The sequence below is a fragment of the Nicotiana tomentosiformis genome, chromosome 7 (assembly GCF_000390325.3).
Source record: "Nicotiana tomentosiformis chromosome 7, ASM39032v3, whole genome shotgun sequence".
In the NCBI taxonomy this organism is placed as follows: domain Eukaryota; kingdom Viridiplantae; phylum Streptophyta; class Magnoliopsida; order Solanales; family Solanaceae; genus Nicotiana; species Nicotiana tomentosiformis.
The window spans coordinates 13,555,498-13,617,575 of NC_090818.1; the positions used below are offsets into that span (position 1 = coordinate 13,555,498).

The 62,078-nt window shown below is 38.1% G+C and overlaps 2 protein-coding genes across 2 annotated transcripts; both read left to right on the forward strand.

The window, feature by feature from the left end:
* Positions 1-25,126: 25,126 nt before the first annotated feature.
* Positions 25,127-33,832, forward strand: LOC104103702 (3-oxoacyl-[acyl-carrier-protein] synthase, mitochondrial). The gene is made up of 14 exons (XM_009611627.4): positions 25,127-25,380; positions 26,315-26,544; positions 27,445-27,552; positions 27,631-27,702; positions 27,888-27,974; positions 28,659-28,810; positions 28,986-29,066; positions 29,164-29,197; positions 29,446-29,512; positions 29,613-29,689; positions 31,282-31,342; positions 31,454-31,536; positions 31,841-31,912; positions 33,211-33,832. The coding sequence occupies exons 1-14, from the start codon at positions 25,260-25,262 to the stop codon at positions 33,373-33,375; spliced, it is 1,410 nt and encodes a 469-aa protein (XP_009609922.1). The 5' UTR covers positions 25,127-25,259; the 3' UTR covers positions 33,376-33,832.
* A 23,554-nt stretch (positions 33,833-57,386) lies between these two features.
* LOC138895265 (uncharacterized) lies at positions 57,387-57,878 on the forward strand. Its single transcript, XM_070179937.1, has one exon. It carries the CDS (start codon positions 57,387-57,389, stop codon positions 57,876-57,878), a length of 492 nt encoding a protein of 163 aa, XP_070036038.1.
* Positions 57,879-62,078: the final 4,200 nt, after the last annotated feature.

Here is a 62,078-nt window from a genome sequence, read left to right on the forward strand (position 1 = left end):
TTATGCAGTTCATGTACTAAGTCAGTTCATGCATTGCCCAAAGAAATCTCATACGGAAGTAGCAGTCAGGGTAGTTAGATATATCAAAGGTGCTCCACGATTGGGCTTGTTAATGAGCTCCAAACATTCCACAAAGTTTACAGCCTTTTGTGATGTTGATTAGGCATCATGTCCAGTCTCTAGGAGATCGGTAACATGATATGTGATGAAACTGAGAAACTCTCTAGTGTCATGAAAATCCAAGAAACAATGTACAATCTCAAGAAGCTCATTAGAGGCAGAATACAGAAGCATGGTAGCAGGAGTTGCATAAATCTTATGGCTAATAGGACTTTATAAAGAACTAGGTACAGAAGTTGAACTGCCAGTGGAGCTACATTGTGATAGCAAAGTAGCAATTCAAATTGCTGCAAATCCCATATTTCATGAGCTTACAAAGCACATAGAGATAGACCTACACTTCATCAGAGAAAGGATTCAACAAGGGATTGTCAGAACCAAGTATGTGATGTCTAAGGATCAAGAAGCAGATTTGTTCACAAAGGCCTTAGGGAGATCACAACACGAGTACTTGATGAGCAAGCTAGGAGTGCTCAATCTACTTGCACCACCTAGATTAAGGGAGAGTATTCAAGAGAGGAGTAGCACGTGACAGGCACGTGAGTCAGTAGGATTAGTTAGGAAGTTAGTTATAACTAATTATGGGATTGGGTGTTAGAGAATTAACGAAAGCAGTAGAATTAGTTAGCTTAGCTGGTAGTTATAGTCTATATATACAAGCCACATGTCATTGTATTTAATATGATTTGAGAAAATAATTCCAGCTCAATTTGCTCTCTAATGGAGCCTCTGTTCTAGAACCTTCTGGTTCATTTCTCTTCTCTCATTTCAATCAAGCTAATCTCAGATCTTCATCATATTGAAAGTTCAAATTTCTATCTAGGTGCATAATATAGCTCAAATCTAAAACATCTAATTAAAAATGAAAAAATATCTACATGCATAATCGAAAAATATCTCTTTTACTCATTACAAGGAATTGTCATCACAATACAAAGTTGCAATTTTTTATCGGCGCCCTCTTGTATTTCGGTTGTCCTTTCTTTCTCCTTTATAACCAAAATTCAAAAAGAAAAAGGAAACTAATGACATTTTGTTTATACTATATTAGTGAATTTGTCCGTGGTTTACATGGTCGTTAAGTAAATAAGTGAATTTATAAAATGAAATTATTGTAAATATATTCAAAATACAAAATTATCACGTATATGCACTATACAATATAATTTAGTTCTACAAATTGATTAAACCACAAACATAAGTATTTTCTCCAATTAGTCTCGACACTCTTTCCATATTAATTACCAACTCCACTTAGATAGCCAATAATGTCTATAATACGACGGAAAAGAATTTCATATTAAAATAGAACGAGATATATTTATACGTACAAAAGTATTTAACAACAAATATTAATAGTAAATTTTTCGTATCAATGAATTATTCCGAGTCCAACTTAAGCCCAACAATGCATTTTAAATTTTAAGTCTATCGTTCACCAGATCGTCGTGGCATGCTAAGACAAATTTATTTACGCTTTATCAACCAAAAAAGTGTTGTGAACTAGTACTTAATACTGTTTTGAAAGGGATGTTTGATAAAGGAAAGATGTCTTAAGGTAACAAGTAACAACTAAAGTTTCTAAGGTTAAAAAACTACCAAGTAGAAGGTTTCGTGCAATAACAACCACAAAATGTGATCCCAGGGTAGAATGATGAATTATATGTAATTTATTTATGACTTTAAATTATATACATCCTAATATAAAGATTTTTGCTATCATGTAAGTCTCCTTAAAATATAGAATTTGTAATCTTGAATTTAAGTCAAGTTACATGTTATATATATTGCCCAAACTCTCCGAAAATGTATCGCGTACATATTGAACACTCCAAAAGGTATATTTTTGGAGAATTCGATACGGGTGCGACAATATTATGGAGAATATGTGCAATATAACCTGCTATAACCTAGTAAATATGACCTATGTTTACCCGTAAAATGGTACAATTGAATTTATATGTAGTTTCTAGACAAGTCAATTAATTTGATCCTGAAATAATGTAATAATTGAAGAAATGTATAATACTTAGCCTTAAAATGTAGATGAAACAACAAAGATGACAATTCCGGGAACAGCGTTTCGGGGCACACCAATGATGAGATCAAAAGGCGAAAAAGTAAGATTGTATTAAGCTTTGTATAGAATTTGTATGTCTTACAATGATAACTGGGCTCACTATTTATAGTTATGTCTAGGGAAGGAGGTCCTAGGATCGTGCTCTCCTTTAATGTCAATTATGAGGGTCATTGATGAAAATGTAACGTTGAACATAAATACCAAATTCTCTGTAGCAGGTCGCCGCTCTTAATGCTGCAGGATATTTCTTATTAAATGCTACCGGGCGCAGAGCAATTAATACACCTTTATGAACGTTATCCCTTCCGGTGACAAGCGGAATGACTGTGTTTGGTCTTCGTCCATCCCCGTCTTGGGTTCCACGTGTCTTTCCCTTAGTACCATGTGTCATATCATATTTCACCCTATACAGATAGTCCCCTGCTTTTCGGTGACATAACTTTGTGTTACCGGAAAGTTGGTAGAAATACTTTTTTGGCGTGAATTACTATAACTCCCTCTGAATGCTTCTGATGGTTGATTAGACGCACGTCTCTCCCCATTTAATACCCCGAACATGAGTCATCCCACGATTCAATACAGTTTTTGCCAATTATCGAGGTAATCATGGCCATGAATTTAGCCGCCAAAATTTTACTTATACGCATCATTCTTTTCCTTTGCACTTCATAATTTCTCGATCTTCTAATTTGCATCTTCGTTCTCCATCCTTTCTCTAATTCTCTTCAAACAAAAACTTTTTCCTTCGTCTTATTCAATGGCTTCTTCCTCTAAGCGTGCCGGTTCTTCAAAGAACAAGCACAAAGCAGAGGACTCTGCTCCTCCAACGACGGGTTCCATCATCCCTAGAAGACTCAATACCACAAAGGACTTTGAAGAGAAATTCCTTACTGCTAACCCTCGTACATGGGTTGTTAGTAGGTACCCTTCTTATATTCGTCCTTCCAATATTCCTACCGTAAAGGAAGACTGCCGCTGCCATAAGTTAGATATCATTGCTCCTGATCTATCGGAGCGAGTGACCCTTCCCAAGGAAGGTTTTACATACTTTTACACGTATCCCTTTACTTTGGGTGCGTTTTCTTTGAGTGGAGAGCTTGATTCCGTGATTGTAGAGTTTTGCCTTTACTACCAGGTGTGCTTGGCATAGGTAAGTCCTTCAGTATGGAGGACGGTCGCATGCCTTCGACGCTTGTGCCAGGAGACTGGAGAAGAGCTAACATTAGCTCGTATGATGAATCTCTACTCCCCCAAAAGTTTTTGTGGGGTTATGATAAACCTCTGCAAATGTGATCATCATGCTCTGTTGACTAGCATGGATGATGATAACGACCGTGGGTGGACGGAACGGTTCGTTGCAGTTGACACAAATAATATCATTCCGACAACGGCTTAATTATTTCAGTCCGCTTGGAACCACACTCGTAAGATCTTTATTTAATATATTTTCTTTCACTAAATATTCTTCTATGGCCGTATCTACTCTTCACCCTTTGCATGTTTCAGCAACTCGATGGATCCCACTGGTGGTGGAAGGCTTGGACCGGTGGGTTCAAAAGATCTTAGATGTCACGACGCCCGAAACTCGTTTGTGGAAAGAACTGGCCCTTAAATATGGGTGTAAGGCCAAAAATCATAGTAATTTTAACTTACCCTGCTTCTATTTATTTTTGTATATGGAGAACTTGGTCGAACCCTTCTAACTTGTTCATGAAATTAGGTCTACCTGCGGGCTCTGTTGTTGTCCTTGAGTAGGACGTCTTGGCTGATCTTGTTGATACAGCGAGGCTGCTTCAGGAGCCATTTACTCGAACAGGTATCTCCGGGCCTGTTTCAGGCACAAATATTTTTTTACGGAGTCCTCGGACATAGGATAAACAAACGAAGAGAAAACATTCCTCTGCCGCCGAGGAAAAGAATAAGAGGGCAAAGACTAATGCCCCTGAGTCATCTCCGATGGCGATGGTCACTAGTCCTCCTTCCGGGCCAGTCATAAACACCGTGATGATTGATGATGCTGAAGAAGCTAGTAATGAGGTAGCACCTCTACATATAAGGCGACGATCCTCATCATCTCAATAGGATGCTCGACCTGTTGAGACAGTTACACTAACCGGGGATGATGTCTCAGCACTTTGGGGAGAATTTGATTTGGTAGATAATGCTAACTCCTATTTTTGGTCCCCAAGTGTTGTGTCTGGTACTGCCTGGCTGAGTACCGGATCCCTACCGTTTTTGGCTGGCAAGCATCCATCCACCAGCACTGCATTTGATGTAACTGCTTCTCACCCTCTGATTCCATCAGCTTCATCTCCACCTTCACCAACACCAGCAACTGCTACGTCATCTCTGTCGGTCGCAACTGACCATGGAGAGGGTGTTCATCTTCCCCAGTCCCCGGTTCATGGGAATTTGGGGCAAAATTATGCTGCTCCTTCCGAAGATCCACAAAGAAGGAGGAATGTTATCCTTTCGGTCTCTACCGAGTGCAACCTGCTCTCTCGGTCGGTGGAGCTTGCTAACTATTTGAAGCCTTTGGCTTTAAAAAAAAGATTGGGAAAAGATTCAAGCACTCTCGGGGGAGTGTTTGTTAAACAATGCCATGCACAATGCCGCAACGGTGCGTTCCTTTCTTCCTTTGATATTTCTTCTACTTTTATATGAATGTATTCTAAGTTTTACTTCTTCTTGTTTTGTAGGCCAACTTTCTTGCTTCTGAGTGCCTTCAGAGGTTGATTCGTGAGAAAGAGGAACTTACTTCTGAATGTAATTAGCTTTTGGTAGAACGGGACCAAGCTGTTCTCCGCCTCTCGGAACTGGAAACCAAAGTTACTGAGGCTGTTGTTTTAGAGGCTCATTTGAAGCAAAGCGAACAAGAAGTGGTAACCTTAGCCAAGAAATTGGCCCGCTGAGGGTTAGATTTGATGAAGCCAATGCCAAATGGGCTGAAGTCCAGGACTCCGTTCTTGCTGCAACCGAGCGCGAGGCTGCTACTGCCGAAAAAGTGACTAACTTAAAAGCAGCCTTGAACTCCAAAATCGAAGAGCTTGCTGCTGTGAGGGCGAAACATGCCCAGTTAGAATAGAAGTACAGGAAAATTATCGATCATAATAGGCTCTTTAGTTTAATTGTCTGCGACCTTGATTTCAGCCTTAAATCTGCTAGGTTCACGCGGGAAAATCTTTCTGCCGAGGTAACCCAACTCAAAGAAGAACTCAAGCGCCGAGAGGCTTTCCTCGTTGTTGAAAAAACTCACGCCATGTACAACATGAGGAGAAAAACCTTGGAAGAGGCCAAAGCTGGTGTCATTGACTTTGATGCCGAAATTGCTAAGGCACGCGAGCTTGAGTTAGCTGCTAAAAGTGGACTCCCATCGAGGTCTAATATACTTGGGCCTTCTGGTTCTGGTTTCGAGTTTTCAAGAACTGAAAAAAAATTGGAAGATGATGATGCCGAAGGCCAAACTGATGAAAATATTGAGCCATCGGTGGACCCACCTACTTCTCCCAGAGATGCGGACACTTCTCTTCCTCTTGGTTCCGGAGACACTGCAGTTTAGCTTTTCTTTTCTTTTTCCTATTTTGTACTTTTACCGTTTTGGCACGTTCTTGTAAATAAAGATATATTTTTGCTCAAGTATTGTTTGAGTCTTACTTTCGTTTGACTATCCATACAAGTCTTTAACCTTTGCATTTGCTTAAGAATTATGCACACATTTTTCTGTTCGTGCTTTACTATATATAGCCTCGTATTCATTTTCCCCGAAGAACTTTGGTTCCAGGAATTATCCCTTTTATGTGAGGGTTTCTATAAGTATTTGTGCGAATTTACTTTTTGCGTCCTTTCGTGTATATCTTCGGGTGCATTTTTCCTCGAAGGCATTTTGATTCCGGGCACAAATTCTTCCGAAACCAACCCTTGTTTTCATAAGAGAGGACCCTCTTATGTTTACAGTTCTCTTGAAGAGGACGTCTCCTATTCATTATGGCACTAACATTTGAAGTACTTGTTTAACTTTCAAATGACAAAGTTAGTTCATCGTTCAAACAAGAAACAAGATAAAAATAAAAGGATTTCATTTCATGTAATTCCTTCTATTTTCAAAAGTACAGAAGTATTTATTATGCTAAGAAATTTTCATTACTTGTGGCTAGCATTTATTATACTAAAATATATTGCCATTACTTGTGGCTATCTCGTACAACTTATTTCTACGGGGCTGGTTGTGCAGTCCCCGGTCCCGATGATGCATTTTGTTTCTGGATTTTCGTTTCCCGGTTGACGTGGCAGTCAATGTTGCCGTATCCTCAGATCATCCCCCCCCCCCATCGAATGCGAAGAATGCGAATTAGAACACTGGAAGTCTTGTGCCTTCAAAGATTCTACTAATTAATTGCTAGATAATCCTTAACTCAGCAACATACTTCTGAACGGCCGGGTAACCTTTGTTCGGCAGCAAACTTAACTTCCCAGTGGGAATTTGCTATTGATCCAAAGATTATCTGACCGTCCCCGAGTGGAAGCTTATTTGTTTACCTTGCTATCAAAGGTCTTATTGTTGCTATTTTCGTAGTATGCTTTCTATCGCTGCCTCATTAAAACTCTTGCCAGAAAAACCCAATTGGGCCAAAAACTGAACGAAGATAAAAAGAGTGCAGCACATACTTTCCACTTGAATAATGTTCATCAGCAATAATATCTTTTGAGGTGTTCCACGTTCCAGTTGCTAGGCAACTTGTCTTTATTCTGGTTCTCTAACTCGTAAGAACCTTTCCCAATGATAGCTGAAATTCGGTAGGGACCTTCTCACGTTGGACCTATCTTCCCCGCGTTGAGCTCCCGGGTATTTTGAGTTACTTTCCTCATAACCAAATCTCCTACTTTGAAATAACGGAGGTTGGCTCTTCGATTATAATATCACTCCATTCTTTGATTTTGAGCTGCCATTTTTACACGCGCCAAGTCCATGTGTTCCTCGAGCAGTTCTATGTTGATTAACATTGTTTCATTATTTGATTCTTTATCTGCCCGATAATATCTCAAAGTGGGTTCACCCACTTCCACCTGGATTAGGGCTTCAGCACCGTACACAAGGGAAAAGGAAGTTTCTCTTGTGCTCGATTTGACCGTTGTTCGGTAGGCCCATAGAACTCCGGGCAATTCTTCGGGCCATTTGCCTTTTGCTGCTTCCAACCTTTTCTTGAGGTTTTGCATAATCACTTTGTTTGTTAACTCTGCTTGACCGTTTGCGCTTGGATGATAAGGAGAAGATGTAATCCTCTTTATCTTCAAATCTTCGAGGAACTTTGTAACTTTTGCATCGATAAACTGTGGCCCATTGTCGCATGCTATCTCTTTTGGTATTCCGAACCTGCAAATTATATTTTTCCACAGGAAATCAACTACTTCGCGTTCTCCGAAAAAATTTTGCTAACATAATAAATGGAAAATTGCGTACCTTCGTCCTCCCGGACTAAAACCACACTTACCGCAACTTCTAAAACCGCGAGGTAGACTAGCAATGTTTCACCTTCTTTTGGTTTTAAAGCAATTAAGGGCTTGATAAGTACTTCTTCATGTCCCTCAGAGCCTGCTGGCACTCCGATGTCCATTAAAAATTATTTTTCTTTTTGAGCAGTATGAAGAAGCGAAAACATTTTTTTCGACGACCGGAAAATGAACTTGCTCAAAGCTGCTAATCTTCCTGTGAGCCTTTGGACTTCCTATATGCTCGAAAACTAATTCGAGATATCCTCTATGGCCTTGATTTTGTCCGGGTTAACCTCAATTCCCCTTTGTGAGACCAGAAATCCCAGAAACTTACTATACCTGACCCCGAACGCGCACTTCTCGGGATTAAATTTCATGTTATGCTTCCTCAAGATATCGAATGTTTCTTGAAAATGCTTAAGGTGGTCACCTACATTCAAAGACTTAATGAGCATATTGTCTATATAAACTTCCATAGTCTTCCCTATTTGCTTTTCAAACATCTTATTTATGAGCCGTTGATAAGTGGCTCCGGCGTTTTTCAAGCCAAAGGGCATCATATTGAAACAATATATACCGAAATTCGTTATAAATGAAGTTTTTTCCTGATCTTCCGAGTTCATCTTGATTTGGTTGTACCCGGAATAAGTAACGAGGAAACTCATTAACTCTTGCCTGGTCGTGGCATCAATCATTTGATTGATACTTGGCAGTGGGAACGAGTCTTTAGGGCACGCCTTGTTAAGTTATTTATAGTCTACGCACATGCGAAAATTATTGTTCTTCTTAGGAACTACTACTACATTGGCTAGCCAGTCCGAATATCTTACCTCTCGGATCGAACCGATATTAAGCAGGCGGGTTACCTCTTCTTTGACGAATTTGTTCCTAGCCTCGGCAATAGGTCATTTATTTTGTCTTACCGGAGGTACATTGGGATCCAAACTCAGCTTGTGCACAGCTACTTTCGCTGGGATACCTGTCATATCCTCGTGCGACCATGCAAAACAATCGGCATTAAATTTAAGGAATTCAATAAAACCAGACCTAAGCTCCGGGTGCAGTCTTATCCCCAAATGGAACTTTCTTTATAGAAATTTTTGAACAATGCAACTTGCTCTAGTTCCTCCGCCATGGACTTCGTTGTATCCGTCTCTTCAGGAACTTGGAAATATCTTGGCACCTGATAATGTTTTGAGGACTCTGCCCCCAGGCTAACTTCTTCTAGCTCGGGAGTAGGTGCCGGTTCCTGTGATTACTATGACGTGTGCTCCTTCCCTTTTCTACTGGAAACTAAAATTGCATTAATCTCCTTTGCTGTCGATTGACCATCTCTTATCTTCTTGATTCCTTTGGGCATTGGAAACTTCAGCAATTGCTGACATGTTGAGGATACAGCTTCATCTCGTGTAACCATGGCCTTCCCAGGATGATATTGTATCCCATGTCACTATCTACTACTTCGAAGAGAGTTGTTTTCATTACTCCTTCAGCGTTCGTGAGCAGCAAAATCTCTCCCTGGGTCATCACGCTCACAAAGTTGAATCCAACAAGGAGCTTTGTTGTCGGAATAATGCTTCCGATGAGTTTAACTTGCTCCAATACTCTCCATTGTATGATATTAGCCGAACTTCCTGAATCCACTAGAACACGTTTAATCTTAAAATCTAACACATTTAAAGAAATTACCAGTGCATCATTGTGTGATAACAACAATCTGTCTGCGTCCTCCTCCGTGAAAGTGATATCGTCTTCCTGGAGTCTTTTACTATGAGTTATTGATACTTTCATCTTCTTCGTTGCCTAAAAGGTGTCCCCGTTAATCTCATTCCTTCCGAAGATCATATTAATCATTTGGCGTGTGGGTTCTTCTCCTACTTTCGAAGGTTCCGCGTTGTCTCTGTTACGACCATAATTGTTCTTAACTCGGTCACTCAAGAATTCTCTAAGGTGACGACCCTTCAATAGTGTTGCCACCTCTTCCCGAAGGTGTCGGCAGTCCCATGTTCGATGGCCATTCATCCCGTGGTATTCACACCATAAGTTGGGATCCCTCTGGTTGGAATTAGATCTCATAGGTCTCGGGAATCGTGCCTCTTTAATGTTTCTCATGGCTGACACTAACTCCATTATACTGACTTTGAAGTTATATTCCGATAACTTGGGGTGAGAAGGATCCCGAGACCCCGACGTCTATTTATCCTGAAGTGATCTATTGTTTGGACCACGATAGGTCCCTCTATCAACGCTGAACTTGTTTGCTACTCGAAAGTTTCTGCCACGAACTTCGATCCGCTCGTAAGGCAAAAACCAGCCCCTCGAAGTTCGTATGTCTGCGTCGTAGTTATCCTTTGATTTTTCTCTGCACTTCTCTCGTCCTTTGGCCGATGATGTAGAACCGACCTAGTCATCTTCGATCCTTATCTTTGACTCATACCGGTTGTGGAAATCTGCCCAAGTTGTTGCTTGAAACTCAAGAAGGCTCTCCTTCAGCTTTCGGGAAGCGTCTGAGCTTCTCGAATTCAATCCTTTGGTGAATGCTTCAACTGCCCATTCATCCGGGACAATCCGCTCCCCCAGCCCTGTCGGATCCAACTTCACCCCTATGAGTATTGTTGTCGACTCTCTGCGTTGTTTGGTTTGTGGGAACACCGGAAGGAATTGGATCTCGTCTGTTTGCATTATTCGAAGACCCCGATAGCGCCTGTTTCAGCTCCGTCATGACCTTATCCTGCCGCATGAGATGGCCTAGAATGATCGCATGTTGCTCTTGCAGGACCCTCACCGCATCCACGACATGCTCCTCATCGGTCGGGGGTTACATATGTCATGCACCGGTGTGGCGTCATTCCCCTCGTTGCGGGTGTCACTAATTGAATCCTCGAACTGAGGCTGATCGCCTCGAATTTCAGGGTTGTGCGTGTTGTTAACAGTGTTATCTGCCATTTTTATGATTTTTTCTAAGATAAAATAATTAAATCGCATTAGTAAAAAAGGCAAGGATCAATTTAATTGCACGGTTGTCTAGGCCCCACGGTGGGTGCCAAACCGTTTACCCGTAAAATGGTACGGCTGAATTTATATGTTATTTCTAGACAAGTGAACTAATGTGATCCTGAAATAATACAATAATTGAAGAAATGTACAATACTTTGCCTTAAAATGTAGATGAAACAGCAGCGATGACAGTTCCAGGAATAAGGTTTCCGGGCACAGCAATGATGAGATCCAAAAGCGAAAAAATAAGATTGTATTAAGCTTTGTATAGAATGTAGTGTAAGTTTAGCTAGAAAATTCATGTGTCTTACAATGATAACTGGGCTCACTATTTATAGTTGTGTCTAGGGAAGGAGGTCCTAGGATCGTGCCCTCCTTTAATGTCAATTATGAGGGTCATTGATGAAGATGTAACAGTGAACATAAATGCCAAATTTTCTGTAATGGGTCGTCGCTCTTAATGCTACAGAATATTCCTTATTAAATAATACCGGGCGGAGAGCATTTAATACACATTTATGAACGTTATCCCTTCTGATGACAAGCGGAATGGTTGCGTTCGGTCTTCGGACATCCACGTCTTGAATTGCACGTGTCTTTCCTTTAGATGACCATGTGTCATATCATATTTCACCATATACAACCTAATAGTGTAGTTTTTTTCTCTATATTAACAACATATATATAACTTAAACACTTTATGTATTTATTTTACTATGATAAACGAACATTGAAAGTACTATTATGAAAGTAACGGTCAACATTCAATCAACCTTGCTAAAAAGAAAAAGAAATAATTGGGAGGTCTGATTCATGCATGACGAGGCGCGCACAATATTCACGGCCGTGAACGATGGAGACGGGGAGAGTAGGTCCTTTCTCTTCTCAAGTTGCAGACAAAAAGGTAATGTCCCTATATATGCTGCCTGTCCACCGGCATTCTGCACCCACCCCCAAGCTCCAACTGACATCCTACCTTCTATTTTTAGTTTAATCATATGCCAATTTTGTATTAAAAATTATTGGCAGATTGATTCAGATTTACATTACGTAAATTTTATTTAAAAAAGAAAATGCTCCCTAGCTATTATAATATCCTGCCTCAATAGTAATCTTGGAGGGAGTTTTTGGAGGGAAGGATGCCGAGGATCTATTAGAAACAGTCTCTCTATCTCATGGTAGGGGTAAGGTCTGCGTATACACTACCCTCCCAGACCCCACTAGTGAGATTATACTAGTTTGTTGTTGTTGTTTGTTGCCTCAATAGTAATCTCGTTAAGTAAGACGTTAAAAAAAAAAATAATTTAAACAAATATTCTTGAGATTAAGATTAAATATAGAGGTGTATAACAATCTTAAACAACAATAGTATGGGCCAAAAGTAGCATCTTCTTTTTTGTGATTTAACATATATAATTGAAAATAAAAAGAATTTTGGGATTTTTACGCCTATTAAATTTATTTTTCATATATTATATATTCATTGGCTATTTTTAATTTAAATAATTGGGTAGATGACTATTTTATGCTAATTCTTCAAAGGGGACGTAATTTACCGCTAGTTCGATACTTTCAGGTAAGGCCGGCAAATGGGCTGGTCCAGGCTCGGGACCGGCCCGGGACCGCGGGCCAAACGGGCCAGGACCGTTAGGACCGATTTTAGTGCGCCGCCAGGGACCAAGATCGGACCGGGACCGGACCGGTCCCCTCGCGGGTCATACGGTCCCATCGATCAACTTTTTATTAAAAAAAAAAAATAGTCGTTAGGCTGTCATAAATAGTCATTGGCTATTTATAAAATAGCCATTTAATCCCCTCAACTTTGTTTTAATCCCAAACTTTTTATAATTATACTTTTTTCCTATTTTCAACTATAAATACCCCCTCATTCTTTCATTTTTCTTACAAAATCATCAATCTATCACAATCTCTCTCTAATTTTCTTTTATAATTGCTACTATTGCTTACTTTATTGTTATAATTTGTGAAAAAATTATGAAGTTGGTGAATTAAATTCTTTAAGTCTTCAACGATAATCAATTTTCAACAAGTTGTTCATCATTTCATAATTATTGCTTCGCAAATTTGGATTGTCAAGACTTCAAAACGAAAATCGTACATACAATAGGTGAAAACCAAAAAATATTGTAAATTATAATTATTATTTAATTTTTTTAAAAAAAATCTATTGGGCCTACTTAGCCCATTTAGCCCGCGGGCCGGGACCGTTTAGCCCAAGACCAAACGGTCCCAGGCCGGTCCCTACAAAAAGACCATTTGGCCCATTTAATTTGGGACCGGATCGGGATCGGGACAGTTTGGACCGGCCCACTTGGCCCGTTTAGGCCTGGGACCGGCCCACTTGCCAGCCTTACTTTCAGGTCGAGTTTTTGACCAATATTGTCCCTTATCTTTGAGGGTAGGTCTATTTTCGTCCCTCAAATATAACGTTGAGCATATTTAGTCCCTTAAATATGCTAAAATGAAGCACATTTAGTCTCACTAACACAATATGTTCAAAAACTAACGGTGTTACCCAACTTTGATTCATGAATCAAATCTTCTGCTCTGAAGCAAAACGTTTCCTCCCCGTTTATTGGATAACGCAAATTATCTCTTTAATTCCTCATTTTTAGGTAATGTCTTCTAAAATTTTGACCTTGAAAATATCCTTTTATGTGCCAATTTTCAATGAGAAAATGACATTGTATAGTCGTTGTAAAAATAATAGTCGAAAAAATGTATAACATTTGTATATTGTTTTGTATATATATACATTTAAAAATTTTGGTTGATTTTTCCTAAAAGAAAAGTTAAAATTTGAAAAACAGTAGAGCTGCCACGATCACTTCTAGGCATATTATTGAAGCAAACGAATAACCAGGTTGTATTATCACTTTTAGCCCGCGCCATAAACTATTTACATATGATAGCGAAAAAAGTATATAAAATTTGTATAATTTTTGTATATTAACGTACAAAATGTTATTTATATATACAAAAAATATACAAATTTTATACATTTTTTTGGCTATTATTTTTACAGCGGCTATACTGTGTCATTTTCTCATTGAAAACTGGAACAAAAGGGGATATTTTTATGGTCAAAATTTTAGAAGACATTATCTAAAAATGAGGAATTAAAGTGATAATTTGCGTTATCCAATAAAAGAAGAGGAAATGTTTTGATTAAGAGCAGAAGATTTGCTTTATGAATTAGAGTTGGGTAACACCATTAGTTTTTGAATACATTGTGGTAGTGAGACTAAAGATGCTCCACTTTAGCATACTTAAGGGACTAAAATTGCTCGAAACTATATTTGTGGGACCAAAATAGATCCACCTCAAAGATAAAAGACAATATTGGCCAAAAACTCCTTTTAGGTCACACGCCTTCTTAATTTTTATTAATGTGCTTTCTCTTGTAAAACTTTTATTTTTCCTTTTTGACACCAAAACAGCCAGAACCATTAAATCATCTCCTGAGTGGTAATTCCTTATTCTTTATAAAATTGATTTTAGGTGTTAAACTAGCTGGACTTGAGTACTCTTCCACTAATTGCGTCTTATAATGGGTTAAGCTTTGAAACTTAAAAAGATAACTAAAACTTAATATTTTAATAAGATCAAAAACTCTTTTTGCTTTTCATATTTTATAAATATATGCAACTTGTTAACTGTCATAATCCTGACCATAAGAGGAAATGAGTTTCAAAAAAACAGCACAAAATTAGATTAGTTTGGACTTCAAGGCGGGTGTCAAACATCGAATAACAAATCCAAAAAGAATAATGAAGTATGCAGCAAATAGCGATAAACAGAAAGCTACTATATATATATTTTGTAGTTCTTTCAACGTTTGTCTTCGATATTTTAGAGATAAAAAGATTAAAAATTATGTATTATAGAACCTCTACAGTATATGCTTATACTATTTGAACAGAAAAAAATACTAGGACCCGCAGAGACAACAGCTGCAGATGAACCAAAAACAGAACTGCATGATTCTTGAATTAATAGGTAGAGTCCAAACATTATCATAGCCAGCAAATAATATCATTAAAATATTATTATAAAAATGGCAATTATGTACTCACATAATGGAATGTAGTGTGAGACCAGTGTAGGGACTAGGGATAAAGAGTACATTCCAAGGAATATGCTTTTCTCTCGCATCGATCGGAGATCGTTTAGGGAATACGAGGCCTATTCGCCACAGCCCACAGCCGATTGATTCCATTGCCGTACACACAGTTGCGTAATCAAAATTTTACTTAAAGCGTGTTAAAATATTTTTTTTTTTAAAATACACGAAAAAAATAAAGAGAGTTAAGATATAGTAAATATTTAACAATAACAATAATAACAACAGACCGAGTATTTCCACAAATAGGATCTGCGGAAGGTAATGTGTATGCAAAGTACAAATCTTACTCATACCTTGTGAAGCTAAGGTAGAGACATCCGATAGACTCTCGATTTAAGAAAAGATGAAAAAAGAATCAGTAACAACAAGCAATTACTGTAGCAAGATAGGATGATAAGAAAATTGAAAGGAAATAAATAACATGTAGTAATAAAGATCTAAGTATAATAAAAATACAAGAATAATATTAATACTACATGAATGAAAAAAATATACGCACATACCTTCTAACATTCTGCCTTTAATCCTATACTTTTATATTTTCTTATTAAGGGTCATGTTCTCAATAAGTAGAAGCTATGCAGATAATATATATATATATATAAATTTTTTACCTAAATAAATAATGCTCTCTCTGTTTTAATTTATGTGAACCTATTTCCTTTTTAGTCCGTGCCAAAAAGAATGATCTCTTTCCTTATTTGGAAATAATTTACCTTTATGAATTGATTTATAGCCACACAAAATATATGTGATTCATTTTACACCATAAATTCAAAAATCTTCTCTCTTTTCTTAAATTTTGTGTCAGTCAAATAGGTTCACATAAACGTTGGCTCCACTATTGTTCACGCGACAAAAGCGTTATCGAATAAAAAGGTGCCTTTCTGCTTCCTTTTCTTTTACATCTTTTTCCCTCCTTTTTTTTCAATGCATCTTTTTTCCTTTTTTCTTTTCAAGATTCGAATATTCACCCCTTCTCTAATCTCTACCTCAATGCCCCAGTCAAAGAATATATTGTGCGAAAAGTTTCCTTTTCCCTTTTTCGTCCCACCGTTTATTTTACTTTGGGATCTTCTTTCTTTTTAAATTTTAATATTAGACTCCTATTTGCGTAATTGCACTACACCACTTATCCTTGTTTAATTTTTTCCTTTTTTTTTTGCACACTTATGCTTGGTTTAATTCACTGAAAATAAATTGACTCATTACCATTTAAACTGAGTTTAATTTACATTTAACCTTTTCTAAAATTTAAATTAGATGCGTTATCTTTCATTTAATTAAATGTGGATTAATAAAGTAAATATAAATAAATGGGGTACGGGTTTATGCTTGCATCAATGAAATTGAGCAAACAAAAAGGTGCAAATTCTCAAATATAAATCTTTTATTCTCTCCGGTCTCCACGTGGAGGAGAATATTTGTTTGAAATAAACTCAACAGACACATAGTAATATTGCTCTATGCGAGAACAATTTGATAAACTTAGCATCGTTCGCGAAATATGGGCTTCTCATACAATTGGAGGGGCAAATTTGATAAAGGGCAAGTTACAGATTTGGCGGTTGGTTAAAAATAATTATATTTGTTAATAAATATACAAATATATATATATATATATATATATATATATATATATATATATCCCAAATTTTTGTTTCACAAAGCTCTGTATTCATTTGATCTTTCCTTCATTTTACCCGTTGCTTTTTTAACCAGTGGAGGTAGTACTAGTATGTATTCGGTAAAATTCATTAATATCCATGCAATCTGACCTAAACATTACTGTTATAAAAAAAAAATACATTGCTAACTATTAAGATCATATTATATGTCTTTTAGCGATTATCTCAAAGTCAAAACTTTCCTATTACAACCTTTATTCATTTTCTTCTTCACGTCTTCGTTCTCTTTTGTCACATCCCTTAGAAGGCTCCTCCTCCCCTATCTCACTAATATCTATCACATCCACTTGTATAGACGTAATTTCTTTTTCTTTTGGTAATGAAAACATACTTATCATATTTTTCAACCTTTTTCCCTGCTTAAAATTCAAGTTGATCCAAGAGATGGATCGATCAATTGAATTATACCTTTCTAAAAGTACCATTATCAATATGCGCTTAATTAAACTTTAATCTTCCTAAAAATTTGGAGATACTCTAGATCATAATTAGGCTTCATATCTAAACATGTTTATGTGAACCAAATGACACTAAGATTCAAACTCATGATCCTGCTCTTTCAAATTATAGCCTCTATTGGGTCACTAAACTGTTTCTTTGCATTTATCTTCAGTCTCATGCAAGACAAGGGTAAAGCCATAAGTGCCACAATCCTTTCAGCCAACTCTGTATTTCAAGGGGAAAAAATGCAACTGCATAACTCAGTAGTGTTGTCAACATATATATAATAAGAAACCAATAAATAGTCAATTGTAGAGCTATTTAAGCGATCAATGATGCATACTAAGGGTGGCTTTAGCTCGCAACTTACGAAAAAAGAATTTGATAGCAACGATAAAAGTATACACATTAAAATACTACATTACGTTGTTTTCATGTTATTTGTTTGAGTGACTTATTGTCCAAATACATCTAACTCTATTGCACTTTGACAATGGTCCCCCTTTCTCTATGTGGTTCTCAGTGCCAAAAAAATAAAAGATAGGAGAAAATTAATGTTGGCATTGAATGGAATTCGAATCCTATTCCATACATTTTTTAAATAATTGGATTTACAAAAGTTGTCCAATTATCAACCATATATATGCATGTCCATAGAATGAAAATTGACTATACTGAAGCAATACAATACTCATATTTCTCCAAAAGCAATTAACTATATCTATCTCTATTCTTCCAATATGATACAAATTTTTTAAACTTACGTAGTGTATATGCATTAAAAACCCTAATTAAACGTGGATCATAGTAAATTAATGTCACTAGGACAAATAAGATGTATAAAATAAACGAAAGTAAGATGATTAATCCGGAATGGGTCCAATAATAATTAGAGTAAACCAGAAGAAAGCGTACAAGAAACCATGAGCAATAAAGTCATATACCCTATAATATAGTACGAAGAAGATAATAATGCACAAGGAAACTAAAAGTTCTTTGTTTCTTTCTTGTTTACGTTTTAGAAATTACTATATGAACTGGAAAGTGGTTTGTCAGGCGATGTAACAAGAAGAAGACCTTTTTTAAAATCTCAAATGATCTAGTATAAAACAAATGAAAATTTCAAAACTACATCCACTTCTACATTAACACATAATTTATTTACTTGTTAGTAAGTGAAGTGAATTTTTTAATTTATTTAAATATGTCTTTGATTACCCCTTACGCATGGTTTGCATTCATTTTGGTTTTTGAGAGTTGAACTAAAGAACCTTATCCATTTGACACTATATGAAGTTATGTAAATTATCTTATTTAAAAGATTACATGGTTACATAATTTTTTTATTTACGTTTAACTCATCAAAATCAATCAATTAAGGTAAAGATGCTTTCTTTTCGTTAATATTCTTGAAAACAATAGTTCACATTTAAGCTTAAGGATTAATTAGCTTTGTGATTTTCATGGAAATAGCTCAATTGTACACGGTTCTGCAAATCCTTCTTTATATTTTATTCTTGATGTTTTCAATCCGTGCATATCCGAACCGACCTGTTCTTTTGCCTCCTAATTGCACAACCATGATGTATAGTTTCGCAACTTTACGTGTAAGTTAGCACTTAGCAATACTATTAATAATCATTTGGTCAATCAATCATCAATCAGCTTAGTCTCAAACTATCATTTTCCATATTACCTAACTTGGAAAAAAAGGAGAGAAATTTAAGGCATTACTTTGATCAGATGCATTAGTCCCCTACGTTTTCTCGACTCCTGAACTTCACTGTAATTGATGTTTGGGGTTTCTGGCTTGGGCCTATTACAGGTGGCCCAATGTTTTGATTTGGGCCTATTAGAGATTGTTGTAGAAATAATACCAGGTGACCACTCTAAAGGGCTGCTATTTAAGAATTAGTCGGTGCGTCGTGAAATTTAGTTTTTCAGTTTAATTTTTCTGGACAAAAATATCTGAAATTAAGTGGGCGTTTGGTCATAAGAATTGTAAAATTTCAAAAAAAGTAAATTTTTTTTCAAGTGAAAATGATATTTGAAAATTAGAGTTGTGTTTGGACAATATAATTTTGGGTTGTTTTTGAATTTTTTTGAGTGATCTGAGTGAAATTTTAAAAAATAGTTTTTTGGAGTTTTTAAAATTTTTGAAAAATTCAAAAATTCATCTTCAAGTGAAAATTAAAAATTTTATGATCAAATACTTATTTTGAAAAAAAATAAAAATATTTCGAAAAAAAATAAAAAAATTTCATAGTCAAACAAGCTCTAATATTTTTAGTTTAAAATTTGAAAATAAAATAAGTACCTATCTCAAAATATGACGAGAATGGTTAAATGTGTTATAAAATAAAGACTGTAAAGTAAAGACAAGTATAGAGAGAAACTGATATATTATTCAAACTTCAAATTTATGTACATAATGAACTGAATTCTCCTCTATTTATAGAAGAAAGCAAGCTGCTGTGTAAGCTGCTACTGCAAGCTGTTGTGCAAGCTGCTACTACAAGCTGCTGTGTAAGCTGCTACTGCAAGCTGTTGTGTAAGCTGCTGCTGCAAGCTGCTGTGTAAGCTGCTGCTCTAAACTGTTGTACCAGATATAAATAATCTTCTATCATGAGTAATATTTATCCATAACGGAGTACCGAAAGGATAAGTTTTTTCAGGAGGCTTATTTCCAATAGAGTACTAAATAGATAAATGTATTTATGGCGGAGTCTCATATGGATAAACTTCTTCAGGAAGCTTATTTACAACAGAGTACTAAATGAACATCCATAATATAATATATTCATAACACTCCCCCTTGGATGTTCATTAAAAGATAATGTGCCTCGTTAAAACCTTACTAGGAAAAACCCCGTGGGAAAAAATTCCAGTGAAGAAAAAAGAATACACATATTTAGTAATACGCATTTCTAGCTGCCTCATTAAAAACCTTATAAGGAAAACTCTGTGGAAAAAAACCTTAATAAGGAAAAAAGAGTACATCGCGTATTTTACTCCCCCTGATGAAAATCTTGTTTCAAATATTTAAGTCTCCGCATTCCAATCTTGTATACCATCTTCTCAAAAGTTGAAGTTGGTAAAGATTTGGTGAATAAATCTGCCGGATTGTCACTTGAACGGATTTGTTGCACATCAATGTCACTATTTTTCTGAAGATCGTGTGTGTAGAATAATTTTAGTGAAATGTGTTTCGTTCTATCTCCTTTTATAAATCCTCCCTTCAATTGGGCTATGCATGCAGCATTGTCTTCGTATAAAATTGTGGGTCTTTTCTCACATTCCAAATCACATTTTTCTCGAATAAAATGAATTATTGATCTCAACCATACGCATTCCCTGTTTGATTCATGAATGGCTATTATTTCAGCATGATTTGAAGAAGTAGCAACAATAGATTATTTTGTGGAGCGCCATGATATGATAGTACCTCCACATGTAAACACGTACCCGGTCTGAGATCTAGCTTTATGGGGATCAGATAAATAACCTGCATCTGCATAGCCAACAAGATCTGCACTATCTTTGTTAGCATAAAACAAACCCATATCAAGAGTTCCCTTTAAATATCGCAATATATGCTTAATCCCGTTCCAATGTCTCCGTGTAGGAGAAGAGCTATATCTTGCTAGTAAATTAACAGAAAATGCTATGTCAGGCCTTGTAGCATTAGCAAGATACATAAGTGCACCAATTGCATTGAGATAGGGTGTTTCAGGACCCAGGAGTTCCTCATCCTCTTCTGGAGGTCAGAACGGGTCCTTATTCACTTCAAATGATCGAACAACCATTGGTGTACTCAATGGGTGCGCTTTGTCCATGTAAAAGCGTTTTAAGACCCTTTCTGTATAGGCAGATTGATGCATAAAGATCTCATTTGCTAAATATTCAATTTGCAGTCCAAGACAAAGTTTTGTCTTTCCAAGATCTTTCATCTCAAATTCTTTCTTAAGATATTCAATTGCCTTTTGGAGCTCTTCTGGAGTTCCAATAAGATTTATGTCATCAACATAAACATCAAGTATAACAAATTCTAATGCCATTTTCTTTATAAAAATACATGAATAAATAACATCATTTATGTAACCCTCTTTCAACAAATATTCACTGAGGCGATTATACCACATGCGCCCAGATTGTTTTAAACCGTACAAAGATCTTTGTAATCTGATTGAGTACATTTCCCGAGATTTTGAATATGCTTCAGGCATTTTAAATCCTTCAGGGATTTTCATGTAAATCTCATTATCAAGTGACCCGTACAGATAAGCCGTAACCACATCCATCATATGTATTTCAAGCCTTTCACGTAAGGCTAAACTGATGAGATATCAAAATGTTATAGCATCCATAACGGGTGAATATGTTTCTTCATAATCGACTCCAGGTCGTTGTGAGAATCCTTGTGCGACAAGGCAAGCCTTGTATCTTTCAACTTCATTTTGCTCATTTCTTTTTCGCACAAAAACCCATTTATGTCCAACTGGTTTTATACCAGCAGGTGTTTGGACTACTGGTCCAAAGACCTCTCTTTTAGCAAGTGCGTTCAATTCTGATTGAATTGCCCCTTGCCATTTTGGCCAATCAGATCTTTGTTGACATTCTTCGACATATCGGGGTTCAAAATCTTCACTATCTTGCATAATGTTAAGTGCAACATTATATGCAAAAATATTATCCACCACTATTTCAGATCGATTTAAATTAATCTCATCACCAGTAGAACTTATTAAAAGTTCCTCGCTCACTTGAATCTCGGGTTTATTGATTTCTTCAGGAATCTCATAACTAATCAGATCTTGGGTCTCTTCAGGAGATCCCTTCATAATATCATTTTGATCATTTGTCGATTTTCTTTTTCTAGGATTTCGATCCTTAGAACCCATAGGCCTACCATGCTTCAGGCGTGCTTTAGGTTCACTAGCTCTCATGCTAATAGATGGTCCTGCTGGGACATCAATTCGGATAGGCACATTCTCTGCAGGGATATGTGACTTAGTTATCCTTTTCAAATCAGTAAATGAGTCTGGCATTTGATTTGCTATATTCTGTAAATGGATGATCTTCTGGACCTCCTGATTACATATAGGGGTACGTGGATCAAAGTGAGATAATGATGAAACTTTCTACACAATTTCTCTTTTGATTCCCTTTTTCTCTCCCCCTAATTGTGGGAAATTTGTTTCATCAAATCGACAATCTGCAAATCGGACAGTAAATAAATCTCCCATCAATGGTTCAAGATAGCGAATAATAGAGGGTGATTCAAACCCAATATATATTCCTAACCTTCTTTGGGGGCCCATCTTACTGCGCTGTGGTGGTGCTACTGGCACATATACAGCACATCCAAAAATTCGTAGATGGGCAATATTTGGTTCATGACCAAAAGCTAATTGTGACGAAGAATATTTATTATAATGTGTTGGTCTGAGACGGATAAGTGATGTTGCGTGCAAGATAGCATGGCCCCAAACAGTAGTGGGCAATTTTATTTTCATAAGTAGTGGTCTTGCTATCAATTGCAGCCGTTTAATGAATGACTCTGCAAGGCCATTTTGAGTATGAACATAAGCTACAGGATGTTCAACTTTTATTCCAACTGATAGACAGTAATCATCAAAAGTTTGAGATGAGAATTCTCCAGCATTATCAAGGCGAATAGCCTTTATAGGATAATCTGGGAATTGTGCCCTTAATCGAATTATTTGGGCTAATAACTTTGCAAACGCTAGGTTGCGAGATGATAATAGGCACACATGAGACCATCTTGAAGATGCATCTATTAGGACCATAAAATATCTAAACGACCCACTTGGTGGGTGAATAGGTCCACATATATCCCCATGTATACGTTCTAAAAAGGTAGGGGACTCAATGCCAACCTTCATTGGTGATGGTCTAGTGATCATTTTGCCTTGATAACAAGCATCACAAGGAAATTCATTATTTGTAAGAATCTTCAGGTTCTTTAATGGATGCCTACTCGAATTTTCAGTAATTCGTCTTATCATTATTGATCCAGGATGGCCCAAACGGTCATGCCAAAGCACAAAAATATTTGAATCAGTAAACTTCTGGTTTACGATAGAGTGTGCTTCAACTGTACTAATCTTTGAATAATATAAGCCAGAAGATAAAGTTGATAACTTTTCTACAATGCATTTCTGGCCAGAAATATTCTTTGTAATATAAAGATATTCCACATTCATTTCATCTATTGTCTCAACATGATACCCATTTCGGCGGATATCTATAAAACTCAACAAGTTTCTTCGGGACTTGGAGGAGTACAATGCATTGTCGATAATAAGTTTTGTTCCCTTAGACAGAAATACAATAGCTCTTCCGGAGCCTTCAATCAAACTTATATTACCAGAAATTGTAGAAACATTTGCTTTTTCCTTATGCAAATAAGAAAAGTATTTCTGATCTTTGAATATGGCATGAGTTGTTCCACTATCAACTATACAAATATCTTCATAATTGGTCTTTGATCCAAACATAATTTGAGGATTATCCATATTCTTCAAAATGACATAAACAAAATAAATATGATAGTAAATATTATTATCAAAGCATAACTTTTATTTATGTACAACAATTACATAACCATACTATCTACTACAAATAACAAAAATTAAAATATTTACATATCTACAGATTCACTACCGATCACATGACTTGTTTCTCCTTCTGGGAGTACAAAGTAATCAGCTACATCCAAATGCATGAAGTCTAAATTATCTTCAGAAATAAAATTTGCTTCAGCATTTTTCTCTGTCTTCTTCAGGGAAGCTTGATATAGCTCAACCAGGTGCTTTGGCGTACGGCATGTACGTGACCAGTGCCCTTTTCCTCCACATCTATAGCATGCATTTTCTGGCTTTGCTGCTTGCACAGCTTCATGCTTTTGCTCCTTCCTTTTCCGCTGCTGGTGGTGAGGAGGGTTCTTTGGTGCATTATTTTTACCACGATTAGAGTTTCCTCCCCGACCATGGCCATGACCACGACTGGGGCCACGTCCTCTTCCACGCTTAGCTTGGTGGAAGTTCGTCTCATTCACTTCAGGGAATGGACAAGAACTAGTAGGTCGACTTTCATGGTTTTTCATTAATAGCCCATTATGTTGCTCGGCTACAAGAAGATGTGAGATAAGTTCAGAATACTTTTTAAATCCCATCTCTCGATATTGCTGCTGTAGGAGCATATTCGAGGCATGAAAAGTGGTGAAAGTTTTCTCCAACATATCATGATCAGTAATATTATCACCACATAGTTTCAATTGGGAAATAATTCTGAACATAGCAGAATTATACTCACTGATAGATTTAAAATCTTGTAACCTTAGATGAGTCCAATCATAACGTGCCTGTTGAAGAACGACCATCTTCAGGTGGTCATATCTATCTTTCAAATTACTCCACAGTATGACTGGATCTTTAACAGTAAGATATTCCATTTTCAGGCCCTCATCAAGGTGATGTCGTAGGAATATCATTGCTTTGGCACGGTCTTGGTTTGATGCCTGATTTTTATCTTTGATGGTGTCTGCCAGACCCATCGCATCAAGATGAATTTCGGCATCAAGCACCCAAGACATGTAGCTTTTGCCCGATATATCCAGGGCTATAAACTCAAGTTTAGAAAGATTTGACATTATTTAGAAAAAGAAAGTTCGTACCTCTTATACTTTCAAAGTATTTGCTCGAGATGGCAGAGTCTCGTGCTGATAACGTGTTATAAAATAAAGACTGTAAAGTAAAGACAAGTATAGAGAGAAACTGATATATTATTCAAACTTCAAACTTATGTACATAATGAACTGAATTCTCCTCTATTTATAGAAGAAAGCAAGCTGCTGTGTAAGCTGCTACTGCAAGCTGTTGTGCAAGCTGCTACTGCAAGCTGCTGCTCTAAACTGTTGTGCTAGATATAAATAATCTTCTATCATGAGTAATATTTATCCATAACGGAGGAGGCTTATTTCTAATAGAGTACTAAATAGATAAATATATTTATGGCGGAGTCTCATATGGATAAACTTCTTTCTTCAGGAAGCTTATTTACAACGAAATACTAAATAAACATACATAATATAATATATTCCTAACAAAATGTACTTTCCCCCAAATTGCTCCTAGTTTATGAATTTGTGTGAGCCGAAATTGGCTAGTCCAAGAAAAGTAGAAAATTGTAAACTGAGAGAGAGAAGTAGGAATAGAGCGGGATGTAAATAGTATTCCTTCACCAAACGAGCTTCTCAAGTTTGAGAAAAGCAATGAGAGGAAGAAAATGGTTAGGCCTCATTCCGACCCGAGTTCACTTCCATCGGTTCAGCTCATCGACTTCCTTTAACCATCCTCCTCCTGCTTACCCTCTTCGCAGAGTTGTTGTTACTGGTAATCATACAAAAAAACGCTATTCCTCAACTCTTTCTTTTACTCGGTTACGTGTATAAGATTGCAGGTTTCTCCTTTTTTGCTTCGTTTCGACTTCAAAAATGGTTTAATTTCAATAAATTCAAATGAACAAAATGGGTTTTAATTGAATATTTTGTTGTCTTGTACAAAATCGTTCGTTTTTTAACACCCTCACGCTAAGCTGACTTGCAAGTAGCTGCCTTTAGTAAGTCTGGTTAAGTAATCTAGAAAACAAAGTGAATAATCTATTATAACCAGTTAAAATTACATTGATTATATAAAAACTTCGTACAAGAACCATGATTTTACAGCTTGTTTAGATGGTTATTACATGTCATTTCATAATGTATCGTATTGTATTTTACTATAATGTATTGTATTGTTTTTATAAATACAATGTTGGAATAGATTGTATCGTTTGTCGTCATTCTGTGATATCACGTACATCAATATAAAAAATGAACTTGCAATATTACAAAAAAAAGGATACGAGGTAAAATTATTATATAAAAAGATAGGGTAAAGGATAAAATAGGATTATTACTAATAAGGAAGTGCAAGATGAGAGAAAAAAGTAAGGTAACAACGCTACCACATCAAATTGGTCATTACATAATGGCACTTTCCCTTGTCACGTCACGGCGGATTTAATGATACGATACAATAAAATATAAGTAACAATCACAACAAGATTAGAACGGCCGAGTGGCAGAATAAGCATGCTGTGTCTGGATAGCATAACCTTGTATATCCTCAAAGTGATATCATCTCTAGCCGTATGGTTCAGATTTCCATATTATATTTTTAGTCTGATTGTGCGGAATTTGTGAATTTCTATGATGATTCTGCAAAGACTTATGGTGCAACAGGTGTTTATAAAGCCTGAATGTTTGGTTGGTGGTTTTGTTTTCAGGTCTAGGGATGGTGACTCCTCTTGGATGTGGTGTGAAAACCACATGGAAGAGGTTAACAGAAGGGGAATGTGGTGTAAGAGCAATATCCCCTGATGATTTGAAGATGAACGGTTTTGACCCTGAAGTTAAGTCGTATACATTTGATCAATTGACATCCAAAGTTGCTGCAATTGTGCCCTGCGGTTCTAGCTCAGGTGAATTCGATGAGCAGCTGTGGCTAAATTCTAAGGTACCTCCCAACCTTCAGTCACTATGTTAATCATAGTTGAATGTATAGAAATGTTATATAACAAAATCTTCTACTGAAAATGTAAAATGCCACTTGTTATAAACTCATTATTCCTCCAAATCTTTAGCCCGTCTGCTTCCTCTATCTTGCCCCGTACCTTGTGCCTCACCCCTGCCCTACCACCCTTACTCCTAGCGACCTCTGCTATCATAGCTTTGTTAAATTCCCAACCTACTGCCTATATCCAACAGAATATCTCATTCATACTAAAAAGAATTCGGGATTGTTTTACAACTTACATGTGATACATGACTTGTTTTAGATCAGCCTTTTCAGATAAGAAGAAAAACAAAAGCCTTCTTTTTAGAAATGCAAATTATAAAATGTATCTTATTTCGAGCATATTTGGCTTGGAAGACGAGCACATGAAACAAAATTAAAATTTTCGCAGCATATTACAAGTAGATTCTAAAATTACTTTTGTCTCACGATATAAAAGATTTATAGAATGATACATTCAATTAAATGTTGTTGTCCACTTGCCCTCAATCTATATCACAGATAGAGCATTTTAGTATCACTAGTAGGTATTGATGCACTGTGTGGCACGTTATATATTTTGGTGATGCATGCTTTACATAAAGCATCAAGAGTAGTCATTATTCTTTTTTGGTAATTGGTATATTAGGAAATAGCAGTGGTTGTAGATGGAAAAAAAATAATCATTTGAGATTAAATTTTTCTATTGTGGGCAACATACAAATGAAGTAAGGATGCTAAGATTTATGATATATTACACTATGTTGGCACTATTAGCAATCAGATTTTTCTCCTAAAACTGCTTTTGCATAACACCTCACTGTGGTCCCATAATTGCCTTGTGATATCTATTTCTGCCAGGAGCATAGATCAATTGCAAGATTTATAGGATATGCACTGTCTGCTGCAGATGAAGCTCTTAAAGATGCTAATTGGATGCCTACTGAGCAGGATGAGAAGGAACAGACGGTATAACCTACTATTTTCTTGATGTCAGAATGTCAATTCTTGTTGCATTTCATTGGTATCTAAGAGGAACTACCTCAGGGAGTCTCCTTAGGTGCTGGAACTGGAAGTATCAGTGACATATTGGAAGCATCAAGAATGATCTGTGAAAAGGTTGGTTAATCACTTTATCTTGCTGAGTGATGGTGAAATATGAGGCAATCCCCGTCAAACAAGGAAAATGCATGTATTCCTTTGTTGTCATTTCCTAGTGGTAGCTGCTACTAAATTGCTGGAAATGAACCATCAATATACAGAGGTAGTGCAATTACTACTGACAATCTACTTTCTGATACCAGAATGTACGCCGTCTTAGTCCATTTTTCATCCCACGGATATTGATCAACATGGCTTCTGGTCATGTAAGCATGAAGTATGGTTTTCAGGTATGTATGTAGTAGTAATTCGTCTTGTGGAAATGTATGGAAGTTTTATAATTCCAAAGTATTTGTGAAGCTTGATGATCAGGAATTCAGATCTAGTTTATTGTTTTCCATCTTATTGCTTTATGCTTGGACCAACTGTTATGTGATTATTTTAATCTCAACTGATAACTGAGATAACAGAAAAATGTGGTCTACAAAGAGAAAAAGAAGCAGATACTCCATCAGACTGGATACAAAATTAATTGAACTTCTGTGTTATATTCTTTGTCGAAAAGTAAGGTTGATTGAAATGTCATATTAAAGGTTAAATTTGATTTGTTTAATGAATTTGATATCTTGAAACTTCCGAAAGCTATGTAGGATAATATCATGAGAATGCTGTTGCATATCTGTTGACAAGGGACACTTCTCTCTTTTTTGCATCCAATTTCCTAATTCATGGTGTTCAAGTGCGATCTTGTGGCACAAGCTGTCACTGCAGCATGACATGCATGCTTCAGTTTTAGTAGCTACTTTAATGGTCTGCATTTTTTGGGGTAACTTTTTGTTGCTTATGCATACGCTTAAAGGGTTATGCAACTGACTGAACCTCCTCTTTTTTCTTGCCTTTTTCTTGGTGCTAGATCCAAGTGTACACACAATGTGCTAAAGAATAATGCCTATTTTATTCTTGAATTTGAATAGGGACCAAACCATGCTGCAGTGACAGCTTGTGCCACTGGAGCTCATTCAGTTGGTGATGCTGCCAGGATGATTCAATTTGGAGATGCAGATGTGATGGTTGCAGGGGGGACAGAAGCCAGCATTGATGCTTTATCTATCGCTGGATTTTGTAGGTACACCTCAAATGTTGGTCTATGGTATTATTATGCTATGTATTTACAAACCTCTTCGTCTCTATTAAGGCCCACTTTGATTATGGATGTTGTGGCTCTCTATTTAAAAACCCTAGCACATCATCTCCGTGTTTTATTTATCTTTTTGCTGTATACATTTCCATTTTTAATTTAGGTTAAGAGCATTGACTACCAAGTATAATTCAACACCACAGGAAGCCTCCAGGCCATTTGATTGTGGTCGTGATGGATTTGTGTAAGTAATATCCATACTTTCAAGAAGGTAATGTGCATCCTTATATCTGAACTGATTCTGACTCACCTTCGTATTTCATCCTCATTTTGAAGTGCAGGATAGGTGAGGGTTCTGGTGTCATGGTGTTAGAGGTGAGTTTGGCTGTTTGGAATTTCAGATAGTAATGAGGGGGTTATCCCCTCACAATACAGTGGTTGGGTTGTTGCCCCACCCTAAAGTTATAACCATGAAAAACCTCCTTGGCTATTAGGTTGATCTTTCAATCATCTCTGATATATAGATTACTGAAGTTAATCCACTCCCTCGTTCTGTTTATTAGTTTTGCTCGTTAGCATCATTTCGACTATTTCTCATCTTACATGTGGGGTGATGTCCCAAGGAACTGGAGCATGCAAAAAAACGAGGAGCTAAAATATACGCAGAGCTGTGTGGCTATGGAACATCAGGTATAGTTTGGTTATATTCACATGTAAATCTGATCTCCTTTCATTCATCCCTGCATTATGGTCTGCTTGTAATTGTATATTACCTATTTATTTTGCTTAGGTGATGCACATCACATTACACAACCAAATATTGGTGGAAGAGGTGCAGTTTTAGCTATGACACGTGCTTTGAAGCAGGTGATATTTATGTTGACCTGTCATTTCTTGGTCCCACTAAATTATAATCCATTGCGTGTAAGGGTAAATGACTTCGAATTGCCCCCGAGTTTGCCACTATTCATGACATACAAATATCTCCTGTAGTTCTTAAAATCAGATTAACATTCATTCTCTGAGTTTCTCAGTTTCTGTAGACAATACTTTAACCTCTTTCTGCATCTTTTTGTTCAAAGGTTATCAGTCAAGCAGTTGAAATGACAGATTCCTTTCTTTCTCATCTTCCTTGGTTCTTCCGTACTATAAGTATTCAGCATTGCCTCTACCAATTTCCTAGTTGTCCACATCAATTTCCTCTATTCTCACTATCCATGACAAAATCAACATAAACAACTTTATGAAAATGCTCCTCTCTTATTGGAAGACTAGGATTACTAAATAGGTTTGAGGTTGCTCCCAGTGTATCTCGATTTGTGTAGTTGCCAAACATAGCCAAAGATGATGCAGCAAATCCAGTTAGTCAATTGCTATTGCGTGGAATAAGCTAATGGTTTGATATGATCCTGCATCAATAGCAGTTGTACATACAAAATATTCAGTAGCCGAAAGAAGAAGTAAAAGTAGCCAATAGACTGAGACATTCTATAAAACTTTCACATGTTTCAAGAATTCAAGTTCATTAAGCAATTGGATATTACTTCATCACAATGTTACTACATTAAATCAACTCTTTATTAGCTGTGGTAATATACATTTGCTGCCACTTGTAACACTTACATGTCAAATTAACAACTTAATATCTGTGTTAGTTGAACTGTTTCACATGAATTCAAACTGAGGGAGTAACTATATCAGCCTTTAGCTTCTCTCTTGCATGAGATAAATTTGGGCCAATTACAATTAATAGAATGAATAGAAAGTGATTGTTACAAGTATATTCCTCGATCTATGTTAAATATACTTTTCTTTCCTGGTTAAAGCTCAAATACACTGGTAATGTAAGTAAATTCGGAGTTGTTGTAAGTTAACAGTCCATTAGGGCATTACAATGAGCATCTTATGAAAAGAGGTCATCAGCTGAATGATCACCTTACACGGGGAGCTTAGCAAAATGGATAAGCCAACAAGTTGTGGAATGAGTTGATATGTGTGATGGACAAGAGAAATCTGTGCTTATGCTGACTCTTTCCTAGTTTTAAACAACCTGCTTCCTTTTGCCTTCACGTTCAACATCCTTATAACTTTAAAAAAAAGAAGTAAAAATTGCTCCTTTTAGCTCTTATTTATCTAGTTGGTTGAGCATTGTGCTTTTTGTTTTAAGATATCACTCGTTTGACAGGTAATGGTGTTACAGAACTTAATATCTTTTGTGACTTGAACATACTTGACCTATCAATCCTGAGACCTATATGGAGGATCTAATTGAAATACAGAAACTCATAGCGTTGTATACAGTCTCAGAAAGTAGAGCAGACTTGTCTGTTATTCATGCAACTTAGAGGAAAGACCACCGTGCCTCTAATTTATTAGAAAGTTAATGTTCTAATTTATCACTTTCTATATGTAGATGTTTTTTACCTAACACTTCTTTCTTTTCTTCATGTCCTCGGCAGTCTGGTCTTCATCCTAGTCAAGTGGATTACATAAATGCTCATGCTACATCTACACCCCTTGGTAATCATTTTGCAAATGTGAAGAACCTCTGTAATGATTTCAAAATTTTTGCCCTCAATGGAAAACAGAAATTTGACATTTTTGTATATGTTGCTGAAATATCTTGCTCAGGTGATGCAGCAGAAGCAAATGCAATAAAACATGTCTTCTCTGATCATGTTACATCAGGGGCTCTGTCCTTGTCCTCTACGAAGGTAATCATAGTTGGGGTGTTCAACCAAGTCCGAACTGTGATTAGAATAGAGTATAATAAGACATCCCAGTTCTCCTATGAGCCAAAGCTGAAGGAGACTTCGTCTCTTGGAAACCTATAGTCATGTCTTTTCTGCATCAGAAAAGACCTGTTCTTGCGCTTTCAGCGTATTATCATCTTGTTGAATTTTTCTGCATTTACTTTGTGGTTATTAGTGGATACTAGCATTATCCTTTCTGTCATAAATAGCATGTATTTTTCCCCCTTCTCTATGAACTCTGCTGAACTCTTACCCAAAATATCAGGGTGCCATTGGTCATCTCCTTGGAGCCGCTGGAGCTGTTGAAGCAATTTTTACTGTCTTGGCAATACACCACGTAAGATGATGCTTTCATTTATAGTACACAAGATCTAATCACACAAGCCTTAACATTTAATGATTGGAATTCCTTATTTAGATGCTTCATACTCGATCAAATGTCCGCTTACATGCCTGAATTTTGTTTTATTTTGGAAGTTTATCCCATGAAGATCTTTTTGTATATGGCCTTATAAGTAGTCTGTACAATATCTATATTTCCGCTGGATAATGTCTAATATACTTGAGTACATTTGATTTGTAATTTCCTGAAACACTTCTGTTCGGTCCATTGCATGTTATAATGCTGAATGTTTATTAGAAGACCGTTTAACATGAACTTCCTTTCACCCCTTGGCTTGGGAACTTTTTGGAATTCAAGGCTATAATGTTGTTCTTGCTAATACACAGAAGATAAAATTGTGGAATTATGATCTTCTTCGGCCATTTGACTATAAGCACTTCAATGTGGAGTTAGAATTCAAATAGATCATTGACTTATGTCAAATGTACTCTTCTTTTTCTTGGGTAAAGGTCAAATGTACTGGTTGTTTAGGAGTTGTTGCACTTGCACGTAAAAAGTTCATTTGGGCATTACAGTGAGCATCTTTGAGAAGAGGTCTTCAGCTGAATGATCACCTTACCCTGGGAGCTTAGCAAAGTGGATAAGTTAACAAATTGTAGAATGAGTTGATACTATTGTGATGGGCAGGCGATATCTTTACTTATGCTGACTCTTTCTTGGTTTTACCAACCTATTTCCTTTCATGCCTTCATGTTCAGCATCCATGTAATATTTAACAAGAAAAGTGATACCAACAGACAATAAACTAAAGGTCTTTTCAAAAAGAAAAAGTGATTAAACAAATGTATTTCATGATTATTTAATGTGAGAATTACTTTTATTGAGGCTTCAAATGTTCCAGTGACAAGTTTGTACAGAACACGGAAACGGTCAGGAAGTGATCTTTAGTTATTATACTGTAAATCTATTGAACTTTGGATTTTTACCTGCAAGGTATAATCTAGATGACAAAAAGTGCTAGTTAAATTGGATTTTTTGGATTTTTGGATTTGTTAGGAGGGCTGAGGGGATGATTACTGTTTCAGGGATGCTCTTTGTACTTTTTTGTACCACCTTGGTACCTGATGAATAAAATTTACCTTATCAAAAAAACAAAATTGGGATAAAGGTCAAGGCAGTAGATACATGCATTAACTATTGCCAGCGTTATGCTTCTTTCTAGACTTGATGAGGTAACTGTAATATTTTCTATTTCACGACTGAGCTGCTAATCGCTTTGATGTTATTTGCAGGGCATCGCGCCTTTGACGCTAAACCTTTCTGAACCAGATCCAGTATTCAATGGAGGTTTCTTGCCTTTGACTACTTCAAAGAAGATGACCATTAAAGCTGCTTTATCAAACTCATTTGGGTTTGGAGGAACGAATTCTTGCTTGCTTTTTACTTCAACCAACTGAATACTGATTTGGTTAACCAAATGCGCCGCTGGAACAAGAGTGCTGTTAGGAATTAAAACTTATGGCTAACCAGGTTAGGTAAAGTGGAAGAGGGAGTTTTGAGGGCTATAGCTCCCTTAAAATGAACGTTTTGGCCAATTCTTGTCTTGCCTTGAAGCTCCAGTTTCAGTCTGGTTTGTTTAATTTTTTAACTTTGTTATCATTATTGTAGATCTATTGGTTTTTGACTTTTTCTTAGACGTCTTGAGAATCAAGTAGAAAATATAGAAAATTTCTAGTGTTAGAGCCTAGATTTTTTCAAATGTTGGATTGAGATGGGTTTAAAGGAAGTAACACGGATAAACTTTTTATAATCGATCCCGAGTGGGATTGATGCGTTGTTATTGTTGTCCTGTAACTACATTGGTAGACACATTACCAATTGAAAAAGTAGGTTCTGGCTTTTAGCTTTATTTTAGCCAACGTTGTGGCTAGCAGTCTAGCATTATGGTGTGAAAAATGAAAAGAGCTCTCTATTTATCAAACTTCCCTTGCTATATTAAACGCGTGATATCTATGTGTTGAGATTAAGGGCCGGGACCGGTAGGACTGCTAGAGGTGGGCTTGGGCCGATCTCGTGGGTTGGTTCTCGAGTAGGAACAGTTAGGATCGGGACCGTTTGGCCCGAAAAGGGACCGGACCGGTCCCTTGGCAGGTCAAACGGGCCCAATGTAAAAAAAATTTTAAAAAAATAGCCGTTTGGCTATTTAAAAATAGAGTTGTTGGGCTTTAAAAAATAGTCGTTGGCTATTTAAAAAATAGCCATTTAACCCCCTAACTTTGTTTTAACCTCAAACTTTTTATAATTAAATTTTTTCCCTATTTTCAACTATAAATATCCTCTTATTCTTTCATTTTTCTTACAAAATCATCACAATCTCTTTATAATTTTCTTCTATACTTGCTACTATTGTTTACTTTATTCCAAAAAATAGTATAAAAATATTGAGGTTGTTACAATTTGTGAAAGAATTGTGAAGTTGGTGAATTGAAGTCTTTAAGTCTTTAACGATAATCAATTTTCAACAAGTTGTTCGTCAATTCGGTAAACTAGTTCCAACTCTTAAGTCTTAATATTATAGTTTTGTTTGTTTTATTTATTTGCTATTAGTTAATTAATTAAGAGGTCTTGCGTAAAAAATATTTTTGGTAAAAATAAGAATAAGGAAAAATCCAAGACTGGCGAATCTAGTGGTACTGCTGTTCCTCCTCCTCTGCCCCCGGGTCCCCCAACCTGTAACACCCCGGAAAATTTTGAAGTAATTAAGCGCTATTAAGAAAGTTGATGTGCACTAATTTTGTATTATTTTGTGTGTAGACAAGGACTATTATATGAATCATATCAATTGATCATGATAATATATGTATGAGGTGCATTAAGAATGGTTTATGGTCTAAGAAGAGCCCTAAGTCCAAGTCAAGTTGGAAAATTCATGATAGACTAAAGTTTCAAATGGGTACGTACAAGACCCAACTTTGAACGAGAATATCTACATATACATACATATATATCTACATATACATATATATATATATATATATATATATATATATATATATATATATATATATATATATATATATATATATGGAGTTATTTGATGATCTACCTATCATATGAAAGATCTTCGAGTCTAGGTTCTAACGCTTCAAACCGTTCGTCATATATGTATATATATATATATATATATATATATATATATATATATATATATATATATATATATATATATATATATATATATATATATATATATATATATATGGAGTTATTTGATGATCTACCTATCATATGAAAGATCTTCGAGTCTAGGTTCTAACGCTTCAAACCGTTCGTCATTTGGACATTCCTACAAGAAGTTATGACTAAATTACCAAAGGCTGGAAAAATGCGATTCTGCGACCAATTCTGCGATCGCAGAATCATTATGCGATCGCAGAAGTAGTTATGCGACCGCAAAATGGTCGCAGACCTGTCCAGTGAAGCCCATTTTCGGGCATCGATTTTGTGGTGCATTTTGCGACCCGCATACCCATTCTGCGGTCCATTATGCGATCGCAGACCTGATTTCGGAGGGTTAATTTTTTTATTTTCATAACCCGACCCTATTTTGATAAATAGGCTTTGGGACTTACTTTGGGGAAATTATCTTATGATTTTAGAGAGAAGTGAGAGTGTTCTAGAGAGAGGAAGTAGATGAAGTGTCTTGTTCATCAAATTCTTGTCCAAGCCTTGAAATCCAACTAGAAATCCCTTAAGTTCTTCATCAAAGAGGTAAGGTTCCATACCCTAGTTTTCAATTTCGGGATTTTGATTAAAAGTAGGTCATAAGAAGTATGATTCTTGGGTGTGAGAGTATTATGTATACATGTATGGATTTATTATGGAAATATGAGTATGAATCAAGTATTAGAACTCATGGTATAGTGATTGGAAGCCATAAATTCTCAATTTAAATGAATACCCATTGTAGAAATTGAAAAGTGATTATTTGATGGAATTTTGTTGGTTGGGTGAGAATGGTTGGTCGCACATGTGATGTTAGGATTATAAGTTGTTAAAGAATGATAGTGGGATGAGTTGTTGGTAAATGATGGTAGTTGGAAGAACTATTTCTATGGTTAAGAAATGTATAAATGTATGCCCACTAGGTATTTGGTAAATTGTCTAAATGGCCTAAACTATGAAATTGGTTACTAATGTTGGTTCCATTGGATGTTGATATTGTAGATTGAAGTTGCTTAGTATAGTAGATCGTTGTAGTATCATTAAGGGGTGAATTTAAGTTTCGGATCATTGGCATTGAATTGAGGAGACAAGAAGGCATTCAGAGGTGGATACACGCAGTTTCGGATCGTTGTAGTACTCATTATGTGATGTTTCGGATCGTTGTAGTACTCATTCTGTGATGTTTCTCATATCTGATTTAATTGTCTTTCCTTCCTCTACATGCTATAATATTATTGAGCAGGGTATTTGAGGAATTGAGCACATGCACCCATGGTTATTCTTTTCACGAAATTTGAGGAGTTGGTTAGAAATGTTGGGGTTGAATGTTAATAAAGTGGTTAGGTTTAATGAGATGAGGTCATTGGACCTAGAATGAGTGTTTCGGGTTTTGTGACTTTTGTCGGATTTCGAGACGTGGGCCCGGGGGCTGGGTTTGGGCCGATTTCAAATTTTTGGCTATAATTTGGTATTTTTCTTGTGAAATTGATCCCTTTAGCCTATTTTGATCGTATTGTATTGCTTGTGGCTAGATTCGGGACACTAGGAGGCCGATTTGAGAGGCAAGGGCATTTCGGAGTAGAGATTTTCTCGGATTGAGGTAAGTAACTATTGTAAATCTGGTCATGAGGGTATGAAACCCTGGAATTTTGTATAATTTTACTATTTGGAGGTGGCACACATGCTAGGTGACGGGTGTGTGAGCGTCACCGTTGGGGATAGTGACTTGGTCCGTCCCGTATCAACTGTAAAGTTGAATATTTTGTTGAAACTATATGATTCTTATGTGTTTTAGAAAGAATTTCTGTAAATCAGGCTGGATGCCATGTTTAGGCCTTATGTTAGTGTTGTTTGGACCCTTAGAGGTCTTTTCTTGCTATCCTCTCATTGTTTTTGATTGAAAATCTATACTCAGTCATGTTTATACATATTTATAGCATAACTCAGTCTCTATTACTCTATTTTGATGCATCATATAAATGTTGTTTGGGTTGAATACTTTATTTTCTGAGAGCCCGAGAGGCTGGAGAGGTTTATGACTGAGTGAGGCCGAGGGCCTGATTTGTGAGGATATTTATAGGATCGGGTTGCACGCCGCAACATGTTTGATATAGGCCGAGGGGCTCATTGATTTATGCCATGATTGGCTTGATATAGCGCTTGGGTTGAAGGAGCCCCTCCGGAGTCTGTACATACCCCCAGTGAGCGCAGGTACCTACTAAGTATGAGTGCCGAGTGCTGAGTGACTGGGAGGCATGAGTGATGGTGAAGTCTGCTCGAGGAGATGTATACGAGTGATTGTGAGGTTTGCCCGAGGGGCTGTATATGAGTGATGTTGCCCGATGGGCTGATTATAATTTGATTATTTTTGCTCACCTTTGCATTGAGCCTTTGTTTAAAAACTGTTGAAAGATGTCTTTAAATGATTTTACTGGAACTGGATTTAAAAGAGTTGATTTGATTCAAACTCTGATTTTAAAAGCATGTTGTATTTTACTGAATTTTTGGGATATGAACTTTACTTGCATTATTGCTCGTCACTACTTCTCAGGCTTTATTTACTGTTGTTACTTACTGAGTTGGCGTACTCACGTTACTCCCTGCACCATGTGTGCAGATCCAGGCGTATCTGGACACGGTAGCGGCTGTTGACTATTCCGATTGCAGATTTTCTCGGGGATAGCAAGGTAGCTGCATGGCGATCGCATCCCTTCTCTTCTCCCTCTTATCTTCCTTTAGTTGTATTTAGCTATTTTCCAGACTATGTTAGTCTCGTTATTGTCAGACAAATTATAGTAGATGCTCATGACTAGTGACACCCCGATGTCGGGCTTTTCTTTTCTGCACTTTTGTTTTGATTTGAACTCCTTTACGAAGGTTTCTATGTTAAATAACCTTGAAATTATCTTTGAAATGAAAATATCGGTTTGTTTTGGAAATGAGTCGGCTTGCCTAGTTCCACTATAGGCGCCATCACGACAAGGTTAGTTTGGGTCGCAACAAGTTGGTATCAGAATCTAGGTTACATAGGTCTCACGAGTCATGAACGGGTTTAGTAGATTCTTGCGGATCGGTACAGAGTTGTCTGTACTTATCTTCGAGAGGCTGCAGAACCTTTAGGAAATTTCACATTCTTGGATTCTTGTCGTGCGAATCTATCTATTCTGGTAACTAAACACCTGTTGTTTCATTCTCTCACAGATGGTGAGGACTCATGCTACCGGTCAGGAGGGCCAGCCACCAGTACCACCACCTAGGGCCACGAGAGGCCGAGGTCGCGGTAGGGGCAGAAGTGCAGCCCGCACAGCAGCTGGGGCAGTACCTGCAGACCAACCAATTGCCCCAGATTAGGACCAGATTCCAGTTGTTGATGCACCAGCTCAGGCACCGCCTGTGCCTATTGTGATTCCAGGCCTTCAGGAGGCCGTAGCTCAGATTATGACAGTGTGTACCGGCCTTGCTCAGGCGGTCTCTATCTCAACAGCCGCAGCCACTTCTCAGGCCGGGGGAGGCACCCAGACTCCCGCCGCTCGCACACCCGAGCAGGTTGTTCAGGGACTCCAGACACCGGGGGCACCACCAGCCCAACCGGTTATAGCTGCTCAGGACTATGTGGTTCCTGCTATGCCTGAGGATGATCAGCGTAGGTTGGAGAGGTTTGGGAGACTCCAGCCCCCACCCTTCAGTGGCACAGAGAGAGAGGATGCACAGGACTTCTTGGACAGGTGTCAGAGGATACTCCATACAACTGGTATTCTGGAGACTTATGGGGTCTCATTCACTACATTGCAATTTTTCGGGGCTGTACTCAGATGGTGGAAGACTTACGAGAGGTGTAGGCCTGTTGGCGCAGCACCCCTTACTTGGCAGCAGTTCTCCGTGGTCTTTTTGGAGAAGTTCGTGCCTCAGTCCCGCAGAGAGGAGCTGCGCAGGTAGTTTGAGCAGCTTCGCCAGGATGATATGTCTGTGACGCAGTATGGGATGCGATTCTCAGAGTTGGCCCGTCATGCTATCTGGTTGGTTCCCATAGACAGGGAGAGGATCAAGAGGTTTATAGATGGCCTTACTTATCAGTTGTGATTGCTTATGACCAGAGAGAGAGAGAGAGAGTGTCTGGTGCTACTTTTGATGAGGTTGTCGACATTTCTCGGCAGATTGAGATGGTTCGCGGTCAGGAGAGGGTTGAGAGGGAGGCTAAGAGGCCTCGAGGACATGGAGGATTTAGTGGTGCTCCTTATGGGGGTCAGTTCCAGCACGACAGAGGTCATCCATTCAGGCATGCTCAGTCAGCTTGCCCAGTTCACCGTGGTGCATCATCGGGCCATGGTTCTCACAGTTCTCATCAGGGCCACTCATCACTTAGTGCCCTCCCAGCCTAGAGTTCGTCCCGTGCTCCATCAGTTCAGGGCTCCTTCATGTCAGGTTCTTCTACCAGTTATCCCAGTGCTAGGGGCTCCCTTCAGTCCCCGCCACCAGCACAAGGGAGTTATTTTGAGTGTGGGGAGTTTGGGCATATGCGGAGGCAGTGTCCTCGTCGTCATGGAGGTTTATCTCAGCAGAGGAGTCAGCCTTCGACTTCAGCACCAGTTACTTTACCACCCGCCTAGTCAAATCGGGGTGGAGGGCAGTCAGCCAGGGGTCGCCCTAGAGGGGGAGGCAGATCAGGGGGCGGCCAGGCCCGTTTCTATGCCCTCCCTGCCAGACCAGATGCTATTGCTTCAAATGCTGTGATTACAGGTATTGTCTCAGTTTGTTACAGGGATGCCTCTGTATTATTTGACCCTGGTTCCACTTATTCATATGTTTTCTCATATTTCGCTCATTTTCTGGATATGCCCCGTAAGTCTTTAGTTTCATCTGTTCATGTATCTACTCCCGTGGTCAATACTATTATTGTGGACCGCGTATATCGGTCATGTGTGGTGACTATTGGGGGTCTGGAGACCCGAGTAGACCTTTTGCTGCTCAGCATGGTTGACTTTGATATGATATTGGGTATGAATTAGTTATCTCCATGTCATGCTATTCTAGATTATTACGCTAAGACCGTGACGTTGGTGATGTCGAGATTTTCGAGGGTTGAGTGGAGCGGTTCTATAGACTATGTACCTAGTAGGGTGATCTCATATTTGAAGGCTCAGCGAATGGTTGAGAAGGGTTGTCTATCCTATTTGGCTTTTGTGAGGGATGTTAGTGCAGAGACTTCTGCCATTGATTCTATTCTGGTGGTACGTGATTTTTCGGATATGTTTCCTGCAGACCTGTCGGGCATGCTGCCTGACAGGGATATTGACTTTGGTATTGATTTAGTGCCGGGCACTCAGCCCATTTCTATTCCACCGTATCGTATGACACCGGCGGAGTTGAAGGAGTTGAAGGAACAACTTCAGGAACTCCTTGATAATGGGTTTATTCGGCCTAGTATGTCACTTTGGGGTGCACCGATTCTATTTGTAAAGAAGAAGGATGGTTCCATGAGGATATGCATTGATTACAGGCAGTTGAACAAGGTCACAGTCAAGAACAGGTATCCTTTGCCTCGTATTGATGATTTATTTGACCAGCTTCAGGGAGCGAGGGTGTTCTCCAAGATTGATTTGAGGTCCGGGTATCACCAGCTGAAGATTCGGGATTCGGATATTCTTAAGACAACTTTTAGGACCCGATATGGCCATTATGAGTTCTTAGTGATGTATTTTGGGCTGACCAATGCCCCAACAACATTCATGCATTTGATGAATAGTGTATTTCAGTCCTATTTAAACTCATTCGTTATTGTATTCATTGTTGATTTCCTAGTGTACTCTCGTATCCAGGAGGAGCATGCTTAGCATCTGAGGATTGTATTACAGAGATTGAGGGAAGAGAAGCTTTATGAAAAGTTCTCCAAGTATGAGTTTTGGCTTGGTTTCGTAGCATTCTTGGGGCACAAGGTGTCCGGTGAGGGTATTCAGGTGGATCCGAAGAAGATAGAGGTGGTGCAGAGTTGGCCTAGACCATCCTCAGCCATAGAGATTAGGAGCTTCCTTGGTTTGGCGGGCTATTTACCGTCGCTTTGTGGAGGGATTTTCATCTATTGCATCACCCTTGACCAAATTGACCCAAAAGGGTTCTCCATTCAGGTGGTTGGATGAGTGTGAGGAGAGCTTTCAGAAGCTCAAGACTGCTTTGACCACAGCTCCGGTGTTGGTTCTGTCATCAGCTTCAGATTCTTACACCGTGTATTATGATGCCTCGAGGGTAGGTATTGGATATGTTCTGATGCAGGAGGGTAGGTTGATTGCCTATGCCTCACGCCAGTTGAAGACCCATGAGAAGAACTATCCTGTCCACGATCTTGAGTTAGCAACCATTGTTCATGCCTTGAAGATTTGGCGTCATTATTTGTATGGGGTTCATTATGAGATCTATACTGATCACCGACATTTGCAGCATCTGTTTAAGTAGAAGGATCTTAATTTGCATTAGCGGAGATGGTTAGAGCTTCTCAAGGACTATGATATCACTATTTTGTACCATCCGGGGAAGGCCAATGTGGTGGCCGATGCCTTGAGTCGCTGGGTGGAGAGTTTACCGTATCTCCCAGCAGTAGATAGACCCTTGGCATTGAATGTTCAAGCCCTAGCGGGCCAGCTTGTCAGATTGGATATTTCGGAGCCGAGTCGGGTTCGGCTTGTGTGGTCTCCAGGTCTTCTCTTTATGACTGTGTCAGGGAGCGTTAGTATGATAACCCCCACCTGCTCGTTCTTCAGGACAGGGTTCAGTGAGGTGATGCCAGAGATGTGACTATTGGTGATGATGGCGTGTTGAGGATGCAGGGCCGGATATGTGTGCCCAACGTGGATGGGCTTCGGGAGTTGATTCTTGAGGAGGCCCACAGCTCGCGGTACTCCATTCATCCGGGTGCCGCGAAGATGTACCAGGATTTGAGACAGCACTATTGCTGGAGGCGGATGAAGAAGGATATAGTTGGGTTTGTGACTCGGTGTCTCAACTGTCAGCAGGTTAAGTATAAACATCAGAGATAGAGAGGCTTGCTTCATAGGTTAGAGATCCTAAAGTGGAAGTGGGAGCGGATCACCATGGACTTCGTAGTTGGGCTCCTACGGACTTCGAGGAAGTTCGATGCTATTTGGGTTATTGTGGATCGGCTGACCAAGTCCGCGCACTTCATTCCAGTTGGCACTACTTACTCTTCAGAGCGGTTGGCTGAGATTTACATCCGAGAGATTTTTCGCCTGTATGGTGTCCCAGTTTCCATCATTTCAGATAGGGACACTTAGTTTACATTGCAGTTTTGGAAGGCCGTGCAGCGAGAGTTGGGTACTCAGGTTGAGTTGAGCACAGCTTTTCACCCTCAGACGGACAGCCAGTCCGAGTGCACCATTCAAATATTGGAGGACATGTTACGCGCTTGTGTCATTGACTTTGGGGGTTCATGGGAATAGTTTCTGCCGCTCGCGAAGTTTGCATATAACAACAGTTATCAGTCGAGCATTCAGATGGCTCCGTACGAGGATTTATATGGGAGGAGGTGTAGATCTCCAGTAGGATGGTTTGATCTCCAGTAGGATGGTTTGATCCGGGTGAGGCTAGGCTCTTGGGTACAGACTTGGTCCAGGATACATTAGATAAGGTGAAATTGATTCAGGAGTGGCTTCGCATGGCGCAGTCTAGGCAGAAGAGCTACGCGGACAGGAAGGTCCGTGATGTGTCTTTTATGGCTGGGGAGAAGGTTTTGCTAAAGGTATCACCCATGAAGGGTGTTATGAGGTTTGGGAAGAGGGTCAAGTTGAGCCCCCATTTCATTGGGCCTTTTGAGGTGCTTCAGAGGATAGGGGAGGTGGATTATAAGCTTGGCTTGCCACCCAGTTTGTCGAGTGTGCATCCAGTGTTTTATGTTTCCATGCTCCGGAGGTATGTTGGCGATCCGTCCCATGTTTTGGACTTCAGCACGTTTCATTTGGAGGGTGATATGACTTATGATGTGGAGCCGGTGGCTATTTTGGATCGGCAGGTTCGGAAGTTGAGGTCAAAGGACATAGCTTCGGTGAAGGTACAGTGGAGAAGTCAGTCTGTGGAGGAGGCCACCTGGGAGACCGAACGGGAGATGCAGAGCAGATATCCACACCTATTTGAGACTCCAGGTATGTTTCTAGACCCGTTCGAGGACGAACGGTTGTTTAAGAGGGGAGAATGTAACGATCCGGCCGGTTGTTTCGAGAGTCATAGCCCCATTTTTTTCCATTTCTGCTTCCTTTGGTGCTTTCAGCTATATTATGATATATCGGGTTAGTTGGTTCGGGTCCAGAGTGGTTTCGGAGTGAATTGGGACACTTAGTCTCTTTATTAGAAACTTAAGTTGGAAAAGTCAACCAGATGTTGACTTATGTGCAAACGACCTCAGATTTGAATTTTGATGGTTCCGTTAGCTCCGTTAGGTGATTTCGGACTTAAAAGCGTGTCCAGAATGTGATTTGGAGGTCCGTAGTGGAATTAGGCTTGAATTAACGAAAGTTAGAATTTTGGCGATTTTGTCCGGCAGTGGAAATTTTGATATCGGGGTCGGATTGGATTTTCGGAAGTTGGAGTAGGTTCGTGGTGTCATTTCAGACTTGTGTGCAAAATTTGAGGTCATTCGGACATGGTTTGGTAGGTTTCGGCGTCGTTTGTGGAATTCAGAAATTTCTAAGTTCATTAGGCTTGAATTCGTGTGTAATTCATGTTCTTGGTGTTGTTGAAGGTGATTTGAAGGTTTGACTAAGTTCGTATGATGTTATGGGACATGTTGGTATGTTTGGTTGAGGTCCCGAGGGCCTCGAGTGAGTTTCGGGTGGTTAACGGATCATTCTTGACCTTGGTGAGATTGCTGATATTTGCAGCTGCATTCTTCTGGTTTCCTCTTTCGCGATCGCGAGTGGGCTCTCGCGTTCGCGAAGAGTGTTTTCTGAGTGGTGAATTTTTGTTCTATGCATTTGCGAAGGGGAGGACGTAAATGCGAAGGTGTGGTCTGCGTGTGCATCGCGAACGTGGGAGAAGGGTCACGTTCACGAAGAGGAGTGAGGCAGTTGGGGACCCCAGGTCCTTGTTCTACGCGTTCGCGAGATAGTGGCCGCGTTCGCAAAGGTCTGAGCTAGTAAAGCATCGTGTTCGCGAGGCATGTATCGCATTCGCGAAGAGTAAAATGGTGAGACAGTCAAGTTGGTCTACGCGAACGCGAGAGGATGGTCGCGTTCGCTAAGGGTAAAATCTGGGTAGACAGTGTTAAATTCAAATCGAGGGTTTGAGCTCATTTTTCATATTTTGAGCTAGAGATCACGGATTTGGGCAATTCTTGAAGGGATTTTCAGGGAGTTGATTGGGGTAAGCATTTCTCACTTGGTTTTGGTTAAATTCCACGATTATATCTTGATTTTTATCATCTAAATTGTGATTTAGGGTGAAAAGTTGGGGAAAACGTGGAAGAGTTCTTGAGATGGAATTTTGAGGTTTTGAAAGGGATTTTGTTGTCGGATTTTGGTAAATTTAGTATGACTAGACTTGTGAGTGAGTGGACTTTTGGGTTTTGTGACTTTTGTCGGATTTCGAGTCGTGGGCCCGGGGGCCGGGTTTGGGCCGATTTCGGATTTTTGGCTATAATTTGGTATTTTTCTTGTGGAATTGATCCCTTTAGCCTGTTTTGATCGTATTGTATTGCTTGTGGCTAGATTCAGGATGCTCAAAGGCCGATTCGAGAGGCAAGGGCATTTCAGAGTAGAGATTTGCTCGGATTGAGGTAAGTAACGATTGTAAATCTAGTCCTGAGGGTATGAAACCCCGGAATTTTGTATCATTTTACTATTTGGAGGTGGCGCACATGCTAGGTGATGGGCGCGTCGGCGTGCACTGTTGGGGATAGTAACTTGGTCCGTCCCGTATCAACTATAAGTTGAATATTTTGTTGAAACTATATGATTCTTATGTGTTTTAGAAAGAATTTCTGTAAATCAGGCTGGATGCCATGTTTAGGCCTTATGTCAGTGTTGTTTGGACCCTTAGAGGTCTTTTCTTGCTATCCTTTTATTGTTTTTGATTGAAAATCTATACTCAGTCATGTTTATACATATTTACAGCATAACTCAGTCTCTATTACTCTATTTTGATGCATCATATAAATGTTGTTTGGGCTGAATATTTGTTTTCTGAGAGCCCGAAAGGCTGGAGAGGTTTATGACTGAGTGAGACCGAGGGCCTGATTTGTGAGGATATTTATGGGATCGGGTTGCATGCCGCAGCATGTTTGATATAGGCCGAGGGTCTCATTGATTTATGCCATGATTGGCTTGATATAGAATTTGGGTTGAAGGAGCCCCTCCGAAGTCTGTACACACCCCCAGTGAGTGCAGGTGCCTACTGAGTGCGAGTGCCGAGTGACTGGGAGGCATGAGTAATGGTGAGGTCTGCCCGAGGGGCTGTATACGAGTGATTATGAGGTTTGCCCGAGGGGCTGTATATGAGTGATGTTACCCGATGGGCTGATTATGATTTCATTATTTTTGCTCACCTTTGCATTGAGCCTTTGTTTGAAAACTGTTGAAAGATGTCTTTAAATTATTTTACTGGAACTGGATTTAAAAGAGCTAATTTGATTCAAACTCTGGTGTTAAAAGCATGCTGTATTTTACTGAATTTTTGGGATATAAACTTTACTTGCATTATTGCTCGTCACTACTTCTCAGTCTTTATTTACTGTTGTTACTTACTGAGTTGGCATACTCACGTTACTCCCTGCACCTTGTGTGCAGATCCAGGCGTATCTGGACATGGTAGCGGCTGTTGACTATTCTGGTTGCAGATTTTTTTGGGGATTGCAAGGTAGCTGCCTGGCGATCGCAGCCCTGCTCTTCTCCCTCTTATCTTCCTTTAGTTGTATTTAGCTATTTTTCAGACTATGTTAGTCTCGATATTGTCAGACAAATTATAGTAGATGCTCATGACTAGTGACACCCCGATATCGAGCCTTTTTTTCCGCACTTTTATTTTGATTTGAACTCTTTTACGAAGGTTTTTATGTTAAATAGCCTTGAAGTTATCTTTGAAATGAAAATATCGGTTTGTTTTGGAAATGTGTCAGCTTGCCTAGTTCCGATAGGCGCCATCACGACAGGGTTATTTTGGGTCGTGACAATTAATTTTCTCATCATCATTTTCATCAATACTATTATAATTATTAGAATAGAGAGCATTCATTAATTCATGGTCTAATTTTTCACCAGGTGCAACATTATGGCAAAACTGACTCTCGGTAAATTGTAATAAACTATTATCGGTATCAAGAATAGCAGGTGTAGGACGAATATGAGGTTTGGTTGTGTCACGACCCAAAATCCGACTAGTCGTGATGGCACCTAACCCACTAGCTAGGTAAGACACTTAACCACTAACCAATTCCAATAATAATTAATAAAGCTATTTAAGTAAATAATTATCTTAACCTTATACATTCCCCAAGAACTGGTAGTACAAATCATGAGATTCTAAAGATAAAATTTACAAAGCTGGTATGAAGTAAATACATCATCTGTTTGAAAAGTACATAAACAGAGTTTTATGAATCTAAGGCTACCATGAACAAGAGGCAGTTACAACTGGAACGCAGGTACATCTTCAAATCCAGCTCCCAACGAACATAGCAACATCAGCATCCAACATCTTCACGCAAGGTGCAGAAGTGTAGTATGAGTACAACCGACCCCATGTACTCAATAAGTAACAAACCTAACCTTAAGTTAAAAGTAGTGACGAGCTTGTACCAAGGTCGGGTCCCAACTTCAATAACCAACAACAGTCCATAACAACGTAAAGCAATAATACAAGAAGTAACTCAGAGATAAAATGCTCAGCTAAATCATGATTTCTAAAAATAGTTCTTCCTTTCAAGTACATCAGTGAAAACCCAAATCGTTTACCGAAGTTGCCAAAAATATGAATAAGTTTAAAAATAATAATTTTCCCAAAAATCCGTTCAATAATAAATAAGATGTTTCATTTTTTATTTCCAGATAACCAGTGTAAAACAAATGCATCACTATGCCCATCTGCCAATATGTGTGAGAAATCATGAATGATGTAATATCGTACAGCATGAGAAAAAATACATCTATATGTATGTATGTCATGTGTGCATGTCAATGCAATGTATCTCAGAGATGAACTCATATGCATACTCTCAGAGTATCAATTCACTCAGTCCTCTCCATCACTCAGTCCTCACAGTCACTCAATCCTCCCAATCGCTCGGCACTCGCACTCGCATTCGGCACTCGCACTCAGTAGGTACCTGCGCTCACTGGAGGTGTGTACAGACTCCGGAGGAGCTCCTTCAGCCCAAGCGCTATAATCTGCACGGACAACCCACGTGCTATAGTATCAATGTATGTATCCGCACGGATAACTCACGTGCTATAATAAGCCAATCTGGCCTGCTGCGGCGTGCAACCCGATCCCATAATAATAAAGTATATAAAGCCAATATGGCCTGCTGCGGCGTGCAACCCGATCCCATAATTATCCTCACAATCAGGCCCTCGGCCTCACTCAGTCATCAATTTCTCCAGTCTCTCTCTCATGGGCTCACAATGTCATGAAAATATCCCGAAAATGATGATATGATATATCAATAAATAATAACAGAGACTGAGATATGATATGTAATGACATGAATATGACTGAGTATGGATTTTCAATTTAAAATAAATAATTCACAGCAATATGACCTCTGTGGGTCCCAATAATACCGGCACATAGTCTCAACATGATTTTTAATATGATTCTCAGCTCGATTTCTTTAGCACATAAAACTACATAGAAAATGCCAAGATTATTTGACTACAAAATTCCACGAAAATAATTATGTCACAATTTCTATAGTGCACACCCACACGTCCGTCACCTAGCATGTGCGTCACCTCCAAACAATTCACATAATACTTGTATTCAGGATTCATACCCTCAGCTCCAAGATTAGAAGAGTTACTTACCTCAACAAGACGAACCCAATGTCGAGCAGGCTAATCAATGCTCAGGAAATTCCATTCCGCGCGTATCTACCTCTGAATGCCTTCTTTTGTCCGCAATTCAATGCCAATGATCCTAAACTTAAATTCACCCCTTAATGATACTACAACGATCTACTATACTAAGCAACTTCAATCTACAATATCAACATCCAATGGAACCAACATTAGTAACCAATTCCATAGTTTAGGTCATTTAGATAATTTACCAAATACCTAGTGGACATACATTTAAACATTTCTTAACCATAGAAATAGTTCTTCCAACTACCATCATTTACCAATAATTCATCCCACCATCATTCTTTAACAACTTATAATCCTAACATCGCATGTGTGACCAACCATTCTCACCCAACCAACAAAATTTTATCAAATAATCACTTTTCAATTTATGCAATGGATAATCGTTTAAATTGAGAATTTATGGCTTCCAATCACTATATCACGAGTTCCAATACTTAATTCATACTCATATTTTCATAATAAATCCATACATGTATACATAATACTCTCACACCCAAGAATCATACTCCCTCCATTCCAATTTATATGAACCTGTTTGACTGGGCATGGAGTTTAAGAAAAAATGAAGACTTTTGAAATTTGTGGTCCTAAACAAGTCAAAAGGGGGCCAAGAGTATTTCTGTGGTTATAAAAGCTTCTCATTAAGGGTAGAATTGTAAGTTTAAACTAAATTATTTCCAAATTTAGAAAGAGGTCATTCTTTTTGGAACGGACCAAAATGGAAATAGGTTCGCATAAATTGAAACGGATGGAATACTTCTTATGACCTACTTTTAATCCAAATCCCGAAATTGAAAACTAGGGTATGGAACCTTACCTCTTTGATGAAGAACTTGAGGGATTTCTTGTTGGATTTCAAGGCTTGGACAAGAAGTTGATGAACAAGACACTTCATCTACTTCCTCTCTCTAGAACACTCTCACTTCTCTCTAAAATTATCAGATAATTGCCCCAAAATAAGCCCCAAAGCCTATTTATCAAAATGGGGCCAGGTTATGAAAATAAAAAAATTAACCCTCCGAAATCAGGTCCGCGATCGCATAATGGACCGCAGAATGGGTATGAGGGTCGCAAAATACACCGCAAAATCGATGCCCAGAAATGGGCTTCACTGGACAGGTCTGCGACCATTTTGCGGTCGCATAACTACTTCTGCGATCGCATAATGGTTCTGCGATCGCAGAATTGGTCGCAGAATCGCATTTTTTCAGCCTTTGGTAATTTGGTCATAACTTCTTGTAGGAATGTCCAAATGACGAACGGTTTGAAGATTTAGAAACTAGACCCGAAGATCTTTCAATTTATATTTAGATCATCAAATAACTCCATATATATATATATATATATGTAGATATTCTCGTTCAAAGTTGGATCTTGTGCGTACCCATTTGAAACTTTAGTCTATCATGAAATTTTCAACTTGACTTGGACTTAGGGCTCTTCTTAGACCATAAACTATTCTTAATGCACCCCATACATATATTATCATGATCAATTGATATCATTCATATAATAATCCTTGTCTACACACAAAATAATACAATTAGCGTACATCAACTTTCTTAATAGCGCTTAATTACTTCGAAATTTTTCGGGGTGTTACATTCTCCCCCACTTAAGAACTTTTGTCCTCGAATGTTTCACAAGTCACTTCTAATAATAGAGTTACCATCCTTTTACCTCCAGCCATTATACATAGGCGTTTATGACTACATGGGTCTTATACTTCCTTTCCAAAATCTCAACTTACTTATGGCCCTTAAAATTTGGCTATCTTTACAAACTCTTAAAAATTTCGGCAGAGTTTCTCCTGTAACTGGGCCTATCCACCTGTCAGATAATCACCAAAATCAACCTATCAAGACATACACAACTTGACAAAGCATCACCATGTATATCAACATCACAAATCTCATCATTACAGGCATTATATTATCAAGAGTGATATCTGGACATGAGCTGCACATATTTAAATCATAACACATAGAAAGTACCTTTCAAATCACAATCATTTGACTATACACTCAAGTGAGAACATTTTATTTCCTTAACACTTTTGGCCCTAAAGGTGGTCTCCTCGACTTATCGACTTCGCCATAACACATTAACAGAGGCAATCTCAACTCCCGGACTTTTCTAACAAGGATAGCAAATAGTTGTTCCTCATAATCCAATTACCCATTAACTTCATCTTCTTAGACATAGACACATGAAATACCGGGTATACGGAGAACAATAAAAGGGAAATATCATACTCATAATTTAGTCTTTTTCCTTCCAGATTTCATAAGGCCTAATGTGACTACACATACTTTACCTTTATTAACAATTCACATAGCATCCTCATAGAGAAAATATTGAGAATAACCCGTTCACTTTCTTCAACTCTAAATATCTACGCCGAACACCCGAACTAAACCTTTGGCGACCTCCAACAATTACTCTACGATGTTCTAGTATGAAAATGACCATAAAATTTTCTATCCAATATATATTTGATCACGGGGTGATGCTTTTTCTTTGACATGTTTGAACCTTCAAATCACTATTTCACCTTATCACGCATGCATACCCGAGGTGATCCCATGTCACTCTATCCCATATAGGCCCGATGACACCACATAATTAAAAATTACTAATTTAGCCTTAGTCCATAAACCTTGGAATCCAATTTTCAACATCCAAAAACTTCTTTTCAAGACCTGAATTTCACATTTACACACTGTTTAAATTTGAGCAAGTTGTATTAAGCTGTAACCATAACCTCAGATATAATCACACAACATACTATACAACTCGTATATTCGCAACACCATTCCCGATCATAGTAACTACTCAAAACTAACCAAGCACTCACTCACGAGTCTAGTCATACCAAATTTACCAAAATCCGACAACAAAATCCCCTTCAAAACCTCAAAATTCCATCTCAAGAACTCTTCCACTTTTTCCCCTATTTTTCACCCCAAATCATAATTTAGATGATAAAAATCAAGATATAATCGTGGAATTTAATCAAAACCAAGTGAGAAACGCTTACCCCAATCAACTCCCCGAAAATTCCTTCAAGAATCGCCCAAATCCGTGATCTCTAGCTCAAAATATGAAAAATGAGCTCAAACTCTCGATTTGAATTTAACACTGTCTGCCCAGATTTTACCCTTAGCGAACGTGACCATCCTCTCGCGTTCGCGTAGACCAACTTGACTGCCTCACCATTTTACTCTTCGCGAACACGACACATGCCTCGCGAACGCGATGCTTTACTAGCTCAGACCTTCGCGAACGCGTAGAACAAGGACTTGGGGTCCCCAACTGCCTCACTCCTTTTTGCGAACGCGACCCTTCTCCCGCGTTCGCGATGCACACGCAGACCACACCTTCGCATTTACGTACTCCCCTTCGCGAACGCGTAGAACAAAAGTTCACCACTCAGAAAATACTCTTCGCGGACGCGAGAGCCCACTCGTGATCGCGAAAGAGGAAACCAGAAGAATGCAGCAACAGATATCAGCAATCTCACCAAGGCCAAGAATGATCCGTTAACCATCCGAAACTCACCCGAGGCCCTCGGGACCTCAACCAAATATACCAACACATCCCATAATATCATACGAACTTAGTCGAACCTTCAAATCACCTTCAACAACACCAAAAATACGAATTACACACGGATTCAAGCCTAATAAACTTAGAAATTTCCGAATTCCACAAACGAAACCTACCAAACCAGGTCCGAATGACCTCAAATTTTGCACACAAGTATGAAATGAGACCAAGAACCTACTCCAACTTCCGGAAATCCAATTCGACCCCGATATCAAAATTTTCACTGCCGGCCAAAATCGCCAAAATTCTAACTTTCGCCAATTCAAGCATAATTCTACTACGGACCTCCAAATCACATTCCGGACGCGCTCCTAAATCCAAAATCATCTAACGGAGCTAACAAAACTATCAAAATTCAAATCCGAGGTCGTTTACATATAAGTCAATATCCGGTTGACTTTTCCAACTACTATAAGTTGGCTATTTCTTTTCTTTTTATCTTCTTTCTCAACATTGAAATTGATTAAGAACAATTTGCAGGATCGTGTGAATGGAGAATTTGTGTAATTACTTGGTGTTCTATATATTAAAAAGTATTTAGTATTATTTCTACTAAGGTTATGTTGAATACATTTCAAAAAATAAAAATCCATATCCAGTAATATACTTGAGTTGTGTTTTATAAAAATAATTCAAATTATATTTTTTTTAATATGCTGTTATAGTGAATTATTATTTGTTTACTGTTTAAAATCATGACACCGCTTGTGAAAAATCATGCGTACGTCGTTGTACGTATTATCATACATTTCTATCAAGAACATTAGATAGAGTTGGTTGTTAGTTAGTGAAGAAACTAATTGAGGGACCTAAGTGTAGACAAAAGAACTTTGAGGGTCATATTGTTAGAGAGGGTGAAGAGCACATGATTCTGTTAAATAGAACGGTGCCCTCCAGAATTGTATTGTATTCATTCCTCTTCTTCTACAGAAGCAAAAATGCTCTTTTTCGCTTTGTCTCTTCTCTTCATTTCTTCTTCTAGATTTCGTCAGATTCATCTCTAGATTCAATCGCATGCTAAGAAACTTGATTCATAGAGTATAGATTCAACAAATTGACATGGTATCAGAGCCTCAATTGCTGTAATTGCACAGATCGGAGTACTGTAGTTGCAGAACTTTAAGCTCAGTCATGGCAACAGATGAGATTGCACAACTACCTCACAATCGCCCACTATTTCTTTAAGATTCAGATGCACCTGGAACAACATTGATCTCGTTAAAGCTCACAAGGCCATAAAACTATGCCCTATGGAGCGGAGCAATGAGGGTTGCACTGTTAGTGAAGAACAAGTTAGGGTTTGTGTCACGACCCAAAATCCATAAAGGTCGTGATGGCGCCGGACACCACTGTCAGACAAGCCAACAATGAATACTTAAATGGGTTCTCATTTTAATATTTTTGAAATCGTAAATTTATTTCAATTTAACTAGTAAAAGATGAAGTTTACAAATAATAATAATAATATCTTTAAAACTTTCAATACAGCACAATCCATAATCCTCTCAAAATCCGATGTCACAAGTGCATGAGCATTAACTAGGAATATAGAATAAAATACAACAGTCGTCCGGAATAAAAATTGGACAGGAAAAATATATGTACTCTGAGGGAGACTCTGTTGGCTGCGGATCGCCGTATAGAATGTAACTCACCTAAGTCCCCGCCATAATCGCGCCTCTACGCCCACAAGGCCGCTAAACATATATGTACCTGCACAAAAAAATATGCAGCAAGTGTAGCATGAGTACATAAATCAACGCGTACCCAGTAAGTATCCCGCCTAACCTCGAAAAAGTAGTGACTAGGGGTCGACTCGGACACTTACTATGGGCTATAATAATATACCAATGATATGATTAAGCATGGATCACGTAGAACGGCTGTAAGCCCGATATCATGAATTAAGTAAGCAATTCTTTTGTTAACAAGAGGTTTTTCCCAAATTCATTTTCATCATTTTAACAGTTTATATCTTAGGCCAATGAGGCAATATCAATTATTATAATTTCCAAAACAATCAATACAATCATGCGCAAGTCATGCCGAGGTCGTACGGCCCGATCCAACAATAAAAATAAATTGTGCACTACCGGGGGTCAAACGACACGAACCACAGATGCATCTGTAAATTTCTCCGCTCGCGAATCATACATGCGACGCGGTCCCCGCTCGCGAATCATACGTGCAACGCGGTCAAATATAAATTTAAGGAAATACCCCGCTCGCGAATCATACCTGCGATGCAACCAAATATAAGTCTAAATCATATTTCTTTCTTGATTCTTTTTAAAATAATGGAAATTCAGCTTGAAACCTTTTAAGGAAATTACCCCGCTCACGAATCATACTTGCGACGCGGTTACACATAGATTTCTTAAGCTATTATAGCATTACTCAATCCTTTTCGAAATTACAAAGTTCAAACGAAACCTTTTAAATCTTAAGTTCTTCAATTTCAACTCCTTTCCAAAATAATTAATAAGCAGACTAAATCTCGCTCCCTCTCAAGGCAAACAATAAAGATAAATCAATAACAATATCAACAAGGCATGATGTGAGGCTAAAACTACCCGGACGTAGGCATAGCTAGTAGCTACGTACGGACTCTCGTCACCTCGTGCGTATGTGGCCCCCACAAATAGAAGCACACAATAATTTAGTTCACCTATGGGGTTAATTCCCCCTTACAAGGTTAGAAAGGAGACATACCTCGCTCCGTAGTTCCATAACCATCTCCCAAGGCCTTCCGACAACTCAAACCGACGTCCAACGCTCTGAAACTAGTCAAAAATTGAGAAATTCCACAAATATATACTCAAATACTCATTATAATCCTATTTACAACAAATTCCCAACTCCGTTCGAAAAGTCGATACCATCCTCGGGCCCACGTTCCCGGATTTCAAAACTTTTCGAAGATAAACTTTACCCATAACCCCTGAACTCAAATATATAATTTATTCTCAATTCTATGCCCAATTTCATGGTCAAAATTCAAATACCAAATTCTAGGTTTTCTACCAAAACCCCACAATTTATACTAATTTTTATGTTCCAATCCATGTATAATTCATGTATTTAACTCACAAATGGGAAGAAATCACTTACCTAGAATCGGTTGAAGAAAATCTCCCCTTGAAGCTCTCCAAATATCGTCCAAACCAAATGAAAATGGAAGAAAATGGGCCAAGTCCCGTTTTTAAAGAGCACACTGCCCAGCCCGACTTTCGCACCTGCGGCCTATTCGTCGCATCTGCGGTCTCGCAGGTGCGGCCAAAACCTCACACCTGTGCATTCCCTCTGCCTAGCACGACTTTCGCACCTGCACCTTTCCTTCCGCATCTGCGCCTTCACAGGTACGGACATACCCTCGCACCTGCGCTCCCAAACTCTTCTCTCACTCTCGCACCTGCGACACACCTCCGCATCTGTGACCTCGCAGATGCGGACAACCCTTCGCACATGCGGTCATGCCCAGCTTCGCCCAAACCGCACCTACAACCATGGGCTCGCACCTGCGGCCCTTTTTGTGCAGGTGCGATCACACCAGATATCAGATGCCTCATCTTTCCTTCCAAGTCCAAACTCGATCCGTTAACCATCCGAAATCCACCGGAGGCCCTCGGGACCTCAAACAATTATACCAACACGTCGCATAACACATTACGAACTTAGTCGAGCCTTTAAATCACATCCAACAACATCGAAACTACGAATCACCCTCCAATTCAAACTTAATGAACTTTAGAACTTCAAACTTTTACATTCGATGCCGAAATCCATCAAATCACGTCCGGTTGACCTCAAATTTTGCACACAAGTCACATTCGACATTACGAACCTCCTCCAACTGCCCAGCCCCGACTTTCACACCTGTGACCTATTCGTCGCATCTGCGGTCTCGCAGGTGCGGCCAAAACCTCACACCTGCGCGTTCCCTCTGCCTAGCACGACTCCGCACCTGCACCTTTCCTTCCGCATCTGCGCCTTCGCAGGTACGGACATACCCTCGCACCTGCGCTCCCAAACTCTTCTCTCACTCTCGCACCTGCGACACACCTCCGTATCTGTGACCTCGCAGGTGCGGACAACCATTCGCACCTGCGGTCATGCTCAGCTTCGCCCAAACCGCACCTGCAACCATGGGCTCGCACCCGCGGCCCTTTTTGCGCAGGTGCGGTCACACCAGATATCAGATGCCTCATCTTTCCTTCCAAGTCCAAACTCGATCCGTTAACCATCCGGAATCCACCGGAGGCCCTCGGGACCTCAAACAATTATACCAACACATCGCAAAACACATTACGAACTTAGTCGAGCCTTTAAATCACATCCAACAATATCGAAACTACGAATCACCCTCCAATTCAAACACAATGAACTTTAGAACTTCAAACTTTTACATTCGATGCCGAAATCCATCAAATCACGTTCGGTTGACCTCAAATTTTGCACACAAGTCACATTCAATATTACGAACCTCCTCCAACTTCCGCAATCGGAATCCGACCTCGCACTTGTGGCCCTTTTTGCGCATGTGCGATCACACTAGATATCAGCTGCCTCATTTTTCCTTCCAAGTCCAAACTCGATCCGTTAACCATCCGGAATCCACCCGAAGCCCTCAGGACCTCAACCAATTATACCAACACGTCTCAAAACATATTACGAACTTAGTCGAGCCTTTAAATCACACCCAACAACATCGAAACTACGAATCACCCTCCAATTCAAACTCAATGAACTTTAGAACTTCAAACATTTACATTCGATGCCGAAACCCATCAAATCACGTCCGTTTGACCTCAAATTTTGCACACAAGTCACATTCAACATTACGGACCTACTCCAACTTCCGAAATTGGAATCCGACCCCGATATCAAAAAGTCCACTCCCAGTCAAACTCTCCAAAAACCTTCAAATTTCTAACTTTCACCAAATGACCCCGAAATGAACTACGGACCTCCAAATCCACTTCCGGATGCGCTTACAATACCGGAATTACCATACGGAGCTATTCCTAGACTCAGAATCCCAAACGGACGTTGATAACATTGAAATGCACTTCAACTCAAATTAATAAAATTCTTCCAAAATGCCAACTTCCATAATAGGCACTGAAATGCTACAAGGTCCTTCAAAACCCGATCCGAACATACGCCCAAGTCTAAAATCATCATACGAACCTGTTGGAACCTTCAAATCCCGATTCTAAGGTCATTTACTCAAAAATCACATCTTAGTCAAATTTTCCAACTTAAAGCTTTCGAAATGAGAATTTTCTTTCCAATTCAACTCTGAACTTCCCGAAATTCAATCCCGACCACGCATACAAGTCACAATAACTGAAGTGAAGCTGCTCATGGCCTCAAACCGCCGAACGACATGCTAGAGCTCAAAATAATCGGTCGGGTCATTACAGTTTGTGGACGGTACATGTGTAAAAGGATCGTACAAAAGAGAATTAGAGACACAATGGGAAAGATGCAATTATGTTGTAGTTTCGTGGTTCAGTAGCACTATAGCTAGTGAATTGGTGCCTAGCATCATGTATGCTTCTAGTGCAAAAAAGGTATGGGATGAGTTTAAAGAGAGATTTGATAAGGATAATTTGACTAGGATCTATCAACTTTGGGCTGAGATTGCAAGTATAAAGCAAGGAACTGAGTCAGTTACCTCATATTTCTCAAAAATGAAGGATTTATGGGATGAATTGGACATTTTAGCACCATTACCCTCTTGTGACTTTGAAGAATCGAGGCCGTATATGGAACATCTAGTGAGGCAAAAATTGATGCAGTTCCTTATGGGACTCAAAGAGAGCTACAGTCAAGTGAGAAGCAATATACTACAGAGAAGGACAGTTCTATCTGTTAATCAAGCTTATGCAGTAGCTGTACAAGAGGAGAGTCAAAGAACACTAGGTGTTGTGGAATCAAACAAGGAACCACTGACAATGCTTGCACGAAAGGGTCAGATGTTCAAAGGCAAGAAACCAGGGCTGATTTGCGAACATTGTGGTTATAAAGGTCACTTGTAGGAGAACTGCTACAAAATAATAGGTTATCCTCCAGATTTCAAAAGCAAGAAGAAAGGGCAAGTAGGTACATATAAACCTTTTGCTAATAATGCTAACACAGATGCAGGTATTGAAATCAGAAATCAACCAGAAGGAAACTATCTCACAGCAAAATAGTACAAACAATTGGTAAACCTGTTAGAGAAAACTTCACTAGGAGAAAGGAGTGCAGGACCATCAGGGTTGACAGGATCTTCAAACATGGCAGGTATTATGTCATTGATGTCTAATGTATCCAATGTATGTGTATATGATTGGATAATAGACTCAAGAGCATCACACCACACAACATTTTGCAAAAATATATTGGATTCAATTAGACCTATAGATGGACAAAGTAGTTATGGAGTGCAAACACCTATAGGAGATAGATCTGAAATTACACATGCTGGAGATGCTACAATCCTAAAGAATCAGAAAATTAAGAATATTTTATATGTGCCAAACTTTAAGTTCAACTTTCTCTCTGACGAGTGCCTAGCGTATATAAAATTCTAACTCGTACTCTGTCAAATAATAGTATAGAAAGATGTCAAACCCACAGAGATTGGTTTATCTATTCTACAGACGTTTCTTGTTTTAATTACTATTTGAGAAAATTAGAAAGAGTTGAGTTGTAAATTAACTAACTAAAAATGCATGAATAGAGCAATAGAAAATATTTTATTTTTCACAAATATAATAAAAAGGTGTTGGGATCTTGACTTTACTTAATATTTCTATTATATAATAGAATTATTATTCTTCAATTTCTATTTCTCAAAAATGTATAAATGCCTCTCACGATTATAAATATATATTATTACTTAAATTGAATAATGAATTGCACTCCTCTCGGTTATACAAATTAATCTTCAAACTAGTAATATTGAAGAACCAGAAATATATGATTGAACTAAAACACGCTCTTGTTAGTAAGTCCCTTTCGGTTACCCTACTTGTTATAACTGATTATTATACTATTCGCCTCTCTCGATTACAAATAAGTGTAAAATTAATTATAACATAAAAGAGATAGATGTTACTGAATAAATATTAACATCTATCAATACTACAATTAACTATATTATTTCTTCCGCCTCTCTCGATTACAGAATTAATAAATAGTTAATATGTAGTATAAGATAGATAGATGTTAAAAAATCAATAACGTCTAACTGTAAAAGCAGATAAAAGTTAAATAAAAAATTTTAGCTCAAGCATGTGAATTTGAGGAATAATATCTACTATCATATAGAAATATTAAGATTCGTCTTTCTCCCAACACAAGAAAAATTATTCCATACTGGAATTAGTACTAACAATGAAAATATTCTTGTCCATTAAATAAGAAAATAGAAAGAAATATTCAAGAAGAATAATTTCCCCTATTTAATTAAAAGCAGGAACTAGAGTAATTTCCTATACTGAAATTTATTTAGAAATAACTAAACCACTATTGTGATTTAAAAGAAAAGATAACTCGATACTAGTGAAAGAAATAAAATAGAGAAGCTTATTAAGAATTTGGATTCAGACTACTAGCTCTAAACTTTCTCTCTACTGCCATCCTCTCCTCTGATCAGGCACTATCTTCTTATATAAGAAAATTTCATGATGACTTCTCGATTTGGTGCTAGATTTCCATAGCAAATCTAGATTTTGCATTTACAGATATGAGAATTCGAATTCTCGATTTGGTGCTAGATTTCCATTGCAAATCTAGATTTTGAATTTGCAGAGATGAGAATTCTGTCATTCTAAGTTTAGATTTCATCGATTTCATCATGGCAAATCGAGACTTGGTACATTGTCACGGCAGTAATGAATCATAGCTTGATCTTACACTTCTTTGTTGTATTTTTCTTGAATATTTACTTTTCTTTTTTCATGTTGCGTACGATAATTCTTCTATAATTATTCCTGCAAAATAAAGTTAAAAATATGGAGGAAACATGATAATTTATATATTTTTATGAGAGAAATTATGTGGTTAATATCTGGTAAAATGCACTTATCAAATTCTCCCATACTTAAACTTTTACTCGTCCTAGAGCAAGGAAAACAAATGAACATAGTAACTAAACACTTTAAGTGAAATCATGAGAGGTTTTGACAGAGAAGAATTGACTAAGACCAGTCTACGAGTTCAAACAACTTTCAGTTGTACTCATGTTCACCTATTGAGAACTGAAATCATAATATTTTCTAATCCCAAGTGTATCTCACCGAATGAAGAGAGATGCCCATATATCACATAATATATAGATACAGGATCAAAGAAGGGCATAGATAAAAAATACGCTCACTCTCAACAAAGAAGTACCTCAAACTAGTGGAAATAACCATAAGATTGACTATCACGTGGTTCTCCACAAATATAGGAGTCTCTGAGTTAAGATCATGTAGGACTTTTGCAAGGTTGTAAAGTAGGCTTAGGGATGGGTAGGATACATATAGATAATAGTAACTCAAATTTCCTATGGGCACTACACATTTATTTTATCTCTTAAGTACAATTGCCTTTCATCTCATTTAAACAATAAACCTCTGTTTTGTTTCATCCCTTTCAAAAAAAAATTAATTTTATTTTTTTGGAGTCGCCAACTTTTCTTTGTTGCTATTTTTTTTTTCTTTTTTTGATATTCGGAAGCAACTATTTTTTTTAGTTCTCATGACAATATCTCAAAAGACCAACAACCTCAAACAATTATTCTTTCACCAATTATTTTTATAATTACACCTCACGCCTAGATTTTTACATTCAGATCAACTCTTAAAGTGCCCAAAAGGGAATTGGGTGAACAAAGAATAAGTCATAACAACAAACAGGCTAAGGGTTAAAGCTTGGCGACAAACAAAATAAGAGATAGTTTATTTAGGCTCAACTGGGCTAACTAGGATAAAAATAATTAAGGTAGGTCAATTTAGGTTATGGCTCAACAAAGAAGGCCTACGTTCATTTCTTAACTCAAAGATCTACCTAGAATTTTGCCTCAATCCATATTCAAGGCTAGTTCTAGATTTCCAGATAAGCAGAAGAACTAGACAATAGAAGCTAACCGCACTATACACTTGGGCCAACGAAAACTATAATTTCAATCACCAATAAGTAAGTATGAGCTTAGAAAAATGATCATAAAACCCGTGAATGGTACTTAATCGAATTCGTCTTTTCTAAGTGTCACGCTTTTCAAGTCAAATCAAGTTTAACCAACTTATTTACCAAAACAAGTTAAAATAACTAAAAGTCCTAAAAGAAATGTTCAGTTCAAAATATTACGACCATGGCAAAGAACTGAACAAAAAATCCAGGGAAGTACATGAAATAAGTTACCTTTAGAATAAGGCAACTCAAATTTTATTTTATTTTATTTTTTTCAGTTTTTTTTGAAAATTTTATAATTTTACTAAAAACACATTTTTTTTGTTGTAAAATATACGTTTTATTTTTATATTTAATTGGAAAAAAGCCTTAAAAGAAACACATATATAACAAACACATTCCTCTAACCCCAAGCTTAAATAATGTCATGTCCTCATGACAAATAAATTAAAAGTAAAAGGAGATAAAAGAGCTTCCCTGATTTTTTTTTCGATTCTGGCCTCATTTCCTTTTTCTTGGCTTCTCAAGGTTTCTCTCATATAACAAAGACAAGATTATGGCAAAGAAAATATTCTTTTTCATGATAGGAGAAAACTTTCATTGTCGAAATCATGGGAGTGCTTCTTTATCATTGCAAAATATATTAATATATACTACATACACACATATATATAATATAATACAAATATGCAATTATTATTATTATTATTATTTTACTTTTTTATATATATAAAAACTAATTTTATTATATATATTTACTAAAAAGGAAATATTATATGTTACTACCAATAATTACTTAAAATATTAAAGAGAAGGGAAGAAAATAGTTTTGAGTTTAACGTCGCCAGCTCGACTTATTTTAAAAATTAGGCAAAAAGTATTGTTGAAGCCTGTTTGTCGAAGAATCTGCTGATATAAGGCTTCAAACGATGACCGTTTACTTTGTATTTGTCTCCCCCATCTGCATTTTGTACTTCAATGGCACCATAGGGGGTCACTCCTATTACTGTATATGGTCCTGTCTAGCGTGACTTAAACTTTTCTGGGAATAATCTCAATCGTCTATTGTACAACAG

What these genes read in the sequence shown, in the direction of transcription:
- LOC138895265 (XM_070179937.1), top strand. Translation starts at nt 57,387, where the DNA reads ATGTATGCTTCTAGTGCAAAAAAGGTATGGGATGAGTTTAAAGAGAGA.
- LOC104103702 (XM_009611627.4), top strand. Translation starts at nt 25,260, where the DNA reads ATGAGAGGAAGAAAATGGTTAGGCCTCATTCCGACCCGAGTTCACTTC. An exon ending in TCTATCGCTGGATTTTGTAG is followed by an intron (nt 28,811 to 28,985) that starts GTACACCTCAAA and finishes TTTTTAATTTAG; the next exon opens with GTTAAGAGCATTGACTACCA. An exon ending in TGTGGTCGTGATGGATTTGT is followed by an intron (nt 29,067 to 29,163) that starts GTAAGTAATATC and finishes TTTGAAGTGCAG; the next exon opens with GATAGGTGAGGGTTCTGGTG.